The sequence below is a fragment of the Lepisma saccharinum genome, chromosome 6 (genome assembly GCF_977018435.1).
Source record: "Lepisma saccharinum chromosome 6, izLepSacc3.1, whole genome shotgun sequence".
NCBI lineage: Eukaryota > Metazoa > Arthropoda > Insecta > Zygentoma > Lepismatidae > Lepisma > Lepisma saccharinum.
Genome location: NC_139234.1, coordinates 65,093,343 through 65,155,808, shown reverse-complemented (window position 1 = coordinate 65,155,808; position 62,466 = coordinate 65,093,343). Strand labels below are relative to the sequence as shown.

The 62,466-nt window shown below is 37.0% G+C and overlaps 2 protein-coding genes across 2 annotated transcripts in view; one reads left to right on the top strand and one right to left on the bottom strand.

Moving 5' to 3' along the window:
* The window catches only part of LOC145988834 (trithorax group protein osa-like), a 232,428-nt gene extending 228,053 nt beyond the window's left edge, over positions 1-4,375 (bottom strand). The window contains exon 1 of the mRNA XM_083124053.1: positions 2,678-4,375. Within this exon, the coding sequence (XP_082980179.1) occupies positions 2,678-3,592 (915 nt within the window). The 5' untranslated portion in view covers positions 3,593-4,375. The remainder of the gene's footprint in view (positions 1-2,677) is intronic.
* An 11,615-nt stretch (positions 4,376-15,990) lies between these two features.
* jagn (jagunal) lies at positions 15,991-43,678 on the top strand. Its single transcript, XM_083124051.1, has 4 exons — positions 15,991-16,175; positions 18,074-18,215; positions 35,785-36,000; positions 36,780-43,678. The coding sequence occupies exons 1-4, from the start codon at positions 16,087-16,089 to the stop codon at positions 36,906-36,908; spliced, it is 576 nt and encodes a 191-aa protein (XP_082980177.1). The 5' UTR covers positions 15,991-16,086; the 3' UTR covers positions 36,909-43,678.
* Positions 43,679-62,466: the final 18,788 nt, after the last annotated feature.

Sequence of the window (62,466 nt, the reverse complement as noted above, 5' to 3'; positions counted from 1 at the left end):
AACCGTGACATCAGATCACCAGCTAGTGTGGTTCAAACGAAACTGAATGCTTTGAATCAGAACCAGTGTTCACATTTACTTGTCGACAGGCAACATTTAACAGATTGGCAATTTCTGTGCAACTATTCAAATAACATAAAAGTAACAAGTGACAAGCAATGTGCATTACTTGAGAACGATCCATTCAAATCAGACAAATTGCAAGGAATTCACCAAGAAATCCATTTGTATGGGTTACACAAGCATGCTAGTACCACTGTGGAGGGAAGAACTAAGATGACATTCTTCTTGATGGTGCAAAATACAACTTAGGCATTGCATACACCAGACGTACAGTTGTCTCCATGAAGAGCAGAAGAACTGAACAAGTGGAAGATATCTACAGCCAGGTGCCAGACAGAAGCTACATATTTACATGAGTGCTAAAGGAAGTGTTACTTTATATTCTGAAAAATTATTATGTTCGCTTAGAATTCCTTCTAGAGCATTCACATGAATCTTTGTGTGGTTTGCTTTCGATGTTGCCTAGATATTCCTAGTGGCTTAATAGACTTGCATAGGAACGAAACTATTGTGAATATCTAGACAACAGCGAAAGCACACCAAACGAAGATTAACATGAATTCTTTAGATGGAATTATAAGTGCATGTAATTTCTTTTAAGAATTTGGAATATCACAGCAGTGTTTTGAAAGGAAAGAAAATTCTGAACATGTCTTGCTGGTATTGTTCAAAGGTCCAACCAAGCCTTAAAGATTCTCTCACAACTGCAATTTTTCTTCATTCAAATATGCATGCATGTTGGCAGAATTGAAAGAAATGTGAACTCTACATGAAACTGTAGCTCTTTCCCTAAAAATTAAAATTCCTAATAAAAATATCATAAATACAGCCGAAACCATGCTGCTTAACCTATTTACACTTATTACATTTGTATTGAAATAACACTATTAGTGGTTTAGATGATATGTTACTGGAACACTAGGTTGGTGAATAATAATAATATTAACAAGACATGCATCAAGGAAAGGGAAAAAATTACTCCATAAAGCCTTCATGGCATTCAAAAAATTACATTATTTTAGAGGTATTTCAAGTTTCTTTTTGAACCGTACCTTTCATTAGGAACTGCATCTAACCATGTACTGAATACAGTAATCAACATAAAGGAACAAATAAGACTGTTTTTTTTCCAAAAATGGATGTGTGAAGCATGCATTTTTTTCTGTGAAGAATGCCTCCTAGGAAAAGACACTACATAGTTCTCACTAAATTAAATGCTGATTCTGTTACTGCATACAAAACATAACCAATGTTTTGTAAATACTAACAATAGATTGCGTAGCTAGTAATACAAAAATAATTATTACTAATATAAAGTTTGAGTAGTTGGAACTCATTGAAGGTATTCTATGAATTATTAATTCTACTTTCCTGTACATCAAATTCACGTACAATCTGGTATGAAAGTACACGTTTTGTGCAGTAATTGAAACTGCACCATGTAACAATGAAAGTTATGACAACAAAATAGTCAACATATTTTGCATGGTAGTAGCATAATTACATATAATTATTTTTCTCCAGAGATATAAGGAAATAAACAATGTTCATAAACATAACAAATGAGTAAGTCAACAGGATTTCAACTACAGCTTTTTTATATAGCCTATATAATAAGCAATATCGTATTCCCCAGAAGTGTGTCAAAATATTAGTTATATCTAGGCAATAAAATTAGTTCTAAATACAGCAGTAACATGCACGTCTCTATGACAAAAAATTTAAATGCACTCGTCTTCTAAAGTATTTAACTACCGACTGAAAAAAACTAACATGCTGGAATAAACAAAGAAAGTAGGCCTATTTGAACATGCAGAACATGTCAAGAAAGTTATTATTTATGTAATAAGAAAATACATATTTTGATATTAAGCTTCTGTAAGTATATAGAAACTTAAGATGTGTTCAATATTTGAAGTAACTTACAGAATATTATCAATTCACCAAATATGGAATACCACATACTGTAAAATTTCCTTCATAAACTCCACTTTGTATTCTCAAAAATTATAAAAGATGATGGCAGGAATATGCAGTTCTGCTATGGAACAGACACGGGACATTAGCATTGTTATGGAGTGTTTAAAACATGCTATTTTTTTCGGAGTACAAAGAACTACAGTAACTATCAGGTGTAGCATTATTCACACACAGGAAAAAAATGCTTTTCAAAAGAACATTTTCAGGTACACTATTGCTTAATAACAAAAAGCATGAAGGCATTTCTTCCTGAAAAAAATATACTGTGACAACAGCCATGATTATTCGTTAGTCCTTACAGTGAGTGAAACAAAATTATATGGTAAGGTATGTTAAGAAACAATGAAAACCCTAAGCATCAATAAATCACTGAAGAAGAAAAAGAATTGGTAAAGCAAAAAAGTTAAAACTACCTGTAGCATGCTGACATTTTAAACATGTTTTGCACCATAAAAAGTTCATGAATATCTGATAGTATATTCATTATCAATCCACAAGTAACTATAAATAAGGCATACATGTGTAATACTACTGCGTACCTAAAAGTGAAGTAACAGAATATAAAGCATGAAAAAAAAAAATTTCACATTTCAAAAAATCAACTTTCTTACTATATCTACTGTCAAATACATACCTGAGGCTGGCCTCTATATCCTGGAGTGACTTGTTGAGGGCTGTACGAAGCCAACGGGCGCTGTGGTGGCCATGCTTGATTATATGGCATGTTTCCTGGTGGCTGTTCCGATGTTTTCTGCATTGCAAAGTCTCCATAGTTGTTTTGGTACCTATGCACTGGATTTGATGACTGTAATAACTGATTTAAAGTTGGAGTAGGCCCTGTTGGCTGAGATATACTCTGTCCAGACAGGAACCTTTGCTGTCCGTGGGGTGAAAATCCACCACTAGGTGGTCCTACAACATTCATACCTGGTCCAGAACTAGGGGGTCTTGGTGGTACCATAGGACCACCTGCCATAGTTTTTGAGTTTGGTGGAAAACCATGCCTCATGCCTTGCTGACTAAACTGACTGAAAGGGTGATTCTGATGCACATTACTACTGTCAGTACTATTTTGAACGGGAGTACCAGCACCATGCTGATCGCTAAGATAACTCCCTCGAGCTGAAAATCCTAAACTAAACCCTTGCATGTTTTGACCACTATTTTCCGACACTTTACCGAAATTCTGATCATTTCCCGCACTTTGTTCAGAATTCTGTGAAAACTGCTTACTGTCAGAATTCATCTTCCCCCCTTCTCCTGGCACAGCATTACTCGAATTTTGTTCACTATTGCCTGAACTATTAAGGAGAGGAGGTCCCGTACCAGACTCTTGTCGATATTGACTCATTTCTACTGCAAGGCTGTTTTGACCCGGTGATTTCGCTTTCGTATTCACCACAACACTTTCGGAAACCACTATTCCAAGTCCACTATTCTTTTCTGTGCCATTCTGTAATCCCGTATTTCCTAAATCCTGGGGTTGATCTTGCTGCACTTGCTCACAATTCACCTCATTTTGCTGGTTTTCAGCTTGCGTTGCAGCCATGTTAGGCAGAACCTTCCTCGCTGCCAACACCCCGCCGCTGCAAACACATCGAGCACTTCCTTACGTTATCCCGAAACTCTCCGAGAGTAAGTTCACCGTAAACCATAATCCTTCCATCACTTCCTCGTTTGCGTATGTTTAAACAAAGCACCTAAATTAATCAGATTTAACTTATTAAATCCACTTTCCAACACACACTATTATTTCGCATATCTACTTCAATAGCGCGAAAGGAGGTTAGGGGGAAAAGGTTATTACGAATCCATCCGCAACAATAACAACAAAAATTCTCCTCCACAAGCTGTATAAAACTTGTTCTTTGCAATCAAACAACACAGGACACTAATTGTAAACATTGTAACTTACTTTCATTGCCGAAAACAAGTGGGAAAAAAATAGTCTGTGTATTGAGTCGGGAGTAAGCTGGAACTACTTTACGAAATTAAAAGCCTGTCGCGGAAGACTACCACTTTCCCGGTTGTGCAGCGTGAGAGTCATTCTTTTCAAAGGTGCCTTTCTTCTATGTAATGACTTATGTTTTATTCCTTATAATTTAAACACAATTAGACAGAATTCTATATTGTAAATACTTATAACGTGCGGGGGAAAGTCGTTCGTTGTATTAAAATGATAACATTTCAAATGTAGCAAGGGCTCCACAAATGAGGCAAAATGAAGCTTGACACGCCAGCTAACTTGCCTCGGGGGCATTTCTCGGAAAGAGGCACGCAGACGTCATTCGCCCCAGCGTAGTTCCCTTCTACATTCGTTCAATATTTTTCACAAAACATATCCCTTTCTTCTCTTATATTTTCATGTATTTTTGTCTTACACTTGCACCACACAGATATAAAATTTACTTCGAGAAATCTTTTCTTAGGACTACGTACTAAGCGACCTTCTAAAGTTATTCGAAGGGATCCTGCCGGAAAAACCAGCATGTTGCACGAACGCAGCCAGAATATACTTCGCGTTGCTCGGGGAATGTTTCGATCCAGATGAGTGAGCAGGATAATGATAAAATGCAACGCAGCAAAAGAACAAGAGTTCGGGATAAAGCGCAGTCGTAAGCTGCTATATACGGTATTTTGATAAGATATAAAATGTTTCACCGTTAATGGGTTAGTTTTCCAATGACGATAATTAATTTGCAAGATGTGGATTTTTCTTATAAAGTTAATTCCTAGTTTTTTAAGTACAGAATCAAAATTTAAATGGTCACAGGTTTGCAACACTACTCCTGCAACTTAATAGTCTTTTTAATGACCAACGGAACTAATAGACGCCACTTTTTCCTTTTATTTATTTCTTTTCTCCGCGCTTGCTGAACTCCTCGTGTTGACATATTAAGCACGTGTGTACTTGGGATACCTCCAAAGTTGTAAGAAGTTTTGGCAGTGGCTAGCGGTCCGAAGCAGACCAGAAAGAGGAATGACGTTTTCAGCTTTAGAATGGAATATGTGAATGTCACACACTTAACAGACTATGTGGCAACGCTGTTATGAAGCTGATCTATAACTTCCAGGTTCTCTTACGCATTTAGAGATAAAAATGCTCACAGCTGTTTGCTTGCGTAAATCAAAACAAAACCACGTGCTTCAAAAAGCGGCATGTATATGTGTACAATGCGTAAGAAAACAAAGGCATGCTTGCTTGTCGTTATCATTTTACGATCTACAACTCAGCCAAACAAAAGTGAAACACTTGAGTAGAACTAAATGGGATGTTTTTATCTTCATTGTTGACTTTTAATGGAAATCTGAATCACCACTTCGATTTGAAAGTATAAATTTTAATATTGCACGTATTTTTTCATATCAATCGAACATAAAATTCCTCTTCCTTTTCTTTTACACGGGACTATTAAAACATTTTAAAAGTAATGTTTTTTTTCACCTGCAACGAATTCAATCGCCATAGCTATTTCTGAATAAGTTTCATCCATCCATTGTTCAAAATTTATCTCCCCGGAACTAAATCGCTCTGTAGAGATCTTTCCACAATTTACCACTCAAAAGTAATGAATTCTAGGCAGTTTTATTTATTTACATTCTGAAAATCTGTAAGAGCCTATGTTTTGTTATTTTGGGGGCAACATTTTAAGCTCACATGCCTCCTTATAAAACTACGTTTTTTATGTAATTTTATAGAAAAATCACGAGATTGTTGATCCTGAAAGCGACAGATTTCTGATTCTTGCCTATTTCCCACGTTTGGTCTCTCATAATGGAATTTTCAGTTTTTCAATTCTGTCCAGTGGTGATAAATTGCAGTAACTACTAAATATTAGCAATTAGCAACCGGGGGGGGGGGAGGTGCAGATACCAGAGGAGAGACTTCCCCCTTCGAATACCACCCTGATTCTGTCTCATAAGTAACATGGGTTATTATCATCAAAGTAATGGTCTATAGCCAGTATGGCAAGCTAATCTAGTATTCTAGTAATACTTGCATACTACTTTAGTCATAATATTATCGAGCACATAAAACTCACATAGCAGCAAATTTATTATTATCGCAGTTTTCTTCACATAGTATGTGCAAAATGTGAAATTCGCGATAAACTAAAAATCGCGTAAAATATTAAATTTGCATTATTTCTAGACTTGTTAATCATGCAAAATGTGTTTAGCGTGGCGTTTTATCCAGTTTCAAGCAACAATTAACGTTTGTCGGCGTTATCGCGATTGTGGAAAATGTTGTCTACATACAAGGCATACGATACATTTGCACGCTTCCTTGCACAACATGAAAAAAATCATCATCAAAGAATTCAACATCGCAAAATCTAAAAGAACGGCTACGTTTCTGTAAACATTTCAATCTAGAGCAGTGTATGTTGCCAAAATTTCAGTAGAGGTCCGTACCCGGTGGATCCAATGGATATTTGTTATTTCAAAACTTCAGGATTATTACATCCTCACAATTTGATTATAAAACTTTATACAGTGTGGTGTGTGGTTTGGAAGGGTCTGAGGACCAAGTCACCAATGTTGTGACAACGACAAGTGCCGTAAGAAAATGTGTCTCATATTCAGTGGCGCAGGAACGGAGGGGTACATTGTACCCCCTAAATTTTGGGAAGAGGGTAAAATACCATCTCAGAGAAGGTCCAGGCTCCCTCCTCCTCAACAAGCGTCACGATCCTGAACTGAGGGGAGAAGATTGATTGATTGATTGAATTGGCTTATTTTACTTCGCTTTTGTACCACATTTAGCTATCGCGAAGATGGGGATGAGTGATGATACAATGAAATCGATGAAGAGACACTCACAAACAACCAACCATAAGGGGGGCATTGCCCCCGCACCTCCACCCCACAACCTTGGAATGAAATCAATTCCAGGGGGGCAAACATTGACTGCCAACGGAACCTTCAGGGGGCACAGAGGTAGGCTTACCATATTCTTTTGGGTCCAACCCAGGACATATTGGCGATCAACTCGTTACTGCTGAATTTCATTTTTTTTTTACAAAAATAAATTGAAATTACTTAAAAGCCTTAATATTTTATTGGAACATTAAACTATAAATTGTACAAGAAAAATATTAACATTATTTTCTAAAATCAATCAATTAATTTTTAAATGATTAATTGAATAATACGTTAATACAATAACATAATAATAATACATGGTACATTTTCTGATGTTTAGGAAACCTCTCTATTCTAGGTAGTTGTTAATTAACTCAGTTGCACTTTTCACTAGACATTACCTTTTTCACAAATGGCTTCTTTGTTTTAAATTCTGGTCGTGAATATTTAATACTGGTACTGCGTTCATTGCGATCTTCAGCCGAGAGATCGGGAGAAGCGTGGCGGGCGGCGCTGACGGAGATGCCGACATTTGCGCCCTGTAATGTCCGCTTATTTTTATGGACATATGCAGACATTTATATAAATATTGCAAAGCGAGCACTAACCTGTGTTATATGAGTACGGTTTTAAGTTTAGTAGCTTAGTGGCTGTATGTGCTGATGATTTTGACACGCCCATCTCCTGTACAACACGGCGTAGAGGTTTGTTTGGAGAACGTTCTAACGCTGCACCAATTTCATCGAGTTTTGCTTCAGTTAGAATCCGTTGTTTTTGCTTAGGTGTTTTCAAATTTAACGATCCAGTTTCTCGTAATTTAAGGACAAGATGTCTAACCGTATCTCTATGTGGAGGTGAAACGCCTGGGAATTTCTGTACAAATTGCCTACACACGTCTCGACACGAGTCTGTTTTCACGTAAGTGTCATACATAAGAATTCTTTATTCTAACGTGAACCTTGCGGCTGGCATTCCAATCGTCTCACTGACACAACACACATACACACTGCAATAACACAAACAAGTAACGGCAAGTAACCAAGAATATCACTCTTGCGCACAGTACGAAATTAACACGCTCTTGGTTTACATCTGCTCGCCACTATATTCACACCTATGTCTTCATCTAGTCCCGAAGAAACAAAAAACTCGAGCTCGGAGATTTCGGATTGCAAGGAAGCTCACGAACACTATTGACTTTTAACGGTTTCGTCTGCAGCGTAATCTTGATACAGTGTTGCACATTCGAAACCTCCAAACGATCCCCATCGACACAAAACTCTTTGAAGGATATAAACTTAAGCAGGACATTACTGGTCAAAACTATGATTAAAATGTTTTATTATCTGTGGCTCTTAACATCGTTTCTAAAGCGTACTTATCTGTCTATATAAGGGCAGAACTTGGATGAATTACAGAACTTTTGCGTGTTATAACACAGGTTAGTGCTCGTTTTTTGTAATATTTATATAAATGTGCATATGTCCATAAAAATAAGCGGACATTACAGGCCGCAAATGTCGGCATCTCCGTCAGCGCCACCCGCCACGCTTCTTCCGATCTCTCGGCTGAAGATCGAAATGAACGCACGGTATTTTCATGTTCAAAACCCCGGACAGCACTAAAAAAACAGAACTGTCCGGGCTAATCCTGGACGTATGGTAATCCTACACAGAGGGAATATTGCCCCCCTCGATTGCAAATGTTATGCAAATAAATATACATTTTGTAAAACTCTTTTCAAGTTCAAGTAGTTAGGGGGTGCCAAACGATGAAAATGAAAAAAAATCTAAAAGAGAGAATGCCATGGCGCCCCGTGAAATTATTTGCGGTCAGTGACGCAACCCCAGGGGGACAGGGGGCATTGACCCCAAACCTTGGACGGAAGCCAATTGTAGGTGTGAGACAAACATTGAAATGAAGAAAAGCAAGGCTTTAGCAGAATCTAAGAGTAGCAGGACAAAATTATACTCAAGATGGAATTAGTTTTCATATATTTCTTGTAATTTTTTTTCCAGACGGCCAAGAGTACCTGTCGGGAGCCACAGAGGGGCAATTGCCCCCCTCGATTTCAAATTTTATGCAAATAATAATACGTTTCGTAAAATTTCTTTCTCGCTTCGCTCGCATTATCTGCTTTTCTTACAGTCTCATCAAGTTCAGAACCATAGCTAGAGGGCGGCAGGAGTCGGATCTGGGCACCGAACGATCTAAATGAAAAAGTTGTAAAAGAGAGATTGTCATGGCGCCCCGATAAATTATTTGCGCCCTATTAAATTTTAGTTTTAAGTTTGCAAAAATTGGATGTGTAAAACATATGTTCTACATGAAAGTTAAACATGTCATATGAACAAGAGGAACTATGTATATTCGTCATTTTGTCGTTTAAAAATACAGTTTGTGAGCGTGTTTTCCATTATTAGCTAATGTAAAATTGAACGTGTTGAAAAAATACCAGAAAAAATACCAATAATAATAATAATAATGCCCTTATTATTATTATTATTATTATTATTATTATTATTATTGGCACGTTTAACCTCCTTGTGCTTGCCCCCCCCCCCGGCCAGACAAAAAATCGTCGTTGTGCCTAGGCCGGAATTCGAACCCGGGACCCTCGGCGTCGTAGCGCTCTATAACCACACCGCCACGGAGGCCGACTGAGGGGAGAAGAGAATGATCATTGATCACCTTCTACAAACGTCTAAAACTAACAATACATCTTCCATGGACCTAGTGAGCGGTGGATTTACTGTTCTTCAAGTACGCGTAACTCCTTAAGATTCCGTTATAACCAGTTATTGTTGCTGTCGGACATTCTTCATTTGTACACACGTCAATTGACTATTTTTTATCATAAAAAAAACAATTGTGCCTATTATTTTATCATGAGCTTTAAAAAGGAATCGGAATAACTGAAATGCACCCGTACATGGAGTCAGAGCCGTATTCTTTCTGAATGTTATAGGCTATGTACACTGGCGTACGCAAAGGGGCTTCAGCCTCCCCGAAAATTTTAGAAAATAAAAAATGCAAATGCAGGCAGTAATGAAGTCTGGGGAAAACTTAAAATGACCCCCTATAACCATTTTTGTGTTTCATTAACTTCTAAAACGAATGTTTAAAATGGTAATTGAATCTCATATGTCATGATCATGAAAATAAAACACTAACAACGTGGTATCACCGAAATTGATTTAAGGCGATACATTCCATGATCCAAGCAAATATTTAATCTTACTCTGATCAGACTCATGGCACTAGACCCGCGTTCACATTCAGCTGTAGATATTGGTATACTTTCAATTGAATGCACAATCCTTAATTGAGGTGGAGATGTGTTTTTTTATTTTCTTTGTGGATGTGAAAATTTTTAACTAGTGACGCACAAATGCTTTCGCTTACATTAAAGTTCACCTGACATCATAGGCGTGCGCAGACCCTCTGATTAGGGGGGGGGGCAAGAGCTTTGATCAAAGTTCAGTCGAGAAAGAAAAACCTCATTTTATCTCACTGTTTTAGTTTTATTGCATTGATAGGTGTGTTTATATATATATATATATATATATATATATATATATATATATATATATATATATATATATGACTCATCATGATTGCAGTTTTTCTAGGGAAAAGATATATGCGGTAGCTTCCCGTTGCTTTCCAATCAGGCCCGAGCCATGAAATATTTTGATGCAAACCTACAAAAATAACATGGATAATTTTTAAGATTTTACAAGAATTTAGATTTTTTTTCCTGTATAAATAAATGGGTTGTCTCTGGAGAGAGGCAGACTCCAGAAGTCTGCAGTCTACTATATTTAGTAATTTTAGTTTTATAACCATTTATGCGAAGCTACTAAATGTTCCAATTTGGTTGGGACAGTTCACCATATTTATTCCATGTTTTGACTCCTTTCGACTGCAGTCATGATGAGGAAATGTCCTCTTTTTGTGGTTAATTCACATTCAAACATGTTCTTCATAAGGATAATTCCATAGCGTTGGTGGTCACATTCAAGGTACGAATTTCCGTGGTGGAAGGGGGATCTCCCACCTTCCCACCAACGATCTTGTTCTATTACAACTTTCCCCCATCAAAATTTTCCGAGGGTAAGAGTTTGTGTTATAACACCAGAGATAAGTAATTACTTTGGACTTCAAACATACTTTACTAAGAATAACATCATAAACACATACAAAGAAGAAATAACAAAGAATGATGTCAGCCTGTGTGTGAATGTGGCATACATCTCTTGTTCTCTCTCTCTAGGGCTGGAAACAGCATAGGGTCAAAACGTACTTCTATAGTCATAGATAAGATTTTAAAATTATATCAAATTAGACTCGTAGCTGCGAAGGTGGTTGTCATTGTCACCCTAGGTCCGTAGAACGTAGAAATTAGACCAACCTGTCATTTCTCCTCCATTTCTCACCTCCTTTCGTCGGGAATAAAACATAGCACTTACACGTTAATTTAATAGAAAACTAATGTCTTCTTAAAGTTTCTCATTTTTGGTTCCTCCACCTAGTTATCTTTAATTTGCAATCGATTTTGCAGATGTGAACAATAACACACTCTGCTTCAATGAAGATGGTGTGGGATGCACAACCGACTGTCCTTTTATTAGCCACATTTCTTCAATGCTAGGTTATCTTTTCATAGGATTCAATGGAAAAGAGGGGCCTCCCCCATGGCGCAGTGGTAGCGTCATTGCCTTGTAATCAAGGGGTCCTGGGTTCGATACCCGGTGGAGGCACAAGTGGTTCGGATCCCACTTAAAACTGTAGGTCCAGTCCCGGTTAGCCTTACTGTGCATAAAGTGGACTTAAAATACCAAATCAAACCAAATCAATGGAAAAGAGTAAGCACATAAAATTTCTACAATGTCTAAGTATGCCAGCTACATCTAGGTGGGGGGGGGGGGTAAATTTGGTGCAGGGAGTGTAAAAATCATTCTCGTCCTGGGTGCTGAAATCTCTAGCTACAACTCTGATAAGGAAATATTTCCTTTCGACAGACTATTAATAGATTTACACCATTATAAAAACATAACACAATAAAAGTATGAAAATGTAATTACCATTTTTAACAAATAGCAATAATTAAATAATATCTAACACTTATTAAAAACATTTCACATTGAACCAGTCGTTAAAGGAATTAATTTGCTAGTTTATAAATGTAGCAAAATAATTTGTTTATATATATATATATAACCAAGGCTTCGGGCTTGGCCCTCCCTCAAAAAAAAATCCTGGGTACGGGCCTGATGTTAATAATAATAAATGTTTCCTTGCCAATCACGCAAAAGAAGGAAGAAGTCGGTACTAAAGCATTTTTGCTGGAACGTGTTGAAATATTCTTTGAAACAATTGTTCATGCACCTAAGACAAAAGTGTCTAGGAGAAACAGTTTGAAGTACTTAGTTGTTCTTACTTCTCTCTTTGGTAATTTACAATGCATGAGAGAAAATAATGAAACTGCGAGCGAAGCGAGCAACAAAATGTTTAGATCCAAATTTTGCAAACTGAAAACAATATTGATTTAATATGGAAATTCATGGGGCGCCAAGGCATCCTCTATTACAATTTTTTTTTCAGTTTTAGATCGTTCGGCGCCCATGGCCAACTCCCGCCGCCCCCTAGATAAGCCTCTGAACTAGACAAGACTGTAAGAAAAGCAGATACTGCGAGCGAAGCAAGAAAGAAAATTTTACAAAATGTATTCTTATTTGCATAAAATTTGAAATCGAGGGGACAATTGGCCCTCTGTGTCCCCCCCCCCCCCTTGCAGGTGCTCTTGGCCGACTGGAAGAAATAACGCAAGAGAGACGTAAAAACTAATTCCATGAGTATCCTTGTGTCCTGCTATTCTTAGATTCTGCTAGTCTTGCTTCCTCTAACTTGAATGTTTGGTTCCCTTGACCCCCCCCCTTTAGAATTGATTTCTGTCAAAAGAAGGGGGCCCCTGCCCCCTGTGCTTGCGCCCTTCCCTTGAAGTTACTTTGACCTTTCATCGGCTTGAAAATACTTCATTTTCGTTAAGAGTATAATAAGATTCCTCTACACTCAATTTCTAGGCGAAAGTATAATAATATACGGGCATGGACGTCTGGAAGGGGGGACAAGGATGGCCACACCTCCCCCTTTTAAAACGAATGTCAACGTCAAGTATATATTTAACACGTATAATTTGATTTGTTACAGTAATTTACATTAATTATTATAATGGAGATGCAGGAATGCGAGTGCTTTTTGAGGGGGCAACACTATTATCGGTATAATATACCCCATGGAAAAATACCTTGCTTGTCCCTTTGTGGAAAAATTCTGCGGACGCCCATGATTAGTGGGCCAATTGTCCTCCCTTGCCCGCCCCCCTTGCGCACGCCTATGTCTGACATGTCACCATAAAACACACGTTCTTAATAATTTAAATGCCATCCATGTGTGTGCATTTCATAGGAGTACATGCGAAAAGAAACCTAAGTATTTAAACTTGCAATTCATATTGTCCACCAAAGATGGAAATAATTGCATTCGAACGCATTGTTTTTTGCTCTAAATCCTGAACTACTCCACTTACACGGTGAATCAATTGTTTTCAATGTTTCAAGAGTAGCCATGTAAATTTCTTGCTTTGCTCTAAGAACTGAAGGATTTCGGTTTTGCATATACAATGACGGACAGTTCTTTCAGTTATACGATTCTTCTAAACCTGAACCTCCCACGAGTCGATTGGGGACCATATCGACGTATTTGTTTATGCCACAACAAAACACTACAGATCTCAACAAGCTCCCGAACAGGATTAAACGACGAAACGACCCAACACGTCAAAAACACAGCCCACTTTTAATACTATTCGATACAAAAGTACTTGTGAAACACCAGAAATCTGAAAAAAATACCGAATATATGGCATCTAAAAGAGAGACAGCCAGGGCGCCGACTTGTCAAAATTATTGGCGGGGCTCTGATCCCTTTTTTAAAAATAAAAATTACGTCTTCGTATAGCAGTTTTTAAGCAGCTATTTATTCCTCATGCAAATGAAATATAACATGAAAAACGTGTGTCTGCCCATTTGTTTTTTAGATAACAATTAACATTTTTATTTAAAAGTAGGCTATGTATTTACATTAAGAGGCCAACATAACAGTTTTATGCCGGCCTCGGTAGCCGAGCGTGTTGGGTGGTCGCCTCAACTCGCTTTGATCCGGAGATCTCGGGTTCGAGACCCAGCGAGGGCATGGGTGTGTTTTAATGTCCGCAACAGACTTGTAAATAAAGGACATGTGATGGGTACAAGGAACCTTAGTGTTGACGTACCCATAAAAATAGCGAATATTTAAAATATTTAACAGTTTTATTTGATTATTTACATAAATGCTAACACAAATCGCAGGCAAATAGTTTTACATTTTTGTTCTTGCTACAATATTTCACTTTTTAAATTTAATTTTGCAATAATAAATAAACACATAGCACGCCGTGCTTTAGCAATAATGCCTTTGATCATAGCCTTTCCTGCTTTCGCAATACAGACTTTTCATAAGCTTTCCTTGCGTACTTTATTTTCCTCTTATTCTTTGGACTAGAGGAAGAGATTTCGAGGATAACTAAATACTAAGTATCGTACATATCAATATTGCCTAAAAGTCGTGTTTACGACCTCAAATTGTTCAGAATTCACTAAACAACATACTGGTATAATTGTCATACCACCTCGTTATTTTGAAACTCTTAGTAAAAAACTTTTTAGTAAAAATGTTAACAATACTCATAATTATATACTTCGTATATAGTAATAAGTCATGTGTTTTGCTGTCTCCGTTCATAGCCCCCCCCCCCCCCCAAGTTGATGGTTTAACGGTCTCAGTCCCCAAAGTTGATGGTCTAGAACATTTCAAATGTGTATTTAAAGTTATGTTCATGTGACACAATTCAGAGTAAACTTTACAAGAGAAGCAAAATAATACATTAGATCCTCTTAAGCAAAATTATTTGAGGGGCTCTGCCCCCACATCATTAACATTGGGGAAGGCTCGAGCCCCCCAAAGCCTCATGGAGTCGGCACCTATGGCGCCAGCTTTTCAAAAACACTGGGTGCGCTCAAACACGTGAATTATAATTTATCAAGGGCTCGGGCCCCACGGACCTAATATATAAATTGGTACCACTGTACCATTACGGCCCGTTTCGCCTTATTGCGCTTTCACCTCCCCCAATACAATTTCGCGTGATTTATGTGACAGTAACTTTCTAAGGTGAAACGGGACATCCCATTTCACCTTACACACAAAACATTTCCCACCAGGGAACATTATCGACATGAAGGGTCATTATTATTAATGTATTATTAACCTAACCTAACCTAAACGACAGGACAATGGGAGCCAAGGTAGGCAACATCACAAGCTCTGCGCTCCCATTATGAATTACCCTTCAAGGCGATAATATTCCCAGGTGGGAAATATTTTGTGTGTAAGGCGAAATGGGATACCCGTTTCGCTTTAGAAAGTTCGTGTCACATAAATAATTTGAAATTCTACTGGGGGAGGTGAAAACGCAATAAGGCGAAACGGGAGGACACGCAATGTACACATTACTCGCCATAAATTGAGCAACGATTTTTTTTGTGTACTGTAGGAGCTATGGTGAGTCAGAACAGAACCCCCACATTGGACATAATTTTCATAAAGAAAATGGACCAATATTATTACTTCAATCCATCTCACCCTCATATTAGCATTCATTATTATTATTATTATTATTTGAACCCCTTAAAAATCCCTGGCTGCGCCTATGTTAAGCGCTGATCATTTTTCACCAAAAAAATATGTCATAACCTTGAAAACATTTTAGTGATATAGTATGTAATACGAATTAAATTTTAATATTTTATTCATTGAAATATTTAGAAAACACTTTGAGCCATTGCATTGTACGTACATAACAACAGGAATTTTGTAACTGTCCCTGTATAGTGTCAGCGAACAAAAATACCTAGCCATCTTACCTCGTTTTGTGTTACTTCAAGAATCGTCCTGTGGTGGCAGCAGTTGCTGGTGAAAATTTCTGCCATGTTTTCTGCTTGGAGGTGATTTCTTACGAATCGGATCGACAATAGTAACATATTGAATATATTTGTTTCATTACAAGAAGACGTGATGGCTTCTAAAGAGGGACCTGTTGTAACTGGCACTGATGGTACTGATTTTATGCATAGACAACGCGTTGCATCACAATATTTGGCCAGGTAATGCGATGTTCACTCACCTCCGCTGTGTAGGTAAAAATTACGGCTTGAGAATGATTGTCTTATTTTGTGTTTCATGCCTTAATATTTTCTTGTAGAGTGAAGTCTCGCTCACCACTCATTAAATGTATTACTTGTTCTAATTCATAAACCCAGGACACAAGCAGGCACGGTAGAAGTTATGCATGTGCAAGGGCAGTGTGGGAGACCGGGGGGTTATTTCTTGAACAGTGAGACAGTCAAGGGCATCATGCTAAAATGATGCCACTTTGATTGCCCACACCTGAATATTATTCTAAGCCGGAGTCCATAGTCACATATAAAGAATAAACATGTATGATAATGGAGTGAAACTGCCCTCCCCTCTGCTATTTCAGTTGAAATGTGTACAAAAAAAGATACAGAAAGCAACTACAGGCTGTCTTATCATACATGAAATAAAGTTTAAAAGGAATTTTACCCCTTTTAAGGAATGTAGTAGATTTCAGAGCACTTGGTGAACTTTTCTTGGACAAAGTTTCATTTCCACGATGATTGTCTAAAACCGCTATTAGCATTTTTATTGCCAGTAATCCTGTGATAAAAGAGAATGTGTTATTGTCTTAAATTGAATGTGGTCATGGTGTTACAATAATTTATTATTTTCAACCATGACATGATCCAATAAGGTTGGAGAAGAATTACTTTTGGTAACAGTTCCTTATATCGGAGACACATTAAAATCTGATATTTTGTGTTTCTCATGGTTCGTACTTACGAATTGTGTATTGCGGAACATAGTTCAAGGTGCCATTATGCTTTTTACATGAAAACTAACACAATTTTTCACAGTAGTTTTTGTTATTCCTTTTTTCGCTTCCCTAACACACACTATGGCAGGAGCACGTTGACTATTGTTGTCGGTATGCAGCGTTTCCAACTTCATTCACCGAAAAATACCTACTATCATGTTCGTCACATGTGCAAATTGCACATTATGCACGGGTAGCTGACTGGTAGCCCCACGAACCATTTCTGATAAGGTTAGGTTTGGTTAGTTTAGGCAAGCATAGTTAAAAAAGAAGGGGGTTGGAAAAACTGACAGGGTGTTACGTCATCAAACATATGGAGCATCTTGTTCACGTAGGTAAGCAATGGCAATTCTACGTCGGTGAGATATTTCTCCTGCAAAATACATGATTTCCTGGTCAAATAGATTCCACGATGAAAGAAAATACCTCGACAAACGTTAGAAACCTTAAAGAAACTCATTTCCATAAGTGGTTTCTTGTGTAAAAATGAAGAAATGTGTCTCCTATATAACGAACTGTTACCTTACTTTTCCCTAGCTCTGCAAGAACAACATAGTTCAATAATTCTTTCTTTTTAAGAATATGTACCGATGTCATTGAACTTTATTGTGAGGATGAAAATAGTGCATAGAACAAAGCAATCTTTTAAAAAATCATTACACATGTTTGTGTTGTTATTTGACATATCTTTGATTATCCTTGAAGCATAAAATTGGATTAAATATTTCGGTACAGTCTTGATATAGAAAATATAACAGGAGGCCAATTCACACACACTGTTTGTTTTGCACAAGGTGAGGTACAAAAATTTTAAAGAAAAAATGACAATGAAGCAGAAACACTGCTTCAACATATGTATAATTCTATTCCTTAAAAACATAATGTCGAAGAAAAGTAAACAGAAATAGCAATGCACAATTTGCCCATCAGCTTTGCTGCCAAAACTGTACATTTCCAGTTTTTAATAGATTTTTCTACCATGTAATATTTGGAAGACTTAATGGCAAAGAAAATATGTTGTGCTCCATTTTTTAAAATAATATTCCCAGCTCAGGTGTATACTCATCGATATTTGGCAGGCTTCTAATGGTATCTTGTTCATTTCAGCTCTCTGAACAAATCCCGGTTGAAGTACTGTATCTTCTTCCATTATCTCCTATTTTTTGTTATGCTTGCAAAGTTGTCCGCAGATATATTGGATCGACTAGATATATTTATTCTTGAAATAGAAGAGCTAGAAGTTCCAAAGGTGAGTATGTGAAAAGTAAATAATACGTGCTATAGCGAGGGGCATCATTAATGTCATTAAAGGTGAATTTAAGCAAGGCATTATTTTTTTCAAAACAATGTTGTTGTACCATTCTTGTGAAGAACTTGCATCTGTTGTAAATTAAATTATCAGTGCTCCATAGCAGTTAATGCATTGTCATTAAATCAAATTCCACATTGCGATAATTTTATAAATTGTATTTATTTCTGTTTTGTCATATTGTGCACATCATTCAAATAGCTATACACATTATAGCCTGCTGTAAATGTTCTTATTGTGTACTAGCCTTCGTAAGTTTTGGTGATGCCAATGTGTGTGGTAAAATTGAGCTGACATTGCACATTTTAAAGTTCTCAGATTCCACTACTGTACTTTGTATGCACATTAAGACAATGCACTGGTTTTAATTATATACGAGGAGTTCAAAGCACAAGTGGCTTAACTACACCTTTCGTGGAAGTGGAGTTTCATGTATAACTTAGAACTGTATCAATGTTTCAGTGCTAGAAGTAAAGATCTAAGTTTCAAATTGTTGCTCATAGAGGCACCACTATGTTTGTTCTTTAACAGCTAAACATAGTATTGAGTTATTTAAGTGTGCCTTTTTCTAAAAAAATGTCTTAAATGGAGTTTCACCACTTGTGCTCTGAACTTCTCATGTATATTTGGTATTAAATTGTTATAAAACTGAAAATCAGAGTAATCTAAAAATACAATGTCATTTTTTTATATTAATGTTTGTACATCAGTGACATTTCAATTCAGAGTCTCTTACGTGAACAGTTTTTTGAGTGAATCTCAGGCCTGTAGCCAGGAATTCCTTGTAGGGGGGCAAAGTCAATCCTAGAGGGGCAAATTTTAATTGATTGTGTCACATTGGCAGATATAGCAGGGTACACAGAGGCACTTGCCCCCTCCCCCAAAAGAGAGAAGCAACAGAAGAGGTATGATATCTTGAAACTCCAACGAACAAAAAAAACTTCGAGCAACATCAAATTGTGATGACCTTTCCAGATTGCCAAAGAATATAAAGATAAAGTTCAACATAAATAGGCTAATCGGGACTGTATCTACTTGATATTTACAGGTCGATAATATTAATAGACGATTAATATCAGGGTGGCGACAGACCTGGAAAACCTGGAAAACCGGGAAAAGTCAGGGAATTTGAGGTGTCAAAAAAAGTCAGGGAAATGTCAGGGAATTTCGTCTTGATTGACTTCGAACAGTCTTTTGACGAAAATTTTTATAACTCTGGCACTATGGGAGCAATCTACTTCGGATAACTTTTGTTTTGCAGCTAAAACATCAGCGCATGCAGCGGTGTACAACTTACAACACCGGACCGAGGAAGGGGGCTTGGGGGCACGTCCCCCGAATTTCAATTGGAAAAAACAAAAATCTGGAGTTTGCCCCCTCTTCTCCCGCTTTTTGGGGAGAAGGCGCAACCTTTAGTATTATTTTCAAAGAATGGACATTTCTCAACAGAATGAAACATGTTTTATGTTCTTGGGTGCCATACAAGTTGAATAATAAGCCAAAATGTGGTGATTATTTTTTTTACGAAATATGTAAGTAATTTGCATTTTTGGAGGAAAATTATTATAACTCGGGCACTAAGGGAGGAATCTACTTCGGATAAGTTTTGTTTTGCAGCTAAAACATCAGAGCATGCAGCGGTGTACAATTCAGAATGCCGAACCGAGTAAAGGGGGTTTGGGAGGAGCGACTACCGAATTTCAATGAAAAAAAACCAACAAAAATCTGGAGTTTACCCACTATTCTCCCGTTATTTGGAAAGAAGGTGCGAACTTTAGTATTCTTTTTAAAGAATGGATATTTCTCAAGAGAATGAAACATGTTTCATGTTCTTTGGTGCCATACAAGTTGAATAATATGCCAAAATGTGATTTTTCTTTTTTTATGAAAAATAGGTAATTTGCATGTTTGGAGGAAAATGGTTATAACTCGGGTACTATGGGGACAATCTACTTCGGATAAGTTTTGGTTTGCAGCTAAAACATCAGAGCATGCAACAGCGTACAATTCAGAACACCGAACCAAAGAAGGGGGGTTTGGGGGCGCAACTACCGAATTTCAATGAAAAAAAAAACAAAAATCTGGAGTTTACCTCCTCTTCTCCCGCTATTTTGGGGAGAAGGCGCAAACCTTAGTATTCTCTTCAAAGAATGGACGTTGCCATAGAGATTGAAACATGTTTCATGTTCTTTGGTGCCATACAAGTTGAATAATATGCCAAAATGTGATTTTTCTTTTTTTACGAAAAATAGGTAATTTGCATGTTTGGAGGAAAATGGTTATAACTCGGGGACTATGGGGGCAATCTACTTCGGATATGTTTTGTTTTGCATATAAAACATCAGAGCATGCAACAGCGTACAATTCAGAACGCCGAACCGTGGAAGGGGGTTTGGGGTGGTGCGACCCCCGAATTTCAATGGAAAAGACAAAAATCTGGAGTTTGCTACATTCTTTTCAAAGAATGGACATTTCTCAAGAGAATGAAACATGTTTCATGTTCTCGGGTGCCATACAAGTTGAATAATAAGCCAAAATGTGAAACTGTTTTTTACGAGAAATAGGTAATTTTCATTTTTGGAGGAAAATTGTTATAACTTGGGCACTATGGGAGCAATCTACTTCGGATAAGTTTTGTTTTTCAGCTAAAACATCAGAGCATGCAACGGTGTACAATTCAGAATGCCGAACCGAGGAAAGGGGGTTGGGGGAGCGACTACTGAGTTTCAATTAAAAAAAACAACATAAAAATCTGGAGTTAACCCCCTCTTCTCCCACTATTTGGGAAGACGGTGCGAAATTTAGTATTCTTTTCAAAGAATGGATATTTCTCAAGAGAATGAAACATGTTTCATGTTCTTTGGTGCCATACAAGTTGAATAATAAGCCAAAATGTGTAAGAAACTCTGTTCGGAAATGTGGCATGGATATGTTGCGGAGGGGGGGGGGAGAGCTTGGCCATCAACATGAATTTCCCAGGCTTGCTCCAGACCTGTGTCAGAGTTTCCACCCAAACATAAGAGTATGAAGGTCCAAAAAGCACATTCATTTCGTAATCAGCACCATGATACCATATGGTATCATCGGGCCAGTACGACCTTACCCTGATGATACCATAATGGTTGGTATCATTGGAGGAGTAAAGGTTAAGCCTCTAAATATTATGTGGTGAAAAATGCATTGAATTATCATTTTTTCTTGTCCGTATGGGAGTAGTAAGGGAACTTGTCAACAGATGGAGGGGATAAGAGCTGGTGGCGCCGTCCGATAGTTGTCGGACGTCGTAGTAAGGCATTTTGTTGGGCAAACTGAAGGAACATGGAAACAAATATGTTCCATTGATACATACGATTTTTGTCGAGTATCACCACCCGACAAAGTATCTCACTACACCATGCGACAGAAATTGCATGGACTGAAACATCCAACAAAAATCGCATGCATACACAAGAAGAGCTTTAGACTGCAAATATGCTGCTGGAATTTTATTACTCTTCTGGCTCACTTCACATTATTTAATGTAGCAGTGCTTACGAAGGTTTTGTTTCATCATCCTGACGTATTACTGGTTTCGCACAAGTTAACAGACGTTTACAATGACATTTCACTATTCTTACATATCAAGAAAAACCCAACCAAATGGGATATATATTGAATACTATCACGAAAAAGTGAAACATAAATCTGCATTGGTGAACGTTATAAAAATTGGCAAGTGCATGCTCCCAACATCAAATTTACTGCAACACTAGTATTGAAATGAAATTAAGGCCACTCTCTGTCCTGTCTGTTTAATCTCGTGAGAGATGGTCTTAAATTTCTCACTGAGTGAAGTTAATGTGCAATATTATGAAATAAAATACTAATAATAAATACGTAAATATTTTAATATCATATTTACTCGAATCATTCAATCATAAAAGCAAATAACTTTCTTCAAGAATTGACTTTTCTCTGCCAGCCCTGCTAAATTTTCACTTTCCATCTACTGATTTATACGAGGGGTGCCCAGAAAGTAATTTCCAATTAGTAGGTACATTGATTTTTTGCAAACGCCAAAACTGTTAAAAATGGTAATTGCTGCAAAATTATGTTTAGGAATGTGCAGTGATGTCTGGACACATTTTTCGCCCATTCGAAATATCGGAATAATGCGAATTTGGCAAAAAATGGGAATTGTAGGCATTTTAGCAATTTTTTTAAAAGAAATGTCCTAAAACAATGAAAAATTCCATGAAATCCAACATCCTTGTCTTTTCTAGGCCATGTTTGTCTACAAAGAACATGCAAGTTTTCCAACATTTTACTCAAGAGTAAACTATAGAGTTATACGTACGTGAAATGATTCCGACAGCCACATTAAATCATATATTTCCCACGATTTTTTCAACTTCTATCAAAACCATTTGCATCACAGAGCAAAGTGGCAAGGTTCTAACAGGAGATCGAGTGCTTATCTACCGTCACACGGGAGCAGCATCTTCAGTATTTGTCGCACGAGATATGTTTTGAATTACCACGCTAAGTGCGTTCTATCGGCATTTCTCGATTGAGTAATAATGGAGCTCAGTCGTTAGGGCATCTGACTACTATGCGAGAGACCCGGGGTCGATCCCCAGCAGGGGAGAACCGGGATGTTTTCCACCTATTCAAACTGCTCCGGTGCCCACCCAGCATCATACGAAGCTGGTACCTTGAGGAAACTTTGAGGGATAAAGGCAGCCAAGAGTGTGGTGCTGATCACATCAGCCCCACTTTCAGCCGTGATCAAGAAAGTGTGGGGCCCTAACTCCAGACCAAAATTTCATTATCTAAAATCCTTCCCTTAAAATTAATAAAGGGGTATTTAAAATAACTTTCAAGATATCAAACTCTCGCGAAGAGGCATAAGCCATGTGACTTACAATTTGAAACAGTAGTTTAAAAACACCATGAAGGTATAATTTCAGATATTTGCCAGAAAATGCGCTAAAATGAAAATGTGAATTTTGGGAAAAATTTTCGGCATAATCACCACCGTTGTTCTGGCATGTGTCGCACCATGGCACTAAATTTTGTATGCCCATGGTATATGTGTGTGACACCAAAGAGTGAAACAATCTCTACCGCAATGTAGCTGTTAAATCCTTGCCTTGACAGAAACCTCTTCAGTTAAACAAAGAGATGAAAGTAGGTACATTCAAGGCCAGGGCTTTACAGGGAGTGGTCCAAGTTCTCTCACCTGAAGTGATGCAAAGGGCCCGTGTGTACTCAGCTCTATGGGGTTGTGCACATTCGATTGGCCTTCCGTGAATTGTCTGCACCATCGTCTGACCATCCTATCACTCACGACGTCCGGTCTGCACAACTCACACGATTGCTCTGTGCCAAATTCTGAGCGTGCAATGTAGGCTACATCGCAGTCGGTGGGAGACTGTATGAGAGCTGCAATCTTTAACCTAGAACTGTCCTAAACCGGCTACATTCCAACTGTACCAGATTACAGCTACATGCCACTTCTTCCTGCCTGTATGTGTGTGTGTCGCTCTCCGACCACGAGTGCTGCGTATAGGCACCATTGGAGCTTTTCCAGGATGCCCCTCGTATATGAACTTTCAGAAGCTTTAATTATTAGAGTGTTCCCGTTTTAATGTGTTGGTTAGCTAAATCAGGTACCTATACAATGCAATTCTATAAATTCCTTGATATCCCATCGATAATGTAAGGAAATATGACACTTTCTTTTGTTAGATTCAGTTGTTTCTAGTGTTGCCCACGAGACGAGACGAGACTTTGGTCTGTCCCGTTCCGTCTCGTCTCGAAAATATTTGTTTGTCCCATCTCGTGTCCCGTCTCGAAGGGTTCTGTCTCGTCTCGTCCCGTCTCGTTTTGTCCCGTCTCGTCTCGTAAAAGTGATCCGGGATATCATGCCAACAAAAGTCAAAAGTAGCAGAAACACGAAATATTTTTCCGGAAAGTGGGATAAAGCTCTGCGTGGTGAGAATATATAAGGTTCGTTAATCGTGAGGACATTAATATTAAAAATGCAGTTTGTTGGTTACTGATTGCTAGGTACCTTATGAAATCTACCTTGTGGCTTTTCTCGCTTCATACAACTGTCTATCCATCGTCCATTTATACCAAGTTTGTTAGAACCTGTCCCGTTTCCCGCGCTAGGGATCGCTCGACAGTTTTGGTGCCAATGAGAAACGAGAAAAAAGTCGTCTGCTGGGCAGCGAGGAGCGAATGGAAGGCAGAAGAGAGGAGCTTACGTAGACGTTGTTACCACGTTGCGTATTTTAATTTGCTGCCTGGCTATGGCTTTCCCCAGCACGGAGTTCAGGCAGTCTTCAGCAGCAACACCGCTTGGTTTATGCTAGAAAAGCCAGCGATCAGCTACCGCGGGAAGCCAGAAGCACGGTATAAGTGAGAGCTCTTTTTCATTACTGCTATACCTTTTGGAAGTCTTGAAATGTTTTCCAATAGACCTTCTTTCTTTCTGACTGTCGAACTTCCGTGCACTATGAAATGTACATTTTTTCTTTAAATTCTAAGCTTGGCGCTGAGGAGCAACAAAAAAGTTTTTAAATGTGTAGTACGAACACAAAAGACTATTTAAAATTTCAATATTTAGTATATTACAAATAGAAAGCATTTATTGTTCTTAATATTGTTAAACATCTTCTATGACATAAGTTTCAAAAAGTGTTTCTTTGTGATATTGTGCTGTTTCTTATGCTCAGCTTATGACGCACATACTTCTTTGTTTTCCATTTAGCCTCTAAGTCCGGTACCACCACCGCTTGATCTACATGTAATTTATCCTTCGGCAGGCACGCATCTAGAAATATATGTCGGGGGAGGGTGTCTGAGCCAAGTGTTTCAGAAAAAATGATAATAATAACATTAACGACAACAATTAAGTAAATGTTTAAATTAATGCATTAATATAATTCATAGGTCTATTCACTTGAATATGTAAATTAATCAATTCTATTATTGTTATTGCATGACATGTTACAAAGATGGTAGAAGAACAGTAATGTAACAGCACAAATATTAGCTAATATCTAGCTTACGTGTAGTTAAGATCGTCAAAATCTGCATAAAAACAGCTGTCCTGGCAAGAAAATTAATGTCAAAAAAGGTGATGAATTGAATATATGCTGAATAACAAAAAAATATGTTACATCCAGTTGACGAAAAATAAAGTTCCTGATTAATATTTTATGCTCATTATTATAAGTAGTAGCGTGCATAAAACTTCATTGATACTGTCATTCAAAGCAGTATGATCCCAATAGATCCTTGTTTTCTAGTACGTTCGGCAGGAATATGTAACCCTCGATTATGCTAAACAAATATATTTTTTGTTTAGCTAGAGCAAGGCCCCAGGAGGATGCAAGAAGCCTTTCCTGCAAAAGTGTATGTTTTTCGAAGCGAAGAAACGTGACAAAACCACCACGTATGGAAGGCAAACCTGCATTAATTTTATATTGCACGTTTACAGAGCCGTGCCTCCTGAAGTTATAAAAATCCCAACTTCAATGATTATTTTAGACATGCTATAGTTGAAAAACATATGTTTAGATGCACCCAAAGTGCATCATTAACAGATTATGCTTATAACGTGTTATTGGAATCAACATATTTGTGTAAATTGGGTGCCTCCCCGATGGCGTAGTAATAACGTCGAGGTCTTGTAATGAAGGGTTCTCGCGTCGATACTCAATGGAGGCACGAAGTGGATCGGATCGCAATTTGAACTGTAGGTCGGTTCGCGATTTAGCCTATTTGCGAATCAAGTGGACTTAAAAAAAACAAAAAAAAAAACAATATCAACCTTAAGAATATTAGAATAAACTAATTCACCCGCAGGTATGTCAAATTTCACATATCCTTCTTCATCCTCGTACTTCCTGCAATACTCTTGTGTTGCATCCCACCAGGTGCGAAAAATGTGAAGTTATTATTTCCCCGTACTGCGTTATTTCCTTTCATAACAGTAAGGCTAAATTCTCGTTTTATCTGAACTTTTAAAAAATGTGCAAAATACGTCTCTATCTTTAAACAACCACCCTTTCCCATATATGTGTAAAATAATCCCACTCTGTCTCAGAAAACCTCTTCCTACGATCAAATGAAGGAAACAACTCTCAAGTCTCAACAATTATAAATTTTTGCTTAAATTTCCTATCATTTATACAAACAGTAGCACATATCACGTCCTTTGGTGAACACTGTCAACAGCTAATGTTACTTTCCTCGTCTTAATAAATTTACTTCCAACCAGTGACGGCGACAGGGAAATTTGACTGGGGGGGGGGGGAAGGCTGGCAACAAAATATTGTAAGGGGGCAGTCACATTAAAACGCCCGAAAACACTACACATATATACTTATATAATAATAATAATAATAATTATTATTATTATAATAATTATTATTATATTCATGAATGGTGTTTTGTGTGTGTCTTTTATTTAGAGTGGACGTTTACTGCCTAAATTTACTTCTTGATTACGAGTTTATCTCCACATGATTCGTTTTAATAAAGATATTAATTCTTTTTTATTGGTAAGTTGCGTTCTCTCTAGTGGTCTATTTCAGTATTGAAAGACATTCATAATTTTATAATTCATCGTCTTTCTTGAGATGAAACTACTGATATAAATATTTAAGTTATAAGATAATAATATAAATGATGAAAATAATGCTTCTAAGAGTTTAATTTTCTTGCAAAATAAACGTGACGTTGGAAGAAATGAATCTTCTTAAGTATTAGAAACAATGTGAGGCACTTAGTGAAGTGCAATTCTCCTGTAGGAGAATTCTGCTCTATGTGCTTTGGAGAACTTATTGCGCACCTTCGGTACGTCCAGGACTTGACATTTCTTCTCAATGGCAAGAACAGCCAAATGAGGCAGTTTGCATCCAGCATCCTGTTTCGAGAAAGCCTTTTCAAATATTTTAAGAACAACCATCTTCGTAACGCTGAAGAGTTTTGGGCAAAATTTGTGTTTCACCTTTCAGGAAATGTTATCACAGGATAAAAAATCAGACAAAGGTTACAGTTATCTCATAATTCAAGAAATATTCCGACCCTGGCAATACTTACTCTTCCTCTACCACTTCAACGTATGTCTGTGCTACCCAATTACAGGCACCTATGGAGTTTGTGGGAAGAAGTTCTTCGATTTTGATATGTACGAGAAAGAGCGAACCTGTATCTAATGATCGAAGAGAGAGGCAAATCCTAATAAGCGTTCTTTTACCTGCCCGCGATATGTTTTGAATCGAATTTTAAGTGTAATTTGCATTTTAAGGTTCACGGTCAATACATTTCCAAATAATATCCCCTCATTAGCTTCAAGAGTATCGAAGAAAGCTCCTTTGTTAAGGTTTCCTCAGACTCATCATCTCGAAATTCAAGTCCCTGAATAGTAAGAAACCGCGATGAATCCACAACTGACATGTAGTGACGAGTTTTCTTCGATCACCTTTGGTCCTGCGTTCGATACCCAATGGAGGCACTTTAAACTATACGTCCAGTCCCGATTAGCCTTACTGTGCATAAAGTGGACTTCAAAAGCCAAATCAACCAACCAACCAAATCTTGAATCAACTTTGAATGTCTTAATAATTAGCGTTGTCACTAACGACCACGATTAGAATAATTTGCCCGTACTACAGATGATGTCTTGTGGTCCTGAAAATATTCGCGATGTTTTAAAATCATCCACATTCAACACTTTTTCCCAGTTCTTAAGACTGGTTAAAACTTAGGTTAATCTCGGCTATTACCGGACATAAATGAATGAGAAATCACCTATGCCCAGGTCGGCGCTCGAATCTTGGACGAAACAAATTAATATTTGTTAATCAAGTTGGTATTATAAGCAGGAATACATATACAAGAATATCATGCAGAATACACCACTTTGAAAAGGTGAAAATCGTCATACTCTTATAAATGAACTCTCTTATTATTCGATATTTAATTAACTTCAGTTGGGGGAGCCGGGTGGTGGGGGGAAGTTTCTGACATGGGGCGTTCCCCTGCCCCTCTGGTGTCGTCACTGCTTCCAACCCTCTAATAACTTCGCTGCTGATAGCCTCACCTTCGAAATGGAAGCTTGTGTGTCGGCGAATAATACAAAGAACTTGTGTTCACTGTCCCTCTTTCTTCAAAGTCTGCCGTTTTCCTTTTCAGCTTTTCCTGCAAAACTTCCTGTCAGCAAGCAAACCAAATTACAGAATTTTTATTGCCCCTCCCTTGCATCAACTTTCATTCCTACTTTAGGCCTGGATTTATGGCACGTACCCGCTACTGCAGGTCAACCTCGCCCTATGTTTGGTGTTTGCCCCCTGAAGCAAAGGTGTCCATTGTTCAAAGCGAAACCTTTGTCAGTGGGGAACGGCGAAAAATAGTCTCGGAATACACCCTGGTCGTAAACAAGCTCCCGCCACCCTGACATTGATGTCAGCTTCCCTCTGAAGTTCGATAAAACTACTTTGTGAAAAGGCTAAATTTACAGAATAAAAAGAACAGCTACAACATTCCTTCATCTGATTTATAGAAAGGCTAATCGGGACTGGACCCACAGTTTAAAGTGGGGTTCAAATCACAATGTGCCTTCACCGGGTATCGAACCTGGGACTCCTTGGTTACAAGGCGACGATGCTACCACTGTACCATCGGGGAGTCCCCTCATAGAACAAAGTTTCCTTCTACGACGATTATACAGAACTTAGTCCACTTCCTTTATTTGAAATCTATTCTATATCAGGCTCAGTATTTCGTTATTACAATCCAAGGAATAGTATTCTTCTTAAATAAGAAATAAAGAAATTAAAAAAAAAAAAACATTGGAATAATCTTCAAACGAACGTAAAAAAATCGAATCCAACCACCTGCAGAATGCCTGAGGGAAACAACAAGAATTTTCTCAACAAAGACATATCCGAAATTTCCATAACATTCTAATAATTTCGCAACCCGTGCAAATAATCATGTGGTAAAATCTTGTCGTGGTTCCCTGTAAACACTAAAATCACCAAATTACTTCTTTCCATATTTCACGTATTTTCTCCTCCTCTTTAGCTCTCAGCTGTTCGGAGTGGGATAATGCAAGATTATTTGTCCCTAATTATCTCCTTCTCTTAGTCTTGCTTATATCTTGGACTCCATAATAACTTTCCCAACAACTCCTTATCAATTTGTACTGCCATGTTTCCTACAGTGCTTTTCCTACTTCCTAATAACAATAACTTCTGTACACCCTTTGATGTAAAAATTAAATAATAAAAATAAACCATATCCGTCGGTCCGTTTATCTTTCCAACCTATAGAGCTGAGACTATTTTTACAAGATAAACCTCGGACGCACACATTCCACGATCTTTTGGCCCCTCCTTCCACCTTCTCTACCTGCCCTTTTACTTGATGTTATTCAGAATTGTATTAGTATCTGGAGTACTATCTTAACATAAAGTTATTTTTTTAAAAAAATGGGGAGTAACGCTGTGTTTCGAAAGAGTATAGGAAATAAGTTTAGGTATTCATTCATGCCTCTCTCTAGAATAGTCTTCTTATTTTGACTTAACACACGCTTATCAACGTTTCTAATTGAAATACTTTATTCCAAGCAAACAAGTATTTGCAACTGATTAAAAATTTTGCTTTTATTTTTTCGAGACATTCGAGACGAGACGAGACTTTTCAAAAGCCATCCCGTCCCGTCTCGTGTCTCGTCTCGAAAACGAGACGAGAAAGGCATTCCGTCTCGAATTTCAAAAGGCTTGTCCCGTCTCGTGTCTCGAAAACGAGACGAGACGGGACATGTCCCGTCCCATGAGCAACACTAGTTGTTTCACTTATATGCAAAAGTTAAATTGTTTGTTTTACAGAGAAGAGAGAAGTAGCTTTATGCATTGAAAAATGAGTCCCCACTCATAGTTTTTGCAAGCAGAGGGTTCCAAACCTCAGTGGAAATATCAACATATAATACCGAGATTGTATAAGGAGACTGATAAATTACAAATTGTATTTCTTAATCAATCACTCTTCACTCTTATCTCATTTAGTCGTAACTTTACAATAAGCAAATATGTTATTTTAAACTTAGTGCGTATGACAAAATTCCATAATCTTTCCTTAGCTTGTGAATTGTAATAATTTTCCAAATTCACTATTTTGCAGTTTGAATTCAAGTCGTAGAGAATAGAGAAATTAAGTCAATTTAATAGAAGATAATATTCATACTTAGCAAAACCATATGTGGATCTGTATGAGTTTATTATTTCCATTTGTAAAAACATCGATTTAGTTTAGTTTGTAATTGTCAGAGGAAAAATGTAAATTTTGTCCTGGAAAACCTGGAAAAGTCAGGGAATTTCATTTCTGCTTGTTTGTAGCCACCCTGAATATGTACAACAGCTTTGGGCCTCTCTGCAGAACTGATTAAGGGAGAGCCCTTCATAAATCGTGCTTCATAATGTTTCCCTCTTGTTTCCAGTATGCAAGATTTTTACGTAAAAGGAATCTAACAAGAATCCAACACCACCATTGTGTTGTGTTATGGAAGAAAAATCGAATTAATTAAATAATAATGGTTATATATTAATATTATCTACACTTGGATGAATTGTGTAAAAAAATTGTAATATATTTTTTTTGTACTTGCTAAAACATGGGTCTCTCAGTCCACCACGGATTCTATTTCCTTCAAAGGGGAGACTCTTGCATCACTACATACAATGTTTGCCTACTGGTTACGTTAACCATTTTCCAAAATATTGTGTGAATTGTATTATATTATAGGTGAAAGACATGTGTTTGACACCTGAGAAACAAATAGGAATCCCTTGATTGGTCAATGGCTTCTTGGATTACAGTGACTTCCTTAATATTTCGTATTAAGTTTCAAAGAGAAATTGATTTAATAGGGCGCAAATAATTTTACGGGGTGCCATGGCATTCTCTTTAACATTTTTTTTTTCATATAGATCGTTTGGCTCCCAGGGCAGACTCCCGCCGCCCCATAGCTATGGCTCTGAACTTGGACTATAAGAATAGCAGAGATTGCAAGCGAAGCAAGCAATTTTACGAAATGTATTTTTATTTGTATAAAATTTGAAATCATAGGGCCAATTGCCCCTCTGTGTCCCCTGCAAGTGCCCTTGGCCATCTGGAAGAGAAATGCAAGGAACACCTGAAAACTAATTCCATGTTGAGTATCCATTTGTCCTGCTATTCTTAGATTCTCCGAGTCTTGTTTTTTTACTTCAATGTTTGCTTCCCCTAGAATGGACTTCCGTCCAAGGTCGGCGGGGACAATGCTCCCTGACACCCCCTCTCCTCTGTGGTTGCGACACTGTTTGTGAGTGTGTCTTCATCAATTTCACGTCATCACTCATTGTTGCGATTAGCTAGAAGTGGCAGAAAAGCAACGCTAAGTAACAAGATTCAAATATCAGCTCCCTCTCTCTACCACATGAATCACTATTACCAAAAGGTAGACTTGGGAAACAAAAAATTAAGCAGTTCAAAGTTCATAGCCACACCTCCAAGAAAAAACATCCAAGCACATTAGGCACTTTAATACAATACTACTCAAAATGTTACAACTGTTCTAGATATTGAAAATTATGAAATAATTTGCCGAAGTCTGAATCTGGAAGGGACCCCCCCCCTTTCCAATCCTGGTACTACATTATATGGAATCTAACACACTTTAATAAATCACCATATAAATAAGTGTCTTTGATATGTTGCTAGAGCAATATAGGATATAATTGTAAAGATTAGTGAGAATTCCGGGTAGGAATGTGTTCTATATTTTTCATGGGGGGGGGGGGGGGGGCAAAGCAGATTCTCACTAGCCACGGGCCTGGTGAATCTTGTTTTCATAAGCATACAATAGTTGGGTCCTTGAACAACTGTACCCCCTCAAGAATTGTGTCAAATTCTTTTTAATTAATAGATTTCTATCTTTTATGTAATATAAAATGTTGAAGGGTGCGGAAGTCACAAATAACCCATGATATTTGATCTCAAAGTATGGCCTGCATAAGTGAAAAATATCCCCTATCTTGTAGCACTTTTGCTATATTTTATTCATAAACACCAGTTGTGTGCGCACACAAATAGTGAAAAAAAAACAACCACAAAACTTAACTCCTAACCAACAAAAATGTTTTTTAAAAAAAGCTTATCTAACAACATCCTACAAACATCAATAAATGTAATACTGCTAACGATAGTTTCACTTCTAGTTTGGTTTGTTAAGCACAATCTATGTTTGATTTACTTTATTTATTAAATTTATTAATTTTTGCCAATATTTTGTGTTCATTAAGTGGTAGGCAACGTCCCATTTGATTTTGTTTTGGATTGTTGTGTTGCATGCTATATTCACTTGCATGAAGCCTTGAGGATGTGCTGCTTGACCATAGGCGTAGTTTTGCCTTTCCGCTTGGGTGGACTAGCTGGGGCTAACTTTATTCATGCTTTTATCCACTACAAGAATCATCACGGGCATTCTCCTTGGGAAACAGGTGATTCCCACATCATCTTATTTAAAAGGAATAAATACGCTATTATAGATGGTTGTAAATTTATGAAAGAACACATTTCTTCTTTAGAATAAAGAAGGTATAATTTTAATTTGTGATAATATTAATGGGTAATCCTGTGGTACTGAGCAAATTACAGTAGTGGCATTAATTCTGGACACTTTTAGTAAAATGTTATTTTTTTAAAATCTCGATTGTAAAAACTATATTCTGTATAGAAATATTAATCAAGTTTAAATGACATCGTTCAGTAACTTCAATAATTGCATCTGAGTGCAGCATTGTAGCCTGATTATTATTGTTATTTTCAACCAACAGAATGCTTGTGTGCGATTGTTGTATAGGAGGTCAACTGTGAGCATCATTCAGTAACTTCAAGAATTGCATCTTACTGCAGCATTGTTGTCTGATTATTGGTATTTTCTGTACTGTACTGTGGGCCAAGTGTAAGCTTCATTGTTTACAGCAGTTGTGAAGTGAAAATCTTTTAGGTTCTGTACGTACGTACGGTACGTAGAGCGAGTAGAAAAGTGATCTTTTTTTACCAATATACAATGTATGCTTATAATTGGACTTTATTTGCTTAATCAAGGCCACCCGCAAGATTTTTCTCAGGGGGAAGGGGAAGGGCAGCAGTACTTAAAGTGGAGGAAAGGTGGGGTGATGCTTTTCTTCAGTTTAGAGAATTCTCATATAGCATTCACACCACTAGGATAATTTGCCTAGGCACTTAATCTGCTGGCCATGTTTTCACGCTAGAATTTCAAAATTTGAAATGTATGAAGTTTTTCCAGATATCTCCACCCCCTCTGCAGGTGCCCTTTTGCTTAATATCTAATCAAACAGAAACCAATGCCATTCTAAGTTTCGTTAATTCAAATTATAGTCCACTACAGCCTATTGGCAAATCAGAAACCAAATAAGAATGAACAGCAACGTATAAGTTTTGCTAACATTTATTGAGAAGCGACGTATCAGAAAAAAAATACTTAACAAAATCATGTGTGTTTTTACAAGGTGACCAAAAAAGTTATTGCCGTTCTAGAGCAGTGATTGATAAAGAGCAATACAGTGGACGGTAAGTACCTCCATCAGCATCCAACACCTTTTGCCAACGTTCCTGCAGCTGCACAATACCCTGGTGATAAAACTCAGCGGGCATGGATGCATAGAAGTCCGTGAGTGCGTTCCGCAGGTCTCCCTCATTTGCGAAGGATCTCCCACGGAGGTGGTTGTGGAGGGAATGAAACAGGTGGTAATCTGTTGGTGCAAGGTCCGGTGAATATGGTGGATGGCACATTGTCTCCCAGCCAAGTTGCTGAAGGGTCTCCCGGGTCCTCTTTGCCACATGTGGCTTGGCATTGTCGTGCAGGAACAGCACACCCTTGGGATTCACCAATGCCAGCTCCTTCTGCCGCAATGCACAGTGCACCCTTTGCAACTGCTGAGAGTAGAGGTCAGCAGTGATGGTCTGACCAGGTGGAAGGAGCTTATAATGCACCACTTGCCGACAATTCCACCATACAGAGAGCATACATAACCTTTCGTGGGTGCAGAGGTGGTCTTGAGGTGTGAGGAACAGGGTCACGTGGCTACAACCAATGTCTGGTACGCTTGGGAGTGTCATAGAGGACCCACTTCTCGTCACCAGTGAGCAAGCGATCAATTATGGGTGTGCTCAGGTGCCGAGTGAGCAAGGACAAACAGGGCTGTCACTCGTTCCTTGTTGGCTGCCAACAATGTGTGGGGGTACCCACTTGCTTAACTTGTCTGACTTCCCTATCCCATGCAGGTGCAGTCTGACTGTTTCAGCAGAAACATGGAACCTTTCTGCAAGTTCATCACACGTTAGACCACTGTCCTCCTCGATGGCTGCTTTCAGCGCCTCGTCATCCAACACATGTGGTCGTCCACTGCGAGGTTCATCCGAAAGGCTCACGGAATTTCTGGAACCAATGCCTGGCAGTGTTTTCGTTCACGGCATTCTTGCCAAATGCCTGGCAAATGCAGCAACTTGATGCGGCAGCTGACAGACCCACTTTCAAGTCATACAACAAACCCACGCGAACAAGCTCCATTCCATTTCTCTTCGACACTGGACGAGCTGTGACTGCTGTGTGTGTGCAACGTGCCTGTACTACTGACAGTCGATGGTCAGACTAACTCCCGATCGCTTGACAGGCACATGCGTCATTTCGTTTCCTCTCTGTGAGCGCATGATTAATGTGACGTCAAAGACGGCAAGAACTTTTTTGGTTACCTTGTATATGTAGATACGTAAGGGACTCTGAAATTAAGTGCACTAAACTGGAACACTAAGTATTATGATGCTTTCGGATCTTAAGAAATGTCTATTGAAGTGAATTAAGGATATACATAATTACAGACTATTGCAAAATTGAGAACTTCGCAAGTTACTGAATTGTCACTAAAGGTGTGCTATTCTTGGTCTCTATGTAGCCTTAAGGATAAATTCATTTTTTATTAAAAGAATTACCATTTGTGCCTGGAAAGAAGGTCTGAATGAAACAAAATATAAGAAAAGGATGAAGGATATAGAAAGTTGCTATATGTGTGAAATATTGTTTAATTTTTCTGAAATCTTCCCACAAGAGTAATACATAAAAGTTTCATGAGAATTATCTAATTTCTGTGTGCAGTTTCTCTTTCCTTGATTATTTTATGCATATGTCACATGCGTTTGGGGGCTAATGGCTGGTTCTTGGGGGCTTAGCCTCCCCTAGCCCCTACCTAACTTCGCCTATGTGCTTGACACTAAGGTAACAGAGGTACTTTACTTCACCATGACATCTCCATGAGCTAAGAACAAGAGAAAACATTCATAACCATGCATTTTTTTTTACTTTCGAGTAAGGGTACAGAGGGTTGAGCGTACTGTAATAGTTTATTGTACTTCTTTACAACATTTTAACTTGTTTCTATTTTCCTTACAGCCACTATGGTGGGAGTATGCCTGGTGTATAAGCTTAGTGTTGTCCTTTTGGGGCCTCTCGGCCATTCGCAAAAATAAAGTTCAAACCATGCAAAAGTACATGGGTGGTATAGTCCTGTTTGGCATCATTCCTGTACTGTACGCAGCAGTTTATTACTTCAATGAAGCTTGGGAATATATAACTACTGGGGAAAAAGACGAAGTGGAAGTTTGGCAGGTAAGATATTTCATTTTTAACCAGCTTAAGATATTGTTCAGTTTTAGCTGGTAATAGCATGTATATGGTGTGCTTACAAATTGCTGATTGTGTATTCCATATATATACAAGGCCTTTTCAGAAATATTGATTGTTTTGGTTTATTTTTGCTTCTCTGCCACGTTTTGGCAAATTATAAAGATGAGGATGAGAGATTATATGAAAATGGTGAAGGGACTCGCACAAAGAATGCCCATGCCAGATTTGAACTTGAGATCCCTGGCATTGTAGCACTATGCTAAGGAGGTGGACTTTTTCAAAAAGAAATTAAACTTTTGAAACAGTCTCCTAATGGGCATTACTTTGCTAAATTGGAAGACTGAAATGTGAAATATAGAGATTGCCAGAAAATTTGAAGTTGTCAGACTTCTGTTTTTCTTTTACATGCATGCCTGCATTGGTGTTTTATTTATATTATATCTAATTAATATATAATAAATATGTACAATAAATAAGAATTGTTGCAGCAAACCAGATCAGATTTTCAGAATACACCACTGTAAAATAGCTGCCCCCTCTTATTTTATCATACCCCACTTCACCTTTGAAAAGTTTGCGCTTGAAAACTTCCCAACATATATTCATAAAAGAGTCTACAATACAATACTATTTTTCATCACTTGAAAAATTTACTATGCTTATGCTTAATATTTGGAGAGAGTTGAGAATACTGATTAATATGTGTAATTTGTATTGCAAAAATTATAAATGCTTCTTTTAATTTGTTTTTATTTTTCCAGGGCTATCCATATGCTCTTCTTTGGTATGCTTTCATTATTCTGGCAATACAAGTTCACCTGTTCTCATTGTACTTTGCATGGAATTTACTGTCTGCATGGAAAGCTAGGGGTGTGAAGAAGATTCAGTGAATCACCAGTTAAAGTTTCCTGATTTTTTTTTTGGTTCTCACCCTGTGTACCCTGTCACACACAGAAATCCCCCAGGTGATGGTTGCTAAGTGTGTTCCAAGGACCTGGCTTGTGTCTGCAAGTGAATGCAGTTCTCTGCAGAATATTTCATGGAAGACCACACAGAATCCTTTTCTTGGCTGGTGTTCGTGTGTGTTTGCTGTGGGAGATCTGGAAAAAAACATGCAAAAGGTGAAGTGTTTTTGGGTTAATCTACAGGGGCATCTGCTCGATGCTTTATGTTCAGATTTGTTGAATCTAAGTTGTTTTATTTCGTGGGTACGACTTCTTTTACGTTCAAGGTATTGCCAGGCAAACGAAAGTTTTATATTATCCTCTAAATGTGGACCAGTTTTCATCACTGCCATTGATACCTTATTGAAGTATGTTTTTTTTCAAAGTGTTCAAAAAAATCAAGACTCATATTACTCCACACTATTTTTCTTCCTTCCTTTGGGTTTTCATACTTAAAACCTTTCATTTTTTCCTACTGTATCCTTTGTTGCTGTAACATTTATACAATTTATGAATGGAAAGGGAATTATTTTTAAATTAATAAAATGTAATAAGATATAATTGTTGCCTGTAAAGTTATGTTCAAGGCTTAATTTTAGAGCAGTGCTTGTGAAAACGACTCAAATCATTTCCTTAAAACTATTTTAATGATAATGGATTTTAATGTGAAGGTTATAATTAACATATCTTTCCACTGAATTTTGATTCATAAAGAAAAATAATATGTAAAGAGGATAGTTATTTGTTAGACAAAAAACTGTATTTTATAGTTGAAGGAAACATGTTTAAATTTATGTAAGAACGGTTTCATTTACCTAGATTTATGTTGTTCCTTCAATTAAATATTAACAAACTTTGACCATGTTTAAGGTTTTGTGATGTAATGAGAATGTGGGATTGCCCTTGTATAGAAGTGGCAATGGAAATATTTGAGAAAGACATGAACTTGACTAGGGTAGTAAGTTCTTTGTAACCCTCTAAAGGAAGACTGGCAACATAAAAATTTTTTTATGATAAGTCAACCATTTCTCATACAATTATGCAGATTTGTACATTTTGATGTTGTAATATGTTGACAAATTAGAATCATCACGAGAGAAAATCCCATGGCAAAACAATAAAGTACTCATTGTTATGTGTCTTGTGCAGTTCAGTTATATAGATTATGCACAAGTACTTTGCTTTACATCGTAAAATTTACTATGGCAATGTAGTTGCATGTATCTTCTTTCGGTTATCCAAATATTTTGATTGACTGATCCTTGTGGCTGGAAAGTTACAAGTCATTTACCAAGTCATGGTAAATTTTGATCTCCTGCATAGCCTGATGGTTAGCACTCTTGCCTTTGGTGCAGGTGGTCCTGGGTTTGATTTCTGGTGGGAGCCTGCAAAATTTCGGTTCTGACCCATCATTGTGAGGCAACTGGGGATGTTGCTGACCATGTGTCACCCATTGAAAAGCCACTCTGACAGGTCCTGACTGTTAGAAGGCTGTTACATCATGGAGTTTAGTTCTAGTTCATGGTTAAAAATATAGCCTTATCTTAACTGTTGTCTTTTCAATCCTGATTAGGGATAGAGGTCAATCTAAAAATTTCGATAATGTGTGACAAGTATTGTCATAATTAATGAAAAGGAAATAGTTCACAGGTTTTTTTATCTATTTTATCACACCCAAACAAATTTTCTATTTATAATAGGCCCAGATCTAAATAGCTGTGCACCATGGGCATAGTAAATGTTGATGCCAACTCCCCATTGTATTGGAAACTGTAAATAAATCTGTACTCATTTATAAATCCGGGCCTACTCGGTACCTATTTGCATGACCTAATGAAATTTGATTGTTACATGTGATAAATTGTTACCATTCGTACATAGGATAAACTTATCTTCTACTGAATGTTTTGTTCTTTGTTGTAGGATTCAGACGAAGGTATTTTCCTAAAGTATTTGTTTCCACAAATTTGTTATGAATGGCACATGTAAAGATGAAACTGAAAATTATGCAAAAGATAAGAAATATGAAGATTAGTTAGTGTTAACAGTTGTTAAATCCTAAGAGTTCCTTGTGATGAAATTATGTTTTTTTGCTATTGTCTAACTCTTAGATACTTCTTGAAACAGACTGTCATTGCGAAATATGCAATTTTTGAATATTGGGAGTATTGAGTGCTTTATGTTGAGAAAATGTTCATAGGAATAGAAATTGCATAAAATGGAAATGAAGTGGTATTTTTATATGCTATTGTTCAAATTTTAAGAGATATAGTGATTGTTAACATGTGTGGCAATGAATATTGAAAATATATAAAAATATATCTATACTACACCAACAATGATACTCCAATAACATTAGTGAAATTTGTGTATGGTTTTGCATTGATGTCTCACCCTCTGCTACTGCTGGTAATGTTCATTATATGTAGAGTTTGATAACCATTGTCTTGATTTGGTATCCCATGGTTTTACATGTGTACTATGTATGTACACATGTGACATAAAAGTTTGCTTGCTTCTTAAAGTTGAGAATAAATTTTGAAGGTGGCTTGGAAAATTTCATTCTTTGGGAAATATTGCATTTGTATTTTAATCATGAAAAAATTGCCATTGAGCATATGATTAAGCTAAAAATTCAAATGTGCAATTTGGATTTGTAATTAGCCCTATGGCCTAAAATGTATGGGTTTCACATGCAAACTAGAATGCTAAAAAATAATTATAACTAACTCTTTGGCATTCCAAAACCCAAAGGTTTAATTCTGCAGCAACACGTTTTCAACCTGTCCATTCCCTGGGCAAGATCGATACACTATTGACTTTCTTATAAGCGCCACACCATCAGGTTTCTCCAACAAGAATCCTGCTAACTTTTCCATCCTCTCCCAAGACCTGCTCACTGGTCTTATTGAGTTTTGGTTTTAATTACAGTTTATGCACAGGAAGGCTAATTGGGACTGGACCTACAATTTAACGTGGGATCTGAATTACTTACTTGTGCCTCCACCGGGTATCGAACCTGGGACCCCTTGATTACAAGGCAATGATGTTACCACTATGCCCTCACTGGTTTTATCAATTTAATTTATTTAGTAATATTAGGAGATGATTAAAGATTTGTTCTTCCTGTTTAACAATCCGGATAGAAACAAGTATAAAAAAACAAAAAAAAAACTTGAAAGGCTGACAACATTTTGAGGCTCATTGTCAGGTGACATATTAATCTGGTATTCTTTAAATCCATCCAGTTCCAGCTAAGTCACTGTACCTCCTTTCTATTATCACATGAAGGGAATGTCTGCTACTTTGTGGCACTGGTATACATTTTTTTTTTGGGAGGGGCTGGAATTGTAAAGGTGGATAGTGCATAGCTGCTTTCTAGGGCTCAGCATACACAGTAAGATGTTTCATATATTTAGATCTTTCCACTCTGAAAAGTGGCAGTTGGAGGTCATTTTAACTACCACTCTGTTTTTTCCCAAATTCTTCACTTTGGATGGGGCTGTACCTCCCCCCCCCCCTATGTACACCAGTGCTTTATGGTGTTTTTCCACTTTGGAAGCCATTATAAAATTCTGTTTTCCTCGAGATTAATTTGGTGCAGTTTAGTCAATCACTTATTTATGGTGAATCATTTTAGCTTTGCCCAATCCATGTGAATGAAATGTCCTAAGTCATCTTGTTAACATACAGATGTTATCCAACTTGTACAAGCAAAATTGTGATACTCTTAATTTTAAATTTTTGCTAAAAAATTGTGAAACACTTATTCTACACATACATAAAAAATAGTTTTATATATATATCAGGAAGATATTCTTTGCATGCAGAAAGGAATGTGTATTGTTGAAGTAAACAATAATTGTCATGCAGTTCTACATATAGGCATCTGTGATAGTATGTGGAGAAATTGAAAATGTTTTTTTTTTAATTATCATTAACATTATCAGCTAACATTTGTTTCAATATAAAATTAAGTTAAGAGTTTGCCTTTTCGTAACCAGTTTGGCTGGTTCACATAAGAATTGTAATTTTACTATAAATATCTATAAAACTAAATTAGAAAAACAAAAAAAGATTGAGAGTAATTTCTGTTGTAGATGAAAATCTGGTTGCAATGATATAGGTAGTTAAAGTGTTATAATAAGGAAGGACCTGATCTAAGCTGCTTGTAACTTCAAATACCTTCGATTTGGGTACAATATAAAACAACTGAGAAAAGGCTATAATGTTTCTGAAATTTACTGCAAATGTTAGTTATAAATATTACTTAATTTTTTCCTCAGTCAATGCTGCACCAGTACTCATGAGGAAAGAACTATCTTCATACTTAAACATATAGTTTGCAGATTTGTTACCTGTTATATTCTACAATATATATCATATAAATGGACAATCATCATGTGATACTCGAACATAATTAATTTTTAAAATGGTTTTACTGGCTTTCATTTTCTTTACTACTTTCTGAAGCTACAATGGAATATTATGCAGAAATGTGAATTTTTGAGAACGTAACAATTGATATTTTAATAGAGATGGTAAAAAAATTGCATTTATATGTGTACTACTTTAATACTATATAACCTTTAAAACTTGGTAGTCACATGCTCAATTTTGTATCTCATTATGATGATTACTCACTATACCAAGAAGAAATTCAAGATGAAAAATTGCATTTGTAAGAATATTGGTTCCGATATAAACATTTGTTAAATTAAAAATATATGCATTAAGAGAAATAAAAAGGCACAAGATTTTCATTTCAGCAGGTAATGTGCATATAGTGGCTGGTATAATGAGCCAAGTTATATATTTAATAAAAATTATTAAACGCACAGCCATGAAAAGCAAAACGAGATTGTCTACTTCGAGCATCAAACCGACCTCTCTCCGGGTCACTTTTGTGTCATCCCTGACCTTTCAAGCAAATACTGTCAGTTTGTATCACGTGGATTACAAAGACCAACTCTACAACCAGTTCTTTCATTCTCTTAAACCTCCGAATACATGGGGTTGTGCTCTGATGCGGCAACAGCGTGAACATCTGCCACCCACCTAATTTCATGGCTGTGCGTTTAGTGTGAAATTATGTTGGTTGCTTCAAGCTTGTCCTTTTAGCGATGGCATTGTTTAAGATTTATGCATAAGGAGGTTGCAAAAATGATTGCAGTCCATCTTTTAATAATTATAGTGAGATTATTACTTTCCTAAGTAGCAAACATGCTAATAATTTCTTGTTTGTTCAACTGTCCAGCAATTACAGTTTACCATGTTAGTGTTGGCAAATGAAGATTTACACAATATATAGCCATTACTTAATCCAATGTATAGCCATTATACGCCAATATATTCTTTCATCTCGTCTGTGTTGAGCCGACACATTGCAAATATAATCTTGGTAGAATTAAAAGTGGGATGAGAGTTCTCGGATCGTGAAATTTGTATCACTTCCATGAAATTAAATAAGTTTTTAGTTCCCTCTTCCAATATGATGTGTGCTTTGCTTGCGAATATTTGGATTCCTACCTCTACATCCCCTCTATGTGCTTTTATGGCAGTGTGCAATAGGGTGACCAACTTCTAGTATTGAATTTACGGAAGATTTAGTCTCAACAAATTTTGCACATGTTTTAGTGGTGCCACTTCACTCCAGCAAATGTTCATGAATAATAAACAAAAGAATAAATTTACATTTGATATAGGATGAGGCAGTCAAACGGGAAGATTTAAAAAATTCACAAAAAATAGAGAGAGCAAATATTATGTATTATGAATGTACTGTACATGAGTCGAAATTACTAATGTACCTGAAAATGTTCATTTTTTGAATATGGTGTCAGTAAGATGGCTTCCTTGGTTTTGCACACATTCTCGGAGTCTCAGAGTAAATCTGCCCATGACGTTGCATAGCATCTCCAACGGGATGTTGTGGATATCTTGCCGAATTCGCTCCTTCAAATCATCCCCGGTTCTTGGAGGGTTGTCCTTGAAAACTTTGGATTTGAGGTAACCCGAAAGAAAAAAGTCTGGAGCTTCAACTCGGGTGAACGGGCAGGCCACGGAATATCACCGAATCTGCTGATGAGACGACCAGGAAACGCGAGTCTAAGCACATCCAAAGACACTCTGGCAGTATGGCTAGTTGCACCATCTTGCTGGAAGCAAGGAGCACACGGGGGTAACTGAAACTCTCGACGGAAAGCGTGTTGATCTCCAACAAAACTATCAGAGTTTTTGTAATGTGCCTTTACAGCAATGTGTGCAACACCAAGGATGCCACCTTACTGACACCATATTCAAAAAATTAACATTTTTCAGGTACACTATTAATTTCAACTCATGTACAGTACATTCATGTTAAAAAAATAACTAATATTTGCTCTATTTTTTGTGATTTTTTAAAATCTTCCCATTTGACTGCCTCACCCTATCAATGCACAGATCACAATGCAAATTAAACATTTACAAATTTGCATGTTTCTTTGTCCTAACCTATATGCATTTTTCCATGGAGCCAAACATCTAGCATCAATCAAGTACTGCAAGATATGACATCACTTTCACCTGCCAAATGCTAAATGTGCAAGATTTTGCAGTCGACTTTAACTTTTGTATATCTCACCGAACTCTCATTGTATAGGAATTAATTTAAATTTTGCGGTCTTCATTGTTAACGAAATATGCAGGAGAAATAGAATGTCAATACAGGAGACCGGAGAATGAATGAATATATATATATATATATATATATATATATATATATATATATATATATATATATATATATATATATAATATATGGAGTTCTCAGGAAATATGGGAGATTTGGTCACCCTAGTGTGCAAGGAGGACAAAAAAATGGGTAGGGAGGGTAGGGTAACTTTTGCTTGTAGTCTTCCAGTCTACTGAAAATATCTGGAATCATTTTGGCATTTTAAAGATTGCAGTCAACAGTGAAAATAATAATATAAATGTTCTCCAGTGTGTGGGTTCGAAGACATTACTGTCAAATAAAATGTCTATTCTACTTTAAATGGTTACAGTTAAGAATGCATAAGTTGTGAATTGTACACTATTTTTATCACACTGTATTATGATTGAAAATATGTAGTGAATAATATATGTGCTTCCTCTCTGGTATATATTTCAATCTTGCAAGAATTAAATATTGAAAAAAATGCAAAATGTTGCTGAAATAAATTTCTGCTATTTTCATGTTATGCTTCAGTTGCTCATGCAAATAGTGTATGCATTTTGCTGTAGCAATGTAGTGTTTTTGAAAGTTGACTTATTTTAGATACTTGGGAAAAAATATGCCTTTATCTTTTTGTGGGTGTGTTCATGTTTATAGTTGTATTTTTTGATGTTTGGTATGCCTGAGCAGAGATGTTGGTTATGTGTTTGTTCCGTATGCATGTTTCTGTGAAGAAAAAGACGTCGGTACATTCTAATGTTTTAACTGAGGTGTTGTGTGTAATAATAGTGCTTATCCTGTTGTATGAGTACTAATGTTTTTTCCAACCCTATGGAAAATTGTTTTGTTATAACGTATATTATTTATTTATTTACTCTTTTTGGTCAATTTACGAGTTATTGAACTTTTGCTATTGTACATGTTGCTGTTGGTTGCATAGCTTGATTAGTGAATATTTGGTGTGTCCGTTCGTGGATACTAGGCCTGTATATACCAACAATTTTCATTTTAATAAGCGAGTACAAAACTTTGTAAGAACTCATTAACATTGAGTAATGTATTCTTTCCATCCTGGTCTTTTTTGCATTGTGTTCAAAGTTTTTGTGAATTTTTTTATTGTCTAAAGCCTATTATTGTGCTTTATTACTACTTCTCATACATTTTGAACTTTAAAAACGGCATAAACTCATAATATTTTTCTAAATTTTAATAACACACACACAAGCCATATGAATAGTTTACAGCAACATTCAGCACTTGAAGTGGAAATTCCTAACTAGGGAGCTGTTTGAGCCTTGAGGTTAGCTGTATTCTCCTATGGTTCAACATGATAACAATGAGACAGCTGGGGGATACTTTGTGAAAATTTTGTTAACGGGTGAGATACCATCCCCCTGCATCCCACCTCATTTCGAGCACTGGCAATCTTCATAAAATTTCTATCTTCTCTGAAAGCATAGTATTTTTTACTATTCATGACGTGAAATCAAAATTATGTTAGTTTGAAATGTAAAGTTGACATGAATGACTTTGTATTTTACATACTTATTGAAAAATGCATTATTGCCTTTCTTGAGATTAAAAAATGCATTTCACTTCTTGAAAAGCTTTCTTTCCAGTACCTGCTGTATGTTTTAAACTAAACAAATTGTCAATACATTGAGTGAATATTCTTTAAAAGCATCTCATTACAAATTTACTTTTGTACTTTAAACGTATTGTATATTTCATCTTGCAATTTAGAAGTTGCTTTTTACTTGTTTGCAAAAAGTGTTCTATTTTAAACATTTATTTTACAATTATTGAAAGTAATGCAAATATGAGGAATGACGTTAGCTTGTAACATGGGATCACTTTCAGTTGATGGTTGCAGTCAAAGAAGCTGACAGTAAAAAGTGATCATGTCCAAGCATTTCTGTTTCTGAGCATTAAAAGTTTATATTCTGGTTCAGATTCAACCACAACTAATGCAAGAGCTGCTATATTTTCTCATAATATGCTTGTTCAAACCACATTTGATAAAATAAATAATTATGTAAACTGATGAAACAATTATGCCGTAAAGAGGAGATCAACTGCAGTGGAACCACAAGCAAAAAAGCCTACGCAGACCTGTAACGCCTATGCACCGTACTCCCACGTGGAGGGAAGGGGGCAGAGTGGAGCATGCTTCCTCATGGTTCAAGCTGAACGGAAGAAAGGGAATGTGCATGGAGACTTTTCGCTGAAGGTTCTTTTGTTTGTGATCACACTATAACTAACACTCTACCAGCCTTCTTAAACCTTAAGGTTTATGGCTGCAGCAACACAAGCCTTCCATCTGTCCCTGTTTTAAGCAAGATCAATCCAATCTTTTCCATCCTGACCGATTTCCTTTAGGTCCATCTCAACATTATCCCTCCATCTTTGGCTTGGCCTACCTACAGGTCTCTTACCATCAGGTTTCCCAACAAGAATCCTGTAAACTCTTCTTTCCTCTCCCATTCATGCCACATGGCCTGCCCACCTAAGTCTTTTTGATTTAATTATTCTAATAATATCTGGACAGGAGTAAAAATTGTTCAGTTGTACATTATGCAACCTTCTCCACTCACTTTTCTCATCCCTTTTAGGTCCAAATATTTTCCTAAAGATTTTATTTTAATATATTCATAATTCAATTCATATTTAATAAATAACTTTTCTGTACTCTGTTAAAAGTTCATAAGCAATATTCCACAAATGAGAATTTGGGCACAATTGCTGTTGCACAACTGATAATTCGTTAAGAATTAAAATCTAGTATAAGAAAAAAATATAATTTATGTACCCCAATACCATTAAGCATATGTGTAGGCCTTTTGAAATGGACGATATTCAATGAACAACTTTCCCCACAATTCATTGCTCCATATTTCAGGTAAACAGATCATATCCCACGTTGAAAACATGCTGGGTAAGCTTTGTGCGTATGATTATCATAATCATGCTAGGAATGTATACTTTTCACTTTTTCATAAGCCCTACAGAAACTGAGAAATGTGTAAAGTGGTGAAATGCAAATTTTCTCACTTTAAGAATGCTTCTCGCACGCTTTCCTTAACACACGTGAATCTGTTTGCACGATTTCTTCCCAGAGTACACTGCATGATGATGTCAAATTAAATATCATCCATGAATTTCAAAATTATTGTGCAAAAAATAATTAGTGCTTTTTTACATTTACATGGACAATGCAACTATTGCTGTCATGTTATGGATAGTTCAAGCTGACAGTTTTTGTGTATACAGTACTGTAACCTTACAGCTTGCAATGTTTTTAAAGAGAATTGCACATATTTTCTTATTTATAATCATAAATAGCACATACCAACTGCAAGTGGTGATAATTTTAAAGCTTGTTCGTACATGAGGAATTAATGGAATAATAAGCAGCAGCTTAGTAAGTCAAAATGCAGTTTGTAATTATTCTTATCCAAGAATAATTACTTGTATCTACAGTTTCACTTACTAGGTGCTTCTTATTAATTCATTAGGTCTGAAGATACAAATAAGAGCTTTGTGAAGTTATCACTATTTTTAGTTTGTTGTATAATGTGGTGTTTTTGATTATAATAAACGTAATTTTTTTTCCAGTACAAAACATAAGACATTATCTTATCTCAAAATACAGATATTTTTGATGTAAGCAAACAGTCTCCAACACCAAAGCACAATTAACCCAATTTATTTATTTATTTAATTTTCTTAAATTAGTTTTTTTTTTTGTAAAAAACTTTCCCGTTACTGTTAGGAGTAATTGAATATATTTTCAATACTGTGTGTTTCACAGCAACTAGTTGAAACTTAGAATACATCAGTTGAAAAGTTGTTCTATCAGAAATTTTCCGATGGATCGAAAGTACATTTAGTTTATCTTAGGGTTTACGCTTGCATTTTATTGCAAAGTTTATTTAATATATTGTCACATTTTTCCTTTCTGTTGTTAGAAGTATTTCTTGCTTGATTGAATTCTCTGGTTTTCGTCATAAATTATTGGTGGTAGCATATCACAAGACATCGAATGAAATGGAACCATTGACTGGGCAAGAAGACTTTCCAAGTATGTTCCAAGTCTAATTTGAAACAGTAACCCATATTAGGGAGGGTCTGTATTGGGAAGTGCCGAGATTTGTCCCACCCCCTTCTTCTGTTTACATGTATTTGTATGTGTGCATGCATGTGTAAATATGGAAAAATGGAAACCTCTCAGATAAATCAGAAATTCATATATTGAAGCATAATGAAGAGAAATCAGCATAATTTTACAGGCAAATTTGCTTGCATAAAAATAAGGGATGAGTCCATGCAAAAGGAAATAAAAAGCAAATTACTACAACCAGTGCTTCCGATTGAAACTGCATTCTTGAATCAGTTTTACATGCAGACTGCTAATTCCGTTCGTTCGAACAGAAAAGACTAAGCTAAAATTCTTGGAATAGAAAAAAAAGTACTAATTTCAGATCCCCTTGTACTTTACAAAGACTATGCCTTTCAGGGTCATATGGAGAGGCTGTTCTTCTTTGAAGAACCTTTTGTTTTGGTACTTTAGTGAACTGCAAGCTTGTTCCTCTCCCCCCCTCTACACACACACACACTTTTTCCATTCTAATAATGCAGTTTCAGTCAAGTTTGAAAGATACTAATCTTGTGTTATGTATCTTCATGTGAATGTATGTTATTATATATTTAAAATATTAAACAAAACAAGAAAATTTGAACATTTACCATCAACATGACCCACATAAGAAAAAAACTATAATTTGTGCAATTCACTCCATCCTCAATTTGATTGCATTATTCACAGTTGTGTTTCTTCCTTAATTTGAAATAAAATACTTCATATATGTGCAGGTAAGTACCTAGTTTTCTAAATCAATAGAATTAACTGTCTTCTTTAATTTGACTAACACAAAAGTGCATGTGTCTTAGTCTGTAATTGATTATATTGAAGCATCGATGAACAATAAAAACCATCATAATACAGATAGGGTCATATCTAAAATTAAGAGGGTTCTCAATTTCCCAAACTTTACCTTGTTATTGGGCTATTTTCACAAATGCAGTTCCATGTGATTCTCATTACGATATACAGACAGAATTTATTTCAAGTTTGTATTTTGCATCGTGCAAAGCTTTTCAGTAAAGTACTATGCTACATATAATATGGCTTATTAACAAACTTTATTGTAGATAGATTTTTCAATCGTGCCAAGACTTTCATAATGCCATATTCTCCCCAGAACAAAAACTTGTATGAAGTTTTTTGGTACAAATTTCTATTTTACTCCATACCAAGAAACAGCCAACTGATGTAACACTGAAGACAATGCAAAAACTAAAGTTAATAATTAAAATTAATCTGAATGGTGTGGTGTACGTTATTTTGTGAACATAATGCATGTGATGTGTTGTGATACTTTACAAACAAGCCATTGTAGAATCATTTCAGGGTACAGTGTATATCCTTTAGAATTAATTATTGGTTGTATGGTCCTTTTTTATTTGTAGAATAATTATTGCATGCTGCTTTTGACTCGGGAGTGTTGGGGAATGTATTTTTCTTTTCGTAAAATTCATATGAGAAAACTAAATCTGCGATTCATGTTTTAATGTATTCTAATTTGTGAAGAAATCTGCTCAAAAAAGTGCTTTTGAATATTTTTATTATTTAAAATTTTGTGCACGGAAGTTACGGAAAGAGTTGTTTTGATTTTTGTAGAAACTACGAAGTGATGGTAATCAAATGGTAGAGATTGCCATAAGGCCTAATTTTTGTTGTTGTGTGTACTGTATAAAATGTTACAGCAGAATATAATGTTTCATTAGTCTTTGCGTGGCTTTTATTTCAAGGTTTTTGTGGTAGAGTCGTGATAGAAAATGTGAAATGGAGGAATTACATGCATTAACAAAAATGACTGTCGTCGTAGTGTTAGTAACTAACACGAAGAACATAATTTAGGATTAAACTAATGCATTCACAATCACAATGCAAGGACTAATAAATTACAAGTGTTTTTGTATATTCCTTTCTTTCTTTGCTCCTGCACATATTTTTCCTTAACCATAGTTTATCCTACTTATACTGGAGTGAAGATTCCTGATCACCAGAATATGGTCTGATTGATTGATTTTTTTATTTACGAGGGCAATTTTTTTTTTCAACCTCCGATTGACCATAAACATAAGACAAGTGTAAGTAACAAAATGAATTTATTACCAAAAGTTCTGTACATACCTGGTTACTTGCAAAGAACACCCGTGCCGGGATTCGAACCTTAATTTTGTAATGCACTTTGCTAACCACTCCACCACGGAGGTCGGCATTTGACAATATTGGAAAATTCAAACAAAATAATTTTGAATGATGAATTTAAATGTGCACACACATTAAAACTAAGAAAATATGTTTATAAAACATTTCAAGGTCTCATATAGCAGATTTTGTACTCTGCTTATTTTGGTACATCACAATTCACCATTCAGATGGACTTCAAATAGGCAAGAAAATAATAAACAACTAGGCCATTAGCATAACTAGGAATATATTTTAGAGCAAGGGCTCCCAAGTTGATCTATTTTATGGATGTGTGAAATCCCAATGTCTTGGAATGGAACCCAATAAATACGGAATGTGAGAATGTTTGGAAGAGTATTTATTTTCTCCATGCTTCGCAGACGAATGTTAGAAGAAAGTTACCCTAATATGTAAATTTTATGCAATGAATTCACATATTTCTCGCATGATGTGCATGAATAGAAATGGGAATATTGCAGCTAACATTTTTAATTCTTTGTCGGAAAATTAATATCTCTTTTACTGCATACAGTATCAACCTTAAATTTTGTATACCAATACAAAATATAGTTCCCAGTACAATTTACAAAAATTGTATGTAATTTTCTTCAAGCGTCAGTGTTGCCATCCCCAAAATATTTAAAAAAATCTAAAAATAATTTTGTGCAGTTCATTGTTTAATTTTGTAAATATTCAGTGAGTGACGGATATTGCTGTCAATGAGAGACAAGTGATACATATTCATTCTGAGTTACAATTCGATCAGTGTTTCAGTTTCCGTCAGTGTTTGAAACTAAAACAATTTCAATACAAACAGAAATAGGAAAAATCATCTCGACCATTGTGTGAAATGAGCAATTGAACAGCATACAGGCCTCAAGAATAAGTAGAGAAAAACAAAAGTTTCCACAAACACTCAAAAACTAAGAACGTATATTTGCGTTATCCGTGATTTATACACGGGGAAACATAAGTATACGTTCTCTGCACTGAAAGGTTAAAATTAGGTACTATACAACATATATCTCTCGCCCACTCCTAGATGGGAAATCCTCTTGCGACTCTCGTGCCTTTCTATAATTGTTTGCTTTTCATCCTCTCCCTTTCATGGTCACTGTTGTGTAACGGGGAATTTGGACTCCGTAGAAAAGTGACTGTACAGTCAATTTTCTACGCAGTCCAAATTCCCCGTTTTCGTGACGGGGAATCTGGACTCCGTAGAAAAATGACTGTACAGTCAATTTTCTACAGAGAAAAATGACTGCCCTTTTCAGTTCCCGTCAATTAAGCAGGGGGTAAAATATCCCCGTAGAAAAATGACTGCCTGTCAATTCCCACTTAAAAGAGGGGGTACAAATTCCCCGTAGAAAAGTGACTGCCCAATTAAATCCTGCTTATATTAGGAGGGGGTACAATTTCCCCGTAGAAAAGTGACTGCCCCCTTATATCCTGCTTATATTAGGAGGGGGTACAATTTCCCCGTAGAAAAGTGACTGCCCTATTAAATCCTGCTAATATTAGAAGGGGGTATAATTTCTCCGTAGAAAAGTGACTGCCCCCTTATATCCTGCTTATATTAGGAGGGGGTACAAATTCCCCGTAGAAAAGTGACTGCCCCCTTAAATCCTGCTTACATTAGGAGGGGGTATAATTTCCCCGTAGAAAAGTGACTGCCCTATTACATCCTGCAAATATTAGAAGGGGGTACAATTTCCCCGTAGAAAAGTGACTGCCCCCTTAAACCCTGCTTATATTAGGAGGGGGTACAATTTCCCCGTAGAAAAGTGACTGCCCCTTTAAATCCTGCTTATATTAGGAGGGGGTACAAATTCCCCGTAGAAAAGTGACTGCCCCCTTTATTCCTGCTTATATTAGGAGGGGGTATAATTTCCCCGTAGAAAAGTGACTGCCCCTTTAAATCCTGCTTATATTAGGAGGGGGCATAATTTCCCCGTAGAAAAGTGACTGCCCTATTAAATCCTGCTAATATGAGAAGGGGGTACAATTTCCCCGTAGAAAAGTGACTGCCCTATTAAATCCTCCTAATATGAGAAGGGGGTACAATTTCCCCGTAGAAAAGTGACTGCCCTATTAAATCCTGCTAATATGACAAGGGGGTACAATTTCCCCGTAGAAAAGTGACTGCCCCCTTATATCCTGCTTATATTAGGAGGGGGTACAAATTCCCCGTAGAAAAGTGACTGCCCCCTCAAATCCTGCTTATATTAGGAGGAGGTATAATTTCCCCGTAGAAAAGTGACTGCCCGTTAAAATCCTGCTTATAATAGGAGGGGGTATAATTTCCCCGTAGAAAAGTGACTGCCCTATTAAATCCTGCTAATATGAGAAGGGGGTACAATTTCCCCGTAGAAAAGTGACTGCCCCCTTATATCCAGCTTATATTAGGAGGGGGTACAAATTCCCCGTAGAAAAGTGACTGCCCCCTTAAACCCTGCTTATATTAGGAGGGGGTACAATTTCCCCGTAGAAAAGTGACTGCCCCTTTAAATCCTGTTTATATTAGGAGGGGGTATAATTTCCCCGTAGAAAAGTGACTGCCCTTTTATATCCTGCTAATATGAGAAGGGGGTACAATTTCCCCGTAGAAAAGTGACTGCCCTATTAAATCCTGCTAATATGAGAAGGGGGTACAATTTCCCCGTAGAAAAGTGACTGCCCTATTAAATCCTGCTAACATGAGAAGGGGGTACAATTTCCCCGTAGAAAAGTGACTGCCCCCTTATATCCTGCTTATATTAGGAGGGGGTACAAATTCCCCGTAGACAAGTGACTGCCCCCTTAAATCCTGCTTATATTAGGTGGGGGTATAATTTCCCCGTAGAAAATTGACTGCCCCTTTAAATCCTGCTTATATTAGGAGGGGGTATAATTTCCCCGTAGAAAAGTGACTGTCCCCTTATATCCTGCTTATATTAGGAGGGGGCACAAATTCCCTGTAGAAAAGTGACTGCCCCCTTAAATACTGCTTATATTAGGAGGGGGTACAATTTCGCCGTATAAAAGTGACTGCCCCCTTATATCCTGCTTATATTAGGAGGGGTACAATTTCCCCGTAGAAAAGTGACTGCCCTATGAAATCCTGCTAATATTAGAAGAGGGTACAATTTCCCCGTAGAAAAGTGACTGCCCCCTTATATCCTTCTTATATTAGGAGGGGGTACAAATTCCCCGTAGAAAAGTGACACCCCTTAAATCCTGCTTATATTAGGAGGGGGTAAAATTTCCCCGTAGAAAAGTGACTGCCCCCTTAAATCCTGCTTACATTAGGAGGAGGTATAATTTCCCCGTAGAAAAGTGACTGTCATATTAAATCCTGCAAATATTAGAAGGGGGTACAATTTCCCCGTAGAAAAGTGACTGCCCCCTTATATCCTGCTGATATTAGGAGGGGGTACAAATTTCCCGTAGAAAAGTGACTGCCCCCTTTATTCCTGCTTATATTAGGAGGGGGTATAATTTCCCCGTAGAAAAGTGACTGCCCCTTTAAATCCTGCTTATATTAGGAGCGAGTATAATTTCCCCGTAGAAAAGTGACTGGCCTATTAAATCCTGCTAATATGAGAAGGGGGTACAATTTCCCCGTAGAAAAGTGACTGCCCCCTTATATCCTGCTTATATTAGGAGGGGGTACAAATTCCCCGTAGAAAAGTGACTGCCCCCTTAAATCCTGCTTATATTATGTGGGGTATAATTTCCCCGTATAAAAGTAACTGCCCCTTTAAATCCTGCTTATATTAGGAGGGGGTATAATTTCCCCGTAGAAAAGTGACTGCCCTATTAAATCCTGCTCATATGAGAAGGGGTACAATTTCCCGTAGAAAAGTGACTGCCCTATTAAATCCTGATAATATGAGAAGGGGGTACAATTTCCCCGTAGAAAAGTGACTGCCCCCTTATATCCTGCTTATATTAGGAGGGGGTACAAATTCCCCGTAGAAAAGTTACTGCCACCTTAAATCCTGCTTATATTAGGAGGGGTATAATTTCCCCGTAGAAAAGTGACTGCCCCTTTAAATCCTGCAATTATTAGGAGAGGGTATAATTTCCCCGTAGAAAAGTGACTGCCCCTTTAAATCCTGCCTATATTAGTAGGGGGTATAGTTTCCCCGTAGAAAAGTGACTGCCCCCTTAAATCCTGCTTATATTAGGAGGGGGTATAATTTCCCCGTTGAAAAGTGACTGCCCCTTTAAATCCTGCTTATATTAGGAGGGGGTATAATTTCCCCGTTGAAAAGTGACTGCCCCCTTAAATCCTGCTTATATTAGGAGGGGGTATAATTTCCCCGTAGAAAAGTGACTGCCCTCTTAAATCCTGCTTATATTAGGAGGGGGTATAATTTCCCCGTAGAAAAGTGACTGCCCCTTTAAATCCTGCTTATATTAGGAGGGGGTACAATTTCCCCGTAGAAAAGTGACTGCCCCCTTAAATCCTGCAAATATTAGGGGGGGTACAATTTCCCCGTAGAAAAGTGACTGCCGCTTAAATCCTGCTAATATTAGGAGGGGGTACAAATTCCCCGTAGAAAAGTAACTGCCTCCTTAAATTCTGCTTATATTAGGAGGGGGTATAATTTTCCCGTAGAAAAGTGACTGCCCCCTTAAATCCTGCTTATATTATCAGGGGGTACAATTTCTTCGTAGAAAAGTGACTGCCCCCTTAAATCCTGCTTATATTAGGAGGGGGTATAATTTCCCCGTAGAAAAGTGACTGCCCCATTAAATCCTGCTAATATTAGAAGGGGGTACAATTTCCCCGTAGAAAAGTGACTGCCCCCTTAAATCCTGCTTATATTAGGAGGGGGTACAAATTCCCCGTAGAAAAGTGACTGCCCCCTTAAATCCTGCTTATATTATGTGGGGTATAATTTCCCCGTATAAAAGTAACTGCCCCTTTAAATCCTGCTTATATTAGGAGGGGGTATAATTTCCCCGTAGAAAAGTGACTGCCCTATTAAATCCTGCTCATATGAGAAGGGGGTACAATTTCCCCGTAGAAAAGTGACTGCCCTATTAAATCCTGATAATATGAGAAGGGGGTACAATTTCCCCGTAGAAAAGTGACTGCCCCCTTATATCCTGCTTATATTAGGAGGGGGTACAAATTCCCCGTAGAAAAGTGACTGCCACCTTAAATCCTGCTTATATTAGGAGGGGTATAATTTCCCCGTAGAAAAGTGACTGCCCCTTTAAATCCTGCAATTATTAGGAGAGGGTATAATTTCCCCGTAGAAAAGTGACTGCCCCTTTAAATCCTGCCTATATTAGTAGGGGGTATAGTTTCCCCGTAGAAAAGTGACTGCCCCCTTAAATCCTGCTTATATTAGGAGGGGGTATAATTTACCCGTTGAAAAGTGACTGCCCCTTTAAATCCTGCTTATATTAGGAGGGGGTATAATTTCCCCGTTGAAAAGTGACTGCCCCCTTAAATCCTGCTTATATTAGGAGGGGGTATAATTTCCCCGTAGAAAAGTGACTGCCCTCTTAAATCCTGCTTATATTAGGAGGGGGTATAATTTCCCCGTAGAAAAGTGACTGCCCCTTTAAATCCTGCTTATATTAGGAGGGGGTACAATTTCCCCGTAGAAAAGTGACTGCCCCCTTAAATCCTGCAAATATTAGGGGGGGTACAATTTCCCCGTAGAAAAGTGACTGCCGCTTAAATCCTGCTAATATTAGGAGGGGGTACAAATTCCCCGTAGAAAAGTAACTGCCTCCTTAAATTCTGCTTATATTAGGAGGGGGTATAATTTTCCCGTAGAAAAGTGACTGCCCCCTTAAATCCTGCTTATATTATCAGGGGGTACAATTTCTTCGTAGAAAAGTGACTGCCCCCTTAAATCCTGCTTATATTAGGAGGGGGTATAATTTCCCCGTAGAAAAGTGACTGCCCCATTAAATCCTGCTAATATTAGAAGGGGGTACAAATTTCCCCCTAGAAAAGTTACTGTTCTAATAATTAGTTCTTACATGAGAAATTGTATACAAAATGCTACGGAGAAAAGTTGCTGCTTACTTAATTTACTTCACAAAACAGTAGGGAAATTAGATGTACTATATTGTCGTATAAAGCCTTTATAACTCTGGTATCTGGCTCATCATTGACTTAATTATTACGTACAACTTTCTCATTTGAATGTTCATCAAAACATTTGAATGAGTCTACCATTTGAGTAGGGTGATAAAGGTGTCCTGGGTTCAATACCCGGTGGAGGCACATAGTAATTCGGATCCAACTTTAAACTGTGGGTCCATTCTTGATTAGACTTAGTGTGCATAAATTAAAACGCTAACTCAATCAATCCATCAATCAAGACATTTGAATTGCATTTTCTTGAAACATTTTGGACAACAAATTTGTACACAATGTGTGTGTGTACTGTCACAAATAAATAGGTTTCTCATCATAAAAATACTTCTTATATAATCTATGCATAACTAACAAAAAGTAAAACACTTTGTCCCTTGTGGTAATTATATTTATTTGAAAAGCACGACGAGAGCCCATAGAAGCGATATTTTAACATGGAAATATTTTATAACTTGTAAAATATAATTGAAAGTGGTTGCTTCCACATATCCGTAGTAACTCTCGAATTTAAAAATTACATTGATGCATTTTATGATAGAACCTTTGATCAATTTTTAAAATAATCGAATACACACGTTATTCGTGTTATGAGGTTGATAAATCATAATTTTGTTACACAGAAACATATATTACATATAAACATACTTACACACACCAACATATTTATGTACACACTAATCATATTTTCATAGGAACAAATAACAAGATACATCTACACACAGACTATAGTTTTAATTGTAACATTTTGATCAGAATCAATACGATTCAGAAACACCAGGAGTACACAAGTCAAGTAAAACAATTGTTTTAACTTCAAAAAAATTGAACAAAAAAATAATATACAATGCATATAGCATGAGAATTATGATTTATCACTTTTCACTAAATATATATTTCAATAATGCTGTAGTGCATTTTAATATAATATGTGATGTATTTCAATTTATACAAAAACTTTATCAAATACAGACATTTATAATTTCGTTGTGGTTTGCAACTAACCTATTACAGGGAGGTTATTTCAGTCGTTCACCGCCAGAGTGACGGCCGTTCGGCGGACTCTTCATGCAACAGGTCCCGGCAAATTGCATTACAGGAAGTCCGTAACAGAAACCGCTTGTTTTCTAATGTTTCCACTTTTCACAATTACAGTTACAATTACAATTGAAATAAGCACGTACCTTGTCGCAAGTATGCTGGAAAAGGTGTCCTCTCAAATACAAATATTTCTGGCACCATATTTCTGACATCTAATCTTAGATTAGTCATCGCTACTTTATCCTCAGTTGTCACGACAGCGCTGGCAGCTTATCGGGGGTTGGGTGAGTTGTCAGCCGCGAGAGGGCGCTTCATACTGCACGTGTCGGCAGTGATGCCAACCGTAGGGACATGTCCCTAAGCATAGGGACTTTTCACTAAATTTCACCCGCGTAGGAACGTAGGGACAGATTTTGCCAAATGAGGGAAAACGTAGGTACTTTTTTCAATCTTGGTAAATGACATTTTATGAATTAGTTTATCTGGATACTTTAGCGAAGAGGAGAAAAAAGAACTAACTAACAAATCTCCATCAGAATTTTGGAACATGTTATCGGTTACCAAAAACTTTCAAGGCAAGTTCCTTTTTGAAAACATTCCCACTCTCGCGAAAATAGTGCTAACATTGCCACATTCTAAAGCGGAAACGGAAAGAATATTTTCAATGTTAAGTGATACAAAAACAAAAAAGGGAAATAAAATGGGACCAGAATTGTTAAAGACTGCAGGAAATACAGCATCACCAACCAACATGTATCTCTTCACAGCAGCAGTATGTATGACTTCGAATGACATAGTCAACAGTAAACGACTCAACGTTATTCATTAGAGGTGTGCGGGAACCCGAAAAGTCGAGACCGGGATCGGGAAAAATATTTACCGTCCCGATCTTACTTCCCGACTTTTCGGGATCCCGAGAAGTCGGGAAATACCGAATGGTCACATTAAAAGTCGTTAATTCTCGACGTTTTCTGCATTGTAAGTTTCTGGAACTTATCGGAAATTGTGAGTTTTTATTCTACAAATGCAAAAACAATCACTTAAAGTGAAAATGACGTGTAGAGTTCGAGATTTCCAGAGCTTCGGGAAATTTCGAACATTTCCCGTACCGAAAATGTCTGGAAATTGCAATTTTTTCCCGTCCCGATCCAAAAAATTCTGTCCTGCACACCCCTATTATTCATTAAGGCAAGAATTTACAATATCGGAACATTCTGTAATTTCTATGTTGCTTTTTATATTCACGAAATAATTAGTCGTGATGATTTATCTCAAGTTAACATGTTGGGGTGAGGTGAAAAAATTGTTCATTAACTTGTAGAAGTTGTAAAATAAAATAAGCTTTTCAATTCTCGCAATGATTCTCCGTATGCAAGTATGGTAGCCATATTTGTCGATATGAACAATTGATTTTGGCAATTAGTTACGCTGTCTACAGCGTTGCCACACTGTTGATTTCATACTTGGAGAGCATGGATCGTGTAATCAAGGCGGAAAGGAACAGTAAACAAGTTGTTAATGTTGTACAGATTTTTAGGTGGAGTGTGCATGAGGATTGCCATGGGATAATTAATAAACTTATGGATTTCTGTATATTGCCCAAAGAAGGTGCTTACATGTGACAGTGACAATCACGATGTAGAAGAACATGTGGAATGTGGTCTGATTTGATTACAGGTAAGTTTGGCAACAGTGCAATTGCAGGATACGAAAATGGCGTCTTCGTTGATGAACGTTTGCCGTTAAAGTGCTACGAAAATAAGATTTTTTTTATCGGTTCGTAATCACAATTAACGCAAAACTATTCACGGATAGCTACACTGACCATTCTCGGTAAGGTTAGGTTAAGTTAGGTTACGCAAGGCAAACATAATTAACATTTGGGGTCGAAAAACCATGCACGGGTAGCCCCATAAACAATTGACGGATAGCCCCACGAACCATTCACGGTAAGGTTAGGTTAGGATAAGCAAACATAGTTACAATTTGGGGTCTTAGTAATATCAGGAATGTATGTTTCGCTTTCTAAGTATTGGAAACACAAAATCTTCCGGTAAATTATGAGCAATCGTTCCGATCGCGGACCACTCAATTTAATTTATTTTGCAATTTATACAGGTGTCCCCCAAATTTTAACAACTTCAAATTCGTGATTAGAAGGCCTCAATTAGTGAGAATGCGAAATATTACAAAAATCGGGGAGGGGTCCTGTATTGTAAATTCGCTCCTTCATTAATTGTGGAAGCACCGAGCAGAAAGACTTGGTAAGTAAATGTGTATATTTTATCTTCTGTTTTGCATGCTCATGAGGTGATAATTTTTTTAGTCGCTTTACTTGGCGTAGGGACATTTGGTCAGTTGTAGGGACATTGCCGAAAAATGGTTAGCAACACTGTCGGCTACCAGACGTCAGTGTACGTTCATGTTCACTTCTGTTTGCGTTTATCAGTACACGTGTTGCTTATACTGTGTTATTGTAATGTGCTACTCATGGCCAGTGCTTTATTGTGTGTTAATTGTTATTCATTCATTAGTTATGTCGTTAAACAAATATAGTCTTGAACAGAGAGTTTTTATGTACGATAATTACGTGAAAACGAATTCTTGCAGAAAAGTGGTCAGGGAATTACGATAGACAGGATCTCTTGAACCTAAGAAACGTGTTGTATTGCTGTTAAAGGAGGTCATTTTCAACATCTCTTATAACACAGGAGGTTAGTGATCATCATTATTATTACTTTTAAATATCATTTTACGCTTTCGGTTTGCTTTATGCGCCGGGATGCTGTCTTCCCTTTCTGACAACTGACGATAAAGTAACGATGTCTAATCTAAGATTTTCTGTCAGAAATAAGGTGCCAGAAATATTTGTATTTGGGAGGACACCTTTTCCACACACACACAGTATCCTTGCGACAAGATACGTGCTTATTTCAATTGTAATTGTAACTGTAATTGTGAAAAGTGGAAACATTACAAAACAAGCGGTTTCTGTTACGGACTTCCTGAACGCAATTTGCCGGGACCTGTTGCATGAAGAGTCCGCCGAACGGCCGTCACTCTGGCGGTGAACGACTGAAATAACCTCCCTGTACATATTATTCACCATGTTTAACACATGAAGGAGTCAGTGGATGATATTCTTAAGCCACATGTTTGATTTTTATGTTGTTGTTGTTGAACATACCATCATGCACAATAAGCAACCCACTGTCCAAAAAGTGCGAGACATTGTCATTTTTCTTTTCGAATGGCAGTATAATATGTACATCACTGAAGTTTTTGGCTCTCCAACCAGGTGGTCATCTGTGTAGTGATATAGTCATAAGCCACACTTTCCCGCTACGTAGGCTGTACATGCACCGTTAGAAAACATGGATTTTGGAGACAATAATGAAGGAAGTGACGAGTCACATATTTTTGATAGTAATAGTGGAAATTTCTGGCACCCGTCAACTAGCAGTTCAGTGTGGAACTCATCCTTCTGTACGTGTAATTATGAAATAGAGTTGTGGTTATGTTCGCTGTGGCTTGTGACTATCCGTTGAAAGTTTATATGCTGCATAAAACATTGATTACTACAATCCTCTGATCACATTAACTAAATATAAAGTATATTTTCTTTCAAGCTAGTAAATATCTATGTCAAACGTGATTAATTAAGGCAGACGTCCCATTAACTTGAGCCGACCAGCTGAAGCATTGCCACAAAAATCCACACTTTCAAGGAAAAGGCAGCTGAATCGCCCACGATAGAACAGAGAGAAAGCAAAATGGAGACGTAATAGCGGATGTCAATAAGTACCCGATAAAACAAAGAGTACGGGACATGCTGTTAGTTTAAGACATTCCTTCGCTTGTTCCAAGAAATGTACGACAAAATGCTGAGAGAGTATGTAATATCTGCATTCATCTTGAGACCTGGGTGATTTTAATGCTAAATCAGCATCGTAATTTATGGACACGGGATTGAGGTGAATGTAAACCTTAATATGTTATTAATGATGCATAAAATCAGTAAACCTGAATGCCCATGTCTTCCTGTAGTTTCTAACCTAATAACTTGGAGAAAACCTCGAATTTGGCTTATGACTATATTCTACAGAAAAGCTGTGCGATATGATAGGGAGGTACAGTAAGGGCTACATTAATTTTCTCGAAAGATGAGCACGTTGGTACCATGCATTCTTTACAAGTTGTTTATGTATCATGTGTAGAATGATGCACGATATATACAAGTAACTTACAAACATTACACATGGAACTAGCTTGTTGCAAACTTCTTTCAAGGCAGTTCTACGACAGTCAATCCACAGTCATGTATGCCGTAGTTGTATGTCCAAAGTGTTCTTTCGTAAAATGCAGAATGAGCACTTGATTTTGGATTTGGAAATGCGTTCTGCATATCTATTGCTATGGTGTGGATTTTCCTTTGGCGAAGTGGTTAAATCCATGATTCACTTTAGCCCAAAGTCAGCCTTTTCAATGTAATTCCTTGCTCTTTTTTCAGGTATTTCCTCTGGGGACAGTTCTGAATTACACGTGTATTTTGAGATGGCATTAATAAATCATGTACAGCTTTTTCGGGGAATTTATGTCCATGATTAACAAGTATATCCCTCTCTTCCTGTTTTGGTATTGTTAAAGTTTCCTTCATTGGGTGTTGAAAATTTATCTCTTGCGCATAGTTCTGCAAATCATGGACAGTCAAAATAACCTCTTTACGGATTGAAAAGTTTAAGGTCATGAACTTGTAGATAATACGAAAAGTTTACTGATCTTGTTGATTGTTTGTTCTCCATCTTTCTGTGACACTTGCTTTTCTTTGGCATCATTTCCAGGCAGCCATAAGCTTAGCATTCTGATTTAGCATTAAAATCACCCAGGTCTCAAGATGAATGCAGATATTACATACTCTCTCAGCATTTTGTCGTACATTTCTTGGAACAAGCGAAGGAATGTCTTAAACTAACAGCATGCCCCGTACTCTTTGTTTTATCGGGTACTTATTGGCATCCGCTATTACGTCTCCATTTTGCTTTTTCTCTGTTCTATCGTGGGCGATTCAGCTGCCTTTTCCTTGAAAGTGTGGATTTTTGTGGCAATGCTTCAGCTGGTCGGCTCAAGTTAATGGGACGTCTGCCTTAATTAATCACGTTTGACATAGATATTTACTAGCTTGAAAGAAAATATACTTTATATTTAGTTAATGTGATCAGAGGATTGTAGTAATCAATGTTTTATGCAGCATATAAACTTTCAACGGATAGTCACAAGCCACAGCGAACATAACCACAACTCTATTTCATAATTACACGTACAGAAGGATGAGTTCCACACTGAA

Coding starts and splice junctions, on each gene's coding strand:
- jagn (XM_083124051.1), top strand. CDS start 16,087: ATGGCTTCTAAAGAGGGACCTGTTGTAACTGGCACTGATGGTACTGAT. Junction 18,216..35,784: donor AAGAGCTAGAAGTTCCAAAG/GTGAGTATGTGA, acceptor TTTTCCTTACAG/CCACTATGGTGGGAGTATGC. Junction 36,001..36,779: donor ACGAAGTGGAAGTTTGGCAG/GTAAGATATTTC, acceptor TTATTTTTCCAG/GGCTATCCATATGCTCTTCT.